The 69,520-nt window shown below is 41.9% G+C and overlaps 1 long non-coding RNA gene across 3 annotated transcripts; it reads left to right on the plus strand.

Annotated features, from left to right (window-relative positions):
• The first annotated feature begins 1,331 nt into the window (after positions 1 to 1,331).
• LOC119817755 lies at positions 1,332 to 14,939 on the plus strand. Of its 3 annotated transcripts, none has more exons than XR_005285937.1 (4): positions 1,332 to 1,516; positions 1,733 to 1,916; positions 10,748 to 10,966; positions 13,689 to 14,939. It is a non-coding gene; the product is annotated as an uncharacterized LOC119817755 (long non-coding RNA). The 3 variants fall into 3 exon arrangements; XR_005285936.1 differs by having other exon boundaries at positions 10,826 to 10,966; XR_005285938.1 differs by having other exon boundaries at positions 10,826 to 10,957.
• Positions 14,940 to 69,520: the final 54,581 nt, after the last annotated feature.

The raw sequence follows: 69,520 nt of genomic DNA on the forward strand, positions 1-69,520 counted from the left end.
TAAAAGTGGCTCCGCGAAGTCAGAGAACTGGGTGTTCTGTCTGGGAAAAGTTCATGAACGTAATTGTACGCTCTTGTTTTCTTTCAGTTCCTTCCTTCAGGTTTATGTACTAAAAGACGACTCTCTGGGTTACACTTAGCCATTTTCCTACAAAAGCTCCCTAAAGTGACAAAGCTTTTTGAAAAAACAAAAGGGGGAGGGGTGGGGAGCCAATATGAAGTTCCTCTGAGTTCCTGCTCTCTGAGAGCACGGCTCCTATCACACAATAATGTGTTATTTTGTTGAATTTTGGCATCCATCTAGCTTGTTTGGTCAGAAGCCAAAAAATTAAGAGTGTGTCGGTCCACCAGTTTCTCAGCAGAGAAGCGCTCTTCTCACCCAGCCAGTGTGCAGTGCCCTTGGCCTCTGGCCAAGAAGGGAAATCCATTTTACATAAAGAATGCACCAAGCTCAAGTGCGCAAAGACTTTTTACCTACTGAAATAACTTTGTGGACAAATGCCAGTCTGCTAGACACATTCTGCAGGAACATTTGGCATGCATCGCAAGGCAAAGTACTCTGTGGAGGTAGCAAGCTTTTTCTGAACAAGGAAATGGCTGTGCTGCCCTCGTGGCACATCACGTGCCTTGGCACGACCCGCTGATTGGCTGCGGCGGGTAAACACGGCGCCATGTACGGCAGCGTCGCCTCGCAGGTCGTGAAATGGCGCCGGGGCCCAGCCGGCCTCGGCCCCTCAAGTTCCTTGTTTTTGTTTTTGTTTTTCTGCTTTTGTTTTAATAAAGCTCACGGATTTGAGTAGAAACAGATTTCTCACAAACTTGCTTCTCCGGCTCGATTTCACAGCTCGGCGTACACTCGGGGCTGTCACAAGCTTGACAGCATTCCAGGGTAAATACTAACTGTAAACTTTGCAAGGAGAATTAAAGGAGCAGGCAGAAATGTCGGAAGGGTGTCCTCCCCTTGCAAAGCACGTGCGTCTTCACTGCTGCCGGCTTCATCCAGTATGTGCCCACCTCTGCATGCCACAGCGGGAAGGAAGGAAAAATAGATACATCCCCTCTGGCTGAAGGCACGAAGGAGCCCTCTTCCTCTCAGGCCTGACCAGTTGAACACTGCACACTCTGATGTATAAATATTTGCCTCTGGCTGAAGTTCAAGCCCTATGTGGCTGCCAGACACAACAGAAAACCAACGTCCAAGGGAAAGTGTTTACTGTGGTGGTGGCCAAAGGAACAACAGCCAGTAAATGATCGCATCTGATTGGCCAGGCCCACTTACGGCAATATCATAAAGCACCAGGCCACTAGCCACTGACCACTGGGGGTGTTCGCACCCTTTTAGTAATGGCTGTGTTCTTTAACAGGCAGCCTTGCTCGTTAACATGAGACCAGAGGACTTCCTGGTGGTTTCCCACGTGTTCCTCCAGAACAATCGGCCCAAATGATCCTTAGCCATGTACTTAACTCTTAACGCTCCAGAAAAACAAGTGGGTGCTCTTTCCAAGTACCCGAATAGGGTCTGTACCTTTTTGTACACTTTTACCTTTTCTGGTTGAGGGTAGGGCCATTAGCAGGTTTCCCAATTCCCATTACTAAGTGTTCTATAATAAAGCTTTTTAGTCAGCATTTGTTGAATTTAAACATTTTTCAAAATCACTCAAGAAAAAAAAAAAACAAAAAACAAAAAAAAAACCTCTAAGAGGTATCCAAAATGAATTTGTTTATTTTTAAAGCCGGATCTTGAAACAGATTAACCAGCTGGTCTACCACTGAACTACACACACCGGGCTGTGGGCTTGCTGAGAAGAGTATATAAATTGGCAGACTGCTCCACACTGGCTTTGAAATCACTATGGAATCAAGACTAGTTTCAAACTTAGGATTCTCCTGCCTCAGTTTTGCAGGTATGCATTTCAGGTAAGTGTTTCTACAACTGGCTAAAATATTTCAAGTTAAGTCATGCATCCTTCAAACTGCCCTGCTCCAAACCAGATTAGCTCTAAAACAGAAGGAAATAATAAAAGCTGGTCATCAAAAGATTAAGATCTGTAACTGGGATAAAGAAACTGAATGAAAAAAAAGGATGAACAAGAAAATCTTCAGGAAAGTAACGAATGCATGGTTAATATTAAGCATGTAGTTGACAGGGCTAAGCTTTCCATGAGTTTTCATATGGGGGCGCTCAATACAATTAAGGTACATCATGAACTTTTCATCAATATCTCAATATTTCCAGCTCGATTTCCAGTGATGTGGATGATACTTTTCCTTAGTATGACACAGGAAACACATTTAGCTAAACTGAAAAGTTATACAGAAAAGTGGGGCAGAAAAATTAAGCGAGATAAAGATATAAAGGGCTTTTGAGTCTTTATTTTGATGTCACAGAAATTTAGGTAAAGCAAGCTATTCTCTCTCTACCTCCTCCCCCTCCTCTTGTTGTTGTTTTTCAAGACAGGGTTTCCGTGTGTAACAGCCCTGACTTGTCCTGGAATTTGCTCCAGACTAGGCTGGCCTTGAACTCAAAGAGATCTGCCTGCCTCTAGAGGCGTGCACTATGCTGCTGAGCTTTGCTGTGAGGTTATCATCTGTTTCAAATAAAATATGCATTTGCTGAACTGAAACATTTGCTAGGTTTGTTGAAAATGAAGATTTTTTTTATATCCTATACAATTTAGAGCTTTAGCTTTGAAAATTCCCAAATCTTGATTAATCATCCTAGGCTTAAAGAAATTTCTAAATTTGATTTTATTGCAAAACTAAAATAATTTGTCAAGTATTTCCATTTTTAAATGCTTACGAAACTTTTAACAACTATATTACCTTCCTGTGATTCTTAACCAAATGTGCCATTTAAATCTGATCTGTACTGAACCTTAGAAGGCCAGGACTGAGTACTGAGCCCAGCTTTCAAGTGATCCCTGAGAATCATGTGCAAGGGGATCACAGAGGAATGTTCTGTTCCCAGCTGTGAACAAGACAGAATTAGCTCTGAGAGGTTTCCTCCCACTGCCCTACTGGACGGAAAGGTCGGGATGGTCAGCTCTTGTAGTCTCAGCATGAACCGTCAAAACAACATGCATGTTAAAAATAGATTGTCTGTAGCAACCAAAATACAAATGCAGAAAGGACTAAAAGTAAAATAGTTTTAATGTATTTAAATTTCAGATCAAACACTTTCAAAGAACGAACCCTAAAACCAAAGCGTGAAGGGGGAGAGTCATAAATAAATCCCCATTTTATAAACTCTCACATCTGAAAAATTTGAAAAACAATCATTCTGACCCGTGGCTGACACTTTTCTTAGGAAATTCCTTGGATTCACAAGTAATTCACTGGGAATTAAAACACTAGGGGCAAATTTACCACTCTTATTTGTTTGTATTTTGATAACTGAATTTTTCTCAGCCCTATTTCTATGGAAATAAAAATGCTGTTTACTACCAGGGGAACTTGTTTATCTATCAGTGGGGATTACAACTGACATATTCTGAGGTTCTTTTTAATTCAGTGTAATAACCAGGATGTTCGAAGGTGCTATGAAAGGATCCACTCGACCACAATGGTAAGGAGAAGCAGGGATGACTGCTGTCTCAGATGTAAGCAGATACTTAAGACTCATCACGGTGTGGCTAATAAAGTGGGTGGCATTTGTATGATAAAATGCTGAAACAATAAAAGTAAACTGGTGGTGGAAGCAATCCTATCTTAAGAGACGTTCACACCGAACAAAATGTATCTTCTAAATAAAAATTACGTTACAGATGTAAATATTCCTTTGAAAGCCTCTGAATGCATCCCTTTACTAGCAGAGGCTTAGCCATGTTATTCGCAATTCCCTCATTGTACCACAATGTACATTACTGTCTGTAAGCTCTAATTTGGCATGGCGCATCATTAATGACCTGAATGGTGGCTGTTTCACACATACATATTTAATTACAACAGCTGAACAAATTACATATTTATGCTTTATAAAGGGGATTGCCAGTCGGATTCATTTGCTATGCATGCAGGTACAGGACTCCATCTGCAACAGCATCTGCACAACAAGAGCTGACAATTATCCATTGTACAGCCAGTAAGCATATCTGGGGAAACCTGTAAGGGAGGCAGTAGCATTAACTATTTCACTGCCTCTACCAGCCCCATTTTAACCAGGGGTCAAATCTTTTGAGCATTTTGTTGTTGCTGTTGTTGTTACGTTGTTTTTGTTTTATTTTATTTTTTCACATGTTTGCAAGTACTTTACCACAGTCACGGGCCCATTTTCGGTGTTTTTTGAGACAATGTTTTGCTATGTGAACACATCAGCATCTTGTTTCTACCTCTGAGGGTATGCACCACCATACCCAGCTTCATCATCTTCCAAAACCTTGACTCAGTAACATCTAAAGTTGTTCATGACACTCTAGTCAATGCTCTTACCTTCTCGTATGTTTAAGAGAAATGAGAGAAATTAACCAAGATTATAAATCCTGTACTATTACAGTGAAGCTGTCTGTTCTGCTGCTGACTCAGCTTCTTACATGATCAGACATCCTCTTACACAAACAGCATGGGATTTACATTCCCAGAACTCAAGCCCTGGTCCTGACCACTCAGCAGCTGCTCCTACGAGACAACTACCCTGCCTTAGAGTCAGCCTCTAGAGAAGTTAACGGTTCTGTTACTAGGCTTCACCGCATCATACACCAGGATACTCAGAGGAAGTAGGCAAGGACTTTTAAAAAGAGAGCACACCAGGCCCCTTCTGAGAACCCTCAGACTCCTGCTGTGCCATTCTCATCATCAATTGCTTTCTCTAGGTAAGCCACAGCTAAGAGCTGGTCTTTTTGTGATAAACTCCCATTGCCCGGGGTACAAACTCATCTTAAATGGCCTTAGGACTTTACTATGTTTAATTTAATATGGCCAATGAGTAATATAAATACTCTGAACCATCATGTCCACTTCAAAACCCAAAGAGGAAGAATCAAGAATCAGCCAATCAATACCGAGGTTTCATATTATCATTTAAGGCTTTTGCTAGGCAATAAAGAGGCTCCGGCATGATGGTCCCTAAAAGCTCCTCATGGTGTCTTTACCTCCTTAGGCCACAAAATAAAGAGCATGAGTCAGAGGTGTGGGTTTTCTAATGCTCCCTCTTGAGGGATAGAGTTCAAGTCAGAGGCTAACTGTGTGGGGTGAAGGGACGGCAGCAGGCCTGGCTGGGGCCCTGGATAGAGGAGTGGAAGGTGGAGTTCAGTCCTGCCCACTGAAGCATAACTCTTGGGATACCCAAGTAAAAGAGTAGAACAGCAACAGGTCCTCCTGCTAGGGGGACCAAGTAAATGTCTCATGTAGAATCGAGATTCACTTGGTATCTGCAACCAGTGGCAGAGTTGGCCTTTGCATAGAAAATTAACTGGAAATGACAGAAATGGGGACAGTGATTGTTCTGTGGGCTATAAATCCAAAGCAATGTCCGGTAGGGAAAAAAAATCTTTTACGTACTTTTTGAGAACTATTGGAGAAACATTCCTTTCCTGGTGCTTGACAGAGGCACCAACTCCTACAGGCCAAAAGTCAAGTGAAGAGGATCCTTGACTAGATGTGTCCTCTCTTTCCCTTGACCCTTAAAGTATACAGGCATCCTCTGATATTAAGACAACACTCTTCCGGCACTTCTTTTAAGATGAAGATCTTCCCTTCTGTTTCCCAATAGTTCTCCATTCTACACATGTAGAAAGCATTGGCTGCAAGTAACATTAATATAGCTTCTCTGAAGGATGAAGCATTTGGATTTTATCAGGTTGCTATGCCCACTTTGTAGATAAGAAAACTGAGACTTGCAAAAGTTAAGTGCTTTACCCAACACAGATAAATGTGCACAAGTGGTAAGAAGGTCCATTTTGTGGATCTTAAACCCCATCTTTCCATCCCAGCTAACCTCACCTTCCATGTGTCCACTGGGCCTTACTAATTTAATATGGCTAATATGGCTAGCTGTCACTCTCAAGTTTGGGTCCCAATCAAAACGGGTACTGGCTTCAAAAGTAAACATGGTAGCAAGTGCTGGTGCCCTCTCTGCAGGCTCTGCTCCTGGTAATCGGGAGGTCGCTGCAGCTGAACCCACATGTGTTTCCATCTCAAGTGGAGCAAGCTTATTCTTTGGGCCACCAGCTCACAAAAAAATGACATGGAGACAAATTATTAATTATGAAAGCTCAGCCTATATCTTAGGCTTGTCCTACTAGCTCTTACAACTTAAATGAACCCATTTCTATTTATTATATGCTACCACATGGTTTGTGGCTTTTTACCTCTCCTCTTGCATGTCTGTGCCCTCTGAGTCCAGCTGTTGACTCTACCTTTCTTCTTCCCAGAGCTCTCTCTGTCCAGAAGTCCCTGCTGTACCTCCTGCCTAGCTATTGGCCGTTTAGCTCTTTATTAAACCAGTCACAGTGACCCACCTTCACACAGTGTAAAGGAATATTCCACAACACTCAAGCATAAATAACCAATTTTTACCCTTTGGGTCTTCCATATGGGAGAAGAGGGGTGACATGTTTAGGAGCAAAGGTCTACTCAGCTCAACAATCACTGGTATATTTAGAATTCATCAGCATTGAAAGGGAATAAACACAGTGGCTACCAGCAATTATCTGCTTATAAAGGCTTTCTGCCTCCCCCTCTCCCCCCGCCAATGTTGTACTTCCTGGGGTCATTTCCCAAATAAACCATGTGTGCCCAAGCCTTTGCCATGGAGTCTACTAGAGAAGAAATATAAATTATATAAACAAGGACTATTTCGATACACAGTGCACACCTAGTTTGGGGCCCGTTGCCAACTGTAACCTCTCACCAGTGCTCCATGTGCATGGCTCATACTCAACTTCCAAACAAGTGGACAATTCCAATAAAGCTTCAGCCTCTCCATGCTACCAAGGAAATTGCTGGAGACACCTGAACCTGTACCTTGAGTCCAGCCTGTGACAATTATCCTTCAGCAAGTTATTTAAACCTCAGTGATAGCCAGCCCATCCTGTGAATACAGGGAATGATGTCTCCTGTACTATGGTAGGCCCATGGAAAACAATAGGGCATTTGTAAAAGCACCTAGCATAGGACCCACATATTTAATAAAGGAACCAATACAGAATGTGGACTTAAATATGAAGCCAAAAGAAAGCTACTATGGTTTATGCAGATACTGATGAAAATATTTCTAACACTTCAAAATTCTCAGCATTCTTGTTTTTCATCATTCATTCTCTCTCAGCGTTTGGGTAACCAAGCCGAATTCAAATGCTTTAATGCATTCGCTCTCCCTGGCTGTGGAGAGCGTCACCTCTAAAGCTATGGGCAATACTCAGCATCTCAGCCGACCTTGGTAACCTTCAAAGCTAAAAGCCGTTCTCTACCACACCCCTGCCCGCTCTCTGATGATCTAGGAGAAGGGCAGAGGGAATAACCATAGACCCACAGAAGACAGATGAGCTTTGGTGAGGTACCATACACCAGTTCACACTGGAGGAAGAGATGAATGGTGCCTGGAAAGAGCTGATTTACTGTCTGAGGAGAAAGTCTCCTATAGATCTTCATTAAGAACGCTAACCTCCCAAGGTTGATTTGCAAAAGTGGCTGCTGCATGGGACAAAAGACAAAAAAAATTAAAGTTTGCAAATGTCAAGGCCGTACGGGGCCAGTGTAGGGGTGGTTTATCAAGGCCTCCTCATTCACAGTGGCCCAGGGGAGTCTGGACGGCTGGAAAGGAGAAGCTGCATGTAATACATGATACCCCAACACATTTCCTCTCTGTCTCTCTTTCTCCCCCTCATCATAAGCACTATGAAGCTACTGTGTGAGCATTTATGATAAAGAACACACTGGAATATCTGCCCACCATTTATAACTGTTTTGAGATCCCATCAGAACATCAGCAGGCACACAACCTTTATATTATGATGTTATCTGAGTTCGCAGAACTACTTAGTCTGGATAGTCCCAAGAATTGTTAGAGTTCTTTACAGAGGGTGGATAAAGTTTGTTTTTGATAAATAAAGAATGAGTATAAAACCAGAAACAATAAAACTGGCATCTCTGGGGTGTGTGCAGTATACTGAGGTAAAAGGAAGAGCCTGCTAGGACATGGACTTACAGTGTGCTTTAGAAAGCCCTTTTCCATTCACTAATTGATATTGCCTCCCCTCATCCTACGAAGTTCAATATTCACTTTAAAATAACATCTATAAAAAACAGAATGGCAAAATTTATAATGAAGAAAAAACACACATTTCAGCTGTGCTGACACAGCACTGGCTGAGGTTTTCCTGGTGAACTCTGCCCCCCACCCTAGCCCCAGCCCCTCGTTCAGCCTACCTGGCATGGGGTATGACTGCCTTTCTCTTTGCTACATAGGACAGTCCTCCCTATCCACCTCCTCCCAGCCAACCCTCTGCCACCAGATTCTCCCTTGTGTACTGAGAGCTAAGGCAAGTTCACCTTCGGAAGCTTGCTATAGGAGCTGGAGAGATGGCTCTCTCAGTAAGACACTGGCTGTGCGAGCATAGGGACCTGTTTCTGGGTGTCTAGAGCGTGGAATACTTCGGCAGGTCACGTCTGTAACCTCAGCACTGAGATCATGGAGACAGAAGGATTCCTGGAGCTCAATGGCCAGCCAGTCTAGATAACTAGGGAGTTCTGTGCTAAGTGAGAGACTCCTCAAAAATGAAGGGAGAAAACAACTAAGGCAAGCACCTGATGTTTAGCTATGCCTTACACACACACACACACACACACACACACACACATACACGGTGGGGGGCGCTATACACACAGAGTGAGGCATATCCATGTGTCTATGTGCACACACACAAACCACACCCACATATACCTCATACACACACACAAATAAATCAAAAGAAAAAAATTAAAAAGTTAGATCTAAACAATGTGCTTTTAATTCTGCCAGAAGCCAGCTGGCGACTGTCATTTCTCTGTCTTTCCACTGGGCTGTGAGATTCTCAATAGCAAAATTATGACTAATCCAAAGTGAAGCATAGCGTAGGTGTCCAAACGTGCCGGATGACTAAGTGAGAGAACGGCTGATGATGTCGCTCTCTTGGAGGAGGCAGCCGAAGCGAGTGCAGAATATGGTCAACAAAAATGTGATTATCTTCGACATACCTCAGTAGACTAGAATCTATGACAAGAAAATGCACAAACACCGGCTTACTACAGTACAACTTCCTATATTACAGGCTTAATGGTTTGGGTTTTTGTTTGTTTGGGGGGTTTTGTTGCTTTGCTTTGTTTGTTGTTCAGGAACAGAGGGAGAAATAAAATTTCCCAAAGGCTTAGAAAAGCCATGACCAAGTATTATCTGGTAATTATCCCATAAGAGTTGACATTAATGGTAGACACATCATCTAACAAGATTTTTTCCCATCTACACTAATTCGTTTCTCAAAATCTTGAAATCATAATAAACATCAGAACAAAGAAATCTTAGTTTAAAAGGCAGTTATGGATGTTTGGTGATTGGTCCTTTAATGTGATAAAATTTATAGTCTATCTTTTTGAAACTATTTAACTGAAGTTGGGAAGGAGCCACACACCACTAACCTCATGCAGTGCAGAAGGCCTTCCTCACTACATTTTGGGATCCTCTCAACGACCACATCATGTCTGACTGGTCCCACCAAAAGTTTGCCCATGAATCTCAGCTGTCACAACTTAAAACAGGACTTCAGTTTCAGGACATATAGCCCCCAAAAAGCCAAGATCTTTGCTCCCCATCCTACTTTAGAAACCAAATTCCCCTGCATATTTCTGGTCCCCTATTTAATCTGTTGATTGGCAGGTGGAATTCTGTTGTTGATGGGTTTTCTGACTTTTGTTTATTGTTTGTTTTGTTTTGTTTTCTGTTTGGTTTGGGCCTCTTCCTAATTTGGGACTTTATTGTTTTGTTTTCTCCAGTGTTGGAAAGCAAATTTGGTAGCACCTAGCAAGTATTCCACCACCAAGCCCCATCCTCAGCTAGTCCCTCTCTGTTCTTTGATATCACTGCACGGAATCTCGGGCAACAAGAAGGCTGCTTTCATTTTTCTCGGGTTTCCAAAATGAACATCAGATTCCTGGCTAGTCACTGGTTTGGGGGGTGGGGGCGGGCACTGAGGAACAGGTTCACTTATTCAGGTCTTCCTTTCTTGCCTCCTTACTCCAATACCAGATGAAAGAGGATATCAATTCTTCTAAAGGCTATGGATGGTACACCCTATCTCTGTCCCTCTCGCCAATTCCTAATTAAATGTGGAATTCCCCAACCTCTTTCATCAAAAGTCCATTTCATTTCCCAACCACGTGGAACGCAAAAGAAACCATCTGCTCTGTGAAGCATCAGCGTGAACACTGCTTTCAGGGCAGGTAGCACGGTGAAGCAAAGGCCTGGACAACAGCTTTGCAAACTACCCTGGCCTGCTGAGAGTGCATGTGTTTCCCAACCAAGGAAGGCATGGAACAGACCAGGCCAGGGCTTCTGTAACTACATTCAGTCATTACCTCTCCATCTGCAAAATGTCCTCACCTCCTAAGTCAACTCTTCCTTTCACTCTAGCATGTGAGGGTAGAAGAGAAAAGAGCGCATGGAAGCAGAACAATAATATAATAACAGTGTTTCTAGCAGAGACCAAATCCAAGAACTGTCCAACGCTCTCATCAGCTCTGGTCTGATTGATGTCTCTGTTTACTCTCCTCTAATACAGAATTCATTTCCTGAAAATGTCCTGAGTACTGGTTGCTATGCCATGGGCTTCCTATGCCTTCTTCACCAATTCCCTTAGGTACTACCAGCTCCAGAGGAACGAAATTGAGGCTGAAAAAAAAGTCACCTGCTCAAAACTGCAGAGTTAGAAAGTGACAAGGCTGGGTTACCTGGATGTGACTCTGATACCCTTTCTGGAAGATCTCTATAGGTAAGAGAGGTAAGAAGAAGGGAATGGAGGGAGTAAGGAAAAGTGTGGGGTGAGGGAGTGCCTGAAAATGAACAAAATTAATCCTTGTTCTTTTCTGGCGGGTAGATTTAAGGTATCTATGAAGGGAAGACGAAGGCCCCCTACTCCAGGGAGAATACATAGGCTCTGATTGCCTTTCCTTTGTGAACGTGCACTGTCCAAAGAATCCCACACAACTTGCTGATGTATAGTCTCTGTCACAAGACCTGAGAGACTGCTGCAATCAGAGAAAGAGAGAAATCTAGCACCTTGCTGCCCCCCCTCTCTTTCACACACACACACACACACACACACATCGTGGGTTACAGTACAGGAAGACAACACACCTCTCTAACAGCTGTCCCTCCCAGCTGACCTTCACATTCCTTCGCCAGAGCCAACAGTTCCTTTCCTAAATGAGCAACAAAAGCTCTGGGCAAGCGTCAAAACTCCAGGGCTCCAGCCTCAGTCATTTAGTAGTGGTGAAACCTTGAGCAGGATTTACAGGCACTTGGGCTACAGGTCCCTCATCTGTCATTTGGAGGTAACAATACCTACTCTCTCTACCACATGGAGATGTCAGAAAAAAATCAAATGAGAAAATGGATGTGAAGAGTCCCTTTGAAAACTGCAAATACTGTACAAATATAAAGGATTATTATTTTTTGGATTCAATAAAACTTTCTCAATTGAATGAACCCTGTGTAGATGGATAGTCAAGTTATAATAACCAAGAAAAATGCTCTGGCCCCTGAAACAATTCACTGAGCTGCTCTCTCGCAGGAATGGGCACTGGTTGTGAGACGACTTAAATCAGTGCTCTCTGCTATCTTCTGGACATGAATTGTTACTGGCTAAGGATAGGTAGGAAAATGGCTGATTTCAAAGGCACACAGCCTTTGACTATAAAAGGCTGGCCTTTCCTAGTCATGGAGTATGGCGTAAGGCAGAAAAACAAAGAGGCTACTGATATTACAGGAGTTACCCAGGACAGGTGCCCTTATCTCCAACAGTGCTCAGAAGACTGCACATGCTCAACCCAGCTTCTTGTTAAATATTTCAAGGATGTTACTGGCTTCATTCTGAAACCAATCATAAACAAACTTCTAAATACAGCATGCTCAAAATACGTATTTCAGAAACTATAACCAATCTTTTGGCCATCTGTTATCAATGTGTACCCAGCTCACTGAAAGCTACCTTTCCATGGGGAAGGGTCATACTCTCTCTCACAGCCACTTGCATTTAGAATTGAGGGCCATGCAGTGTTACTTCTCATCATGTCTAAAGGTTCCTTTCTCTTTAGGAAGCAGAAATCCACGGCCAAACACACTGCTTCCATTCACAAGATTATTTATGGCACAGATAATTGAATTCTGGTCACGTGACTAAGGAAGACTAGGTTGAGAGTGGAAAGAACCCAACCATAATTTCTAGAGAGACCCATAAATCATGGCTTTCTTCCCCTAGAGGTTGAAGTCCTCAGAGCTCTATGTATTCTTCCCTGGCATCTATACCAAGTTTGGAAACATCACAGAGATTCCTTTCTCTGCTCAGTTACAAAGCTTGTAAGGTAGACACCCTTAAATTATCCTCTGTATTGGCCCCCAAGAATGCCTATGGGGCTCAGAGGAATCTGCTGCCTTTCCATAGGCCAAATGTACCTCTGTCTTTCTTACAATCCACAGACCAGAATTAAGAATACTAGTCTATTCTGGTACTCCCTTCTAGTTCCCCCCAAGAAAATCATACACTTGCCAGATGCACACCACAAGTACAGCATCACAGGCAGGGCAGCCATAGGAGGCAAAGTCTGGTGATCCTTCTCAAATTGACCAGCCGAAGACAGACCACATGCCTGTCCTAAACAAGGAATTTCTCACCAGTCCTCCATCTAGTGTTCTAGCAGAGTTAGGACTTTAATGACACAATCAGCTTGTATTGCTAATAACATTTATATCTCTTTGTGCTTCTTGGTTAAGCCTGAGAAGTCACTAAGCGTCTTGGATACTTTAAAAATGTTTTCTGCTTATTCTTGAAATACAAATGGAAGGAATAATGTCCAACTAAAAGGTATAGGAAATGTGCTTTTTGCCTGAGGAATTGCTTTCTTAAATAGATCACATTTCCATTTGCTTGGCTTCTTAACTCAAGGAGATGGGTACACAACACCATCCTATCAGGATACTTTTTAGTCTGGAATAATTTTAGCATGTTAAATTTTCTGCACAGTTCCTTTTATTCAGTAGTTTCCAAGAACACAATAGATAGAATTTGATGAAAGACTGTGAATAAAAGAAGCTGAAAGAGTAAATAAATATTCCACAGTTATACCAACATGGTATAGAATCTAGGGTCTTCTATAAAATATGAGTACAAACTGCATGTGCATGCCCACATAAACAAGTGTGCCCATACCCTCTCTGAAGACCAAAGGCAAAGGTATAATAATAACATGGGCCTTGTATTCTAAAAGCTTTCTGGCCTTTTCTATTGAGGAAATGATCTCTCCCTCTCTCCCTCTGCCACCTCTCTCTTTTAAAACAAACTACGAGTCACATTACTGTCTAACTTTTTTAAAAAAAGTTTGTTTCTTTAAAAGCTTATCAAGGCCTAACACCTTTGCCAGTACTCCAACCATGATGCCACAACAGCCTTGTGATAAGTATCCACCGATTAAGGAGGCAATGACATTAATTTCTGTCCGTTTCAGACCATCTTCTGGTGTTCCTACTACAGCAACGAAGAGCAGTTCTGCTGGAAAGAAAAATGGTGCCCGTATCCTGTAGCTATCCGAGAGCTGAGCAGAGGAAAAAGTGTACCCCCAGGCGAAAGCACAGAAATCCTACGCATATAAAAGCCCCATGTTGTCTGGAATGCTGGGAAATGGCAAATCCTAAGGCTGCTAGGCGCCTGTGTAGTCTTCACTAGCAACGGACGTTTCTGGCCCAATCTAGCAATGTCAGCCTTGGCCATAACTTACCCAGGAGCACTACAGCTGTCGGAAGGATAACCTAGGCTTTGCTCTCCACTCATAGGTGTCTCCACCACATCCAACCAGGCACATAAGTAAATCATGAATCTGAAACACTATGAATCTATCAAACAATGTACCTATACTTACTCAGTCTGTCATGGAGATTTCTTTTTGGGTCAGGGGTGCCTTTGAAAACCCAATGAGAATGACTGTTGATAGTGCAAGACACTGCGTGCATGAGCATCTCCAAGGTAGCTCTATGGGGCCAGACAAGAAGGCCAGCACACTGTCTACAGGTTCTTGACACAGTTCAGATTGCTAATCTACGCTAACTGTTCTCATGCCTTCCAAGAGACAGTACAGACACCGAAAGACTAGACAGTGAGAAAGCCAGCCTTCACAGTGTCATAGCAAATGGAATGGAGCTGGGAGCCAAAATAAACCTTCTCCCTTATGTTGCTTTTGGGGAGCTGTTTTATCATAGCAACAGGAATGGAGCTAACCCGAAATACAAGGCAGAGGAATACAGAGCCCAACCAGATGGCATGGCAGTGGCTGCAGTGAAAATCGTGGAACCCCTGTCACATGCAGCTGGAGAGCCCACAGGAACGTCAGTAAGAGCCGGCTGCCGCAACACAGGCAGAAGGATAAATGGATTCTCCAGAGAGGAGGCTGGAGGAGGCTGTGGGAGCAGGGTCCCGGAAACAAGAGGCAAGTTGTCAAGTTTAACTAAAACGAAGATCACTGGGAGCTGACAGGACACTAAATATTTAGAACCCTCCAATTTGTGCTTATTGTACAACTAAAGAAATCAAGCTGCAGCTCTCCTATGTTGTTCTTTAAGTTTGCAGAAGCTGGGATGGGGATTAGGAGTGTTTTCTGAAAGCTTTTAAGACCCTCTGAAATTATTAATTTGGCTGTGGGGGGAGGGCTTTAGGGAGGAACCAACTAAGTTTTACAAATAAAGATCCCTTTAACCAGAGCCAGGATAAGTTTAACAAGTTATTTGTGCATTTAGGCTTCCCGCAAATAGAGGCCTGCTATTAGGAGTAAACCCTGCTCAGATTTCTCTGTTTTATGTAGCTGCATCTTCTCTCCAACAGAATTGCGATAAGACAGAGCCTGTGTTCTAAACAAGCTGGGGACTTTCCATGAACAAAGGAAGCCAGTTTTGTTGTGAAAAAGAAAATACTGATAAGTTGGTGAATGGAAAATATTCAACAGTGATTCATAATTAAGCTTCAAAAAAAACTATAATCAAAGCTGAAAGCACCAAGATGTTGTGGCTAGGTGTAAGTTTTCAAACCTTAAACCTTAGAAGATAGAGAACCTCTGTGTCCAGGAGTGATGCAGGGTGTCCCACACAACCTGACATTTGAGAGAAATGAGAGAGAGTTGTTCACTGAACATCTTCAAGAATCAAGGTCCCAAGAACACGTCTCTGCACATAATCTCTGTAAGTCTCTTGTTTGAGGAAATAAAGCCATTTTAAATAAAGGCTCACTCAGCTGTGTATTTAATAGGAGTTCATGTTTAAATAACACTCTTGCTTTATTTCTTCATCACAGAAATAAAAGGGCAACTTCGCTGCAAAATTTTCCATATCAGAACTATTACCTTCTCAGTTTTACTTCCTAATTCACACCTAGAGTACACATGCACACACAGTGGTGGTCCACTTCTTACTTCACACCTAGAGTACACATGCACACACAGAGATGGTCCACTTCTTACTTCACACCTAGAGTACACATTCACACACAGAGGTGGCCCACTTGGGCAGAAGGATAATAGAGCGCCCTGAAATCAGTTCCTGAGGAGAACATGTAAACATAAATCAGTCTCTGGCCTGCACAGACCAGTGGCAATCATACTGTTCACTAAATGCTCCTTTCCTTGGTCTGTGTGGATCAGTCCACAAGATGTGTGGCTGTTAATACCCCAATATTTACCATAAATATATTTGTCAAATCTTCTTTAAAATGGGCACATAACATAACAGAAATCTGTTATGAAGCTCTGACGGCATTCCTCAGTACTGTGCTCAGGGCCCAAGCCTCTCAGCCTTCAGTGATCCCCATCAATTCATCAAGAGAGTGTGAGGTGTCAAGAAGCACAGAGCTGCCGGGCGGCAGTGGCGCACGCCTTTAATCCCAGCACTCGGGAGGCAGAGGCAGGCGGATCTCTGTGAGTTCGAGACCAGCCTGGTCTACAAGAGCTAGCTCCAGGATAGGCTCCAAAGCTACAGAGAAACCCTGTCTAGAAAAACCAAAAAAAAAAAAAAAAAAAAAAAGAAGCACAGAGCCTCATGATCTTACGAAGTGTACAGGAAATGCACATGTGCAGGGAGAATCTGATATGGAGTTTAAATGGTCTTCAGGATTTGAATGAGGTTTACCTAAACATTGACTGTAACTTTTGTGCAAAAGTTTGGGAATAAAGGAAATGAAACTAAAAGAAAACCAAGCGGATCATAACATCGAAGCACTACAAATGAACAAGAAATCACAATATTTGGGACTCAAAATACAGCAGGATTAATGGTTGAAAAGTTGTTCATTATACTAAGATCCTTTTCAAACTATTTCAAATTAATATGTGAGGGACTGATTTTGAAACTCATGTAAATTCCTAGAGACAACACAGACTGATTTAATTAAAATCAATAGCATCTACAGACATAGATGCACCAGCAGAAACACGGCTGCCCAGAAGCAAGAGCATAAAAATCACTCCGTGCTCCCTGGTACATAACAGTGATATGACCTTAATAAATATTTCATCCCTTTCAGTGTACAGTCAATCATCAAGATAGCAAATTTTAATAGCTACAAAATATCATAATGACTACAAAGAAAGTGCCTCCTTTGGAGAAAAGTAAGCATATTCGAAAGCACGTCACCTAAGCTTTCTAAAGCACACTCTAGGTCAGTGCATGAGGAGAAGTGAGCACACTTACCTAGCCTTCCACCTACAGATTGATGGATTGCTGAAAGACATTCCATAGAGCACTTCAGTCACTACAGAACATTAGAAGAGTCATGTGGGAAAAGAAGTAAGTTCTCAAGTACATGAGCATTAGCTTTCTAGTGCCAGCAAAGGAAGAGCTCAATGAATACTCCTGGATCGACTGTCTTCAGGGACTAGCCAACATTCATGTGTCAGGACGGCCGACAGAGGGACGTTCAGGTTTCTCTCTTGAGGTCTAATGAACAGCCACGAGTCCATATCCTAAAACAGTGCATTGTTCCTTGCATAAGCACATTATAGTACATTCCCCATATTTGAGTCCATCTGTTAGTTTTCTCCTCAGTTGCCTAGTGCGGGTGGCTCTTCTGATGGAGCGGAAATGAGTATGGAACAGGGCTTCTGAGGCTCGACTCTGAAATGCACAACTACTAACTTTAGGCAAGGCACTTAGGGTAAGGACCCAAGAAATCAGGTATCAGGACCTGGTTTACATAACATTATGAAGGCTAAAGATAGTTTTGATGCGCCGAGCATAGTACTCACTGATCACTGTATACTAGATAAAAATACGAGTATTTCCCATGCAAATACATCCCTCTCCTTTTGCTCTTCCTTCACTGAACGCCAAATACGTGATTTCAATTCTCCCATAAGGTAGATCTCAAGACCGCTGCTATCCTAAGAAGATTGCTTGGCACAGTAGACTGACTTATACATGTTTACCATGTTGAAAAGCTCTAAAAGCATTGTCTAAGCTTGGACCTGATAAACATGCTTGCCTTTTCCTCTATATTTTGACTATCCACTCATCCTAGCATTAACAGAGACTTCATTAACTAGCTGAGCCTACTGTGTGATTATACACGGGCTCTAAACACTCACTAGGCAGCCAACTCACAGACCTGACAGTTGACGTCCTGATGTCTGGCGACCAGACTTTGGAGTTCGAGTTTTATTAACATTCAGGTCATGATAACCCAAGTTTATAGCTCCAAGAAGAATCGATCAAGATCAAATTTTCAGAATATATTGTCTCAGTTCAAGAATATTATGTACACTTGGTGACTTCCTGAATTTGCCGAGACCACTAGAAGCAGCTAACTCAGCAGTAAGTGCCAGAAAGGTGTAAACAGAAATACTACACACAAGTAGAAGTGCTCTAGTCAAACAGGTATGGTTTCCTCTTAGTGCAGTCCTGGCTGTGATGAAGAGTTCTTCAAATTCCGTAGCTGTCGAGTTTAATTAGCTAAGCACACACTTGTTGCGTGAGCATTCCAACTACATACATGCCTCTAAGCACAGCTCCAATCAGCTGAAAATGGCCCCTTTGGTAAAGCATCTTGGGAGATTTTCTCTGTTTGACTTAAATGTTCAGCTAAATCCAGAAGTGAAGCCCTCTCAACAGAGGCTATAAAATCAGATACATTATTAGTAACATTTATTTTAGGATGAAATGATGAAAGAAAATGTAGCTTATCCATGATCTAAAAAAATGTATGTATGTATAAGGAAACTCGGGTGTGACATAGCAAAATAGGAAACAGTAAATGCTTTTTCACCTGTAACTCCCCTACTAAAACTGAAAACAAAGGTTGCCCAGAAATACAGTTTCATAATACGCCCTCTAAATTTGTTCATTGGGGGCAGTAACCTATCCTATATAATGCAAAGTAATTTAGTTCAAAAAATAACACTCTGGCTGCTCATCTCCTTTCTTACCCCAATAATCCTTTTGATTTATAATGATGAGATCTGGAGGGCTTTGATATATCCTGGAGGCTGCAAGATCTTCAGGCCTGCAGCAGGCTTTCACGGTCACTGGGTTGCAGTGGCAGACACTGCCCGCCGGCACCGCAGTGGCCGTTAGCAGCATCTCGCCGCCTCCACCTGAGAGACTGGACAACTAGACGGTCACTGCCCTGTAAATGCCTCCCAGCCAGAAGGACCCAGGATAAAGGGGCATCTACTGCGTAGTGTCTGGAGAAGTTGTTACTTCATGACACACGGGGCAAATGAAATCCAGCCATCTCCCCGTCGCCCTGCTGTGGACACAGGATGGCGGCCACACAATGGCAGAAGTGTTTGGGTGTTTTTAATCAAGAAGAAAAGAATGTTAGGACATCAAAATTAGAAAAGTGTCTGGATTCCTGACAGAATTGAGCAAATAAAGCAACGACTAACCTTCAAATTCACTGTTATACAAGGAAAATAAATCATTGTTTAAACTACTGATAAACTAAGATAGTTCTGTTTCTTGTAGCCAGCAGTATTCTTAAGACACAGCTGCAATCACTTAAAACATTAAAACATTGTGTGAGTTTCACAAAATTCTTATTTCTAGATTCTTCGGGGCTGAGAAACTAGCACCACTGGGCCTAGATTGTTCATCCAGCACTAATGCAGACTATGAAGGGGACTGTGGTGGAGTCGGCACTGGGACAAGGGTCCCCATACCCATGTCCTCACACAAGACCAGCGTTCAGTCCCCAGCACTCACACAGAGGCTCACGACTGCCTGTAACTCCAGCTACAGGAGATCAGATGCTCTCCTTTGGTCTCCTAGGAACCAGACATGCATATGACATATATCCATAGATGCAGACACTCATATACCTAAAATAAAAATAAGTATTTAAAAATTATAAACTGGACGCTACAAAAAGCAAGGCATCACTGTATCCAACAAAATACTTTTGGTGTTGTTCAACAGAATCCGGATACCCAGCACAGACAGTCATATCTGCATGTACAGATGCATTTTCTTTCTCTGACTATTGGCTTTTCAACCAGCACACTGATTCTGGTTTTGCATCCACATCCTACCTACAAAGAGAAGGAAGACACTACACCATCAAAGAAAGATATAATCATAGTTGGGGCCAAGGATAATATCACAGTGATAATAATGATAGCAATCCCTATTCATTGTGACTGAATATAGGCAATGTGATAAATAAATGCCTTACAAATACTACGACACCAAATGTCCTCTTGAAAACCAACTGGTAGGTCTTGGTTTTAAAGATAAAAGAAGTCTCAGCTCACGGTGTAGCTCAGAGGGGAATGCTTATCTGGCATTTAAATGTCTCTGAGTTCCATCCCCCAACAATCAATCAATAATAAATAAATAAGGAGAGAGAGAGAGAGAGAGAGAGAGAGAGAGAGAGAGAGAGAGAGAGAGAGAGGAGGAGAGGAGAGGGAGTGGAGGGACGGGATGGGAGGGAGGAGGGAGGGAGGGAGGAGAGAGAGAGAGAGAGAGAGATGAGAGAGGAGAGGAGAGAGGGAGAGAGAGAGAGAGAGAGAGAGAGAGAGAGAGAGAGAGAGAGAGAGAAAGAGAGAGATAGATCTTGGAGAAAGGAAATGGAGCCAAAACTACAAAGCAATAGTTAGATAATTTTGACTCCATGACTACAAAACACATAAATCTTAATCACAAATATACTGCTTTATATGACCAAAACTATCCGATTTTTTAATAAACTTCTCATAAGATATCTCAGATTGTACATCTCATGCCTATGTAACTACATCCTAACATAAATATTAGGTCAAATATTTGATTTTTAATGCCTACTAATGTAAGTCTGGATTCCGGTATAGGATTTTCTTTTAAAGGCACTTCCTTCCTAAGTGTAACTGACCTGATACAGTAAATTCTTGAGATTCAAAAGTGACTCATTTCCAAAGCTCCACACATTAGCAGCTGGTATTATTCAATCTGAGATTTAAATTTATAATGTACTCTTGATAATGTACTTGCAATACATTTTTCACTTCTCTATCTCTTCAATGACACAAGATAAAAGATCTTTAGGGTATAAATATTTTATATAAACTTTCACTCTGTTTCTCTTCAGCCATTTGCCATTTGCAAACACTAGACATCATGCAAAAGATAATAAAGGTTGAGATATGGATTGTGTCTGGGGAGGGTGCAGCTAAGAACTGCTGCTCCACCATGGAGGCGGCAGGCCCTACAGCCACCTAATACAGCCTGGCTGACTCGCCAGATGCTTCACCCTAAGTACTGTAGACAGGAGGTGAATACGTTCCCCATCATCTTTCATGATACCCTAGGTTTGTACAGGACATTGTCAGTGGCATTGGGACCTGAGCTGTGTTACCTCCCAGAACTACAGGGTTGCGGTCATCCCACCCGGGGGGCAGTAGAAGATTTCTGAGGACCTGGACCAACTCTTCTCTTTGAAAACCATGAAGAGATGAACCTCTCAGCTTCCTCACAGATTTCCAAACTGCCCTTACAGATTCCTCCAGGTCTTGCTCCATGGATTATGGTCTGGGCACCCTGAGGACCCTAATTTACTTCAGAAGTGAGTCTCAGGCACCAGACATGACTGTATCAGAGGCAGCATAGAACAGGCTTCCAGAGATTTCCTTGCTCCAGTAACTTTCCTTCCAACTGAGCCTTCTCTGGGAGAAAGAACAGGAAGCTCAAAACTCACAGAGATTCAGGACCTCTACACCATAGTCACACACACAGCTTCTCCATGAATTTGGCTCTGAAGAAGACACTGTCTATGGATGATCTGAATCACTAGATAAAATTGCTTTTAAGGGCTTTTACAAATGCGGATCTCTAAGACTATAAATTTGCAAAGCTGCTTACATTTTCTACTTTAACAATGACTTGCTTTTTATATAAATTCATTCTGGAGAGAAACCTCCTGTAATTTGTTACTAATATTCTTGCATGAAGAAACGAAATTTAATCTTTTCCCTTCCATACCACTAAGAATGCGAAAATGCTATCAAGTGTCCCAGTGCAGTGAACATTCTAACTATTTGGGAATATAAATATATATATGATATGTGCACAAAAGTATACACAAATGTGTACACACACACACGTGGCGGGGGAGAGAAAGAGAGAGAGAGACTCGCAAGCTATGATCCCACTTCAGCTGCTCTGACGCTGTGTCCATGTGCCCCTGCCTTTGGCTAACACATCTCTTCTGTTTCTACTTTCCAGACTGAGGCAATTGTCCACTCTGACTTCATGTACTGCTCTGGAATGAAAATTCAGCGTTCCATCTAGAACAGGAGATATCCGAGACTTTAAGGGTCTCCTCTGTGCCTGTACTTGATCAAATTTAGTCAGACAAGAAGAGATTGGCTCCACTTGTTTAACACACACACACACACACACACACACACACACACACTAGTGTTTAGATTTATTTCTGAATGTAAAACCAAAGTTGTGATTCATGAAGTGTATTTGCAAAGGGCTATGGAGAAAATGTGCATTTCACTTTCTCGGCCCTCATCTCCACCGATGGAAACAGATTAAGATAGTCTGTGAAAGCATTTAAAAACTCTGAGGAATGTGAGCTGGTGCTGCAGCCGCCAGGAAACAGGGGGCTGATGAGGAAGATGGTGGAGAACCTCCTCCATCTGGACGGTCATACGCGTGGGCCCCTGAGACAGCTCCAACGCTGAAAAACACCAAGAATGTGCGCCAAGGAAAGTGTAGTCAGAGTTTCAGAGCCGTGAACCAGCAAGCCGAGTTCTTCCTAGCAAGCACTCAGGGCAAAGCACCTAGAGAGAGAGGGCTTGCCTCCTAGTACTGAGGTCTTGTCCACTGTGAGGCAGAAGAGCGTAATACGCACACCCTTGGAGAAGGATGAAGCTAAATCTCCTATGTCAAAGTTTCACGGCATTGCAGCCTGATCCTGAAAATGCAGCTCAGGTATCCCTGCAAATTCTGTTCACAAAGCAAAGTGCTGGGCCCCACCAACCTTCCAAGGCCTTTCCAGACCTGGGAAGGGACTGGGGACGTGCATCTCCAGAAAATTCCCCAATGCTAGAGCTGTTGCCCTTGTCATGACACTGTGAGAACTGCCACCTGAGGTCATGAACTCAGCTCGGCGAAGAGACCAGAGGGAACCGGGGATGTAATGAACTGGCCAAAAGCACAACTGCTGTGCGGGAAGAGGGATTCTAGACCCTTTCTGTTGCTCCAGCTTTGAGCATGCCTCATGACTGAACGGCTCAGGCTGACTTGATGGAGGTATCTGAGGAATGTCTCCAACGATCCTTGCTGCCACGTGTGTTCACAGCACTATAAGATTTCATCTACCTTGCCTGGTTTTATTCTCATAACAACCTGATGTGGGCAGAACAAAGAGACGTACAACACCTCCACACGATGAAATTAAAAAAAAAAAACTGACACAAAATGCACACACACACACACACACACACGAACGCACGCACAAATAAATAATAAAAACCAAACCAAGACAAAACAATAACAGTCACCCCACAGCCAAGGGACAAAATCAGTTAACGGGACAACACAGACTCTTAACAAACTGGGGAGAAATAGTGCACCTCAGTCCCCTCCTCTAGGCTGTGCAGTCAGCCTGTAGCTGGCAGGCCCCCTGATTCCATGACGAGTTCCGGTGCAGGCAGGCCTGGAACGCACGCCATTTCCCTCCGAGGCCAACCTTTGCTTGTCTCCCTTTTTCTCTCACTCTCAACCATACTTTGATTTGTCTTCCGCCAGGACCCAATAAAGAAGTTAACTCTCACAGATGAGAAGACTTACAGAGTTTATTCTGGGTGAGCTTACCTCTAGTGCTAGTCTTGGTTAATGCAATAATTAACTTGATTAATGCATAGAGGGCCCTATGGAATGATTCTTCTGAGGAAAAGATGGAAGAAAACAAGACAGTGATCAATGGATTCAGTTAGTTACAGTACAACTCCAGCAAGATGGGAAACATCAGACACAAGGCACAAGGCAGCTACTTCAGGTGGCTAGTAAGCTCAGGCAGGCGAGGAACAGAGGCTTAGAAGACACCTGGGCAAATACCCACAACAAACCGGCTGCTTACAACCAAAGTATTTAAACAGTGTTGCAATGTCCAAGCGGGAAAACAACTGCACTTCTTCACACACGGGAAGTCTTGTACAGACCAACTTCTCTAATGAGCCCCTCACTACATGTCAGCCAGCTATTAACTCCATGGCTATTGTAAGCTTTTGAAGCCTGGATACAGATTTCTTTTTCCCTACAACTTTTCAAATCAATTAGATTCTTTGTTAGACAGGAATCAGAATGCAGATATAGTGCACTTGGGAAAGCTGATTAATTCAGCAAGGTGAAATGTGAATTCAAAGTATTTCTTTTAAAATATATTATTCCAAGGCAGTTAAAATAGTAAATACAAAACAAATACATGGGGCTTTAGGTTGTTTGTTGTTTTGAGTAATTTCAGAACTGCTTTGCGCAAATAAATGATTAGCTAGCCAGGGTAAAACTCCAATCATTAAAATTAATGCTCAAAAAACGGAGGCAATGGTTTCTATCATCCAAGTAGATATCAAACAGAACCTCTGAGATGTAAACTATTTTGTTTTTTAAAAGAAAAGTGAATTTCTATTAAAAATAAAAGATTTTTTTTCTAGTTTAAAAATAATGTGGCAGAGCTTAAGGGTGTTGTTTGGGGGTAATATACTTGACCGGGATTTGGTGGTGGGCACCACCACTACAATAATAATATAATAATTATAATTATTATTATAGTAATAATGTGGTTAATTAGTAAAGCTTATAAGTGGTTAACAGAATACACACTCCTAATCTTCCTATTCTGAAAGATGAGACGGCTTTTCTGCCATGAGCCTGTAGTCTCATTGCTTACGAAGGACCAGCGCTGATGAATGGTGATCTCCCTGCCCCGGCTCAGCTAATCTGGCCCAGACACATCTTTAATTTTCCTTGTATTTCTTTGTAAGATACACAAAGTTGTTAGTGGTTTATCCCTCTGAAACCTGGGGATTCATGTAAATAACTTCTAAAATGGTATCTCAGAGAAGAATTTATAGAGCACTGTGGCATAGTGCAGTTCAGAGTTGTGCTTGATTTAAAATGTTTAAAGTCCAACCACAGTGTCAGTCTGCCCAGAGAAATCTCTTACAAAGTTTCACACTCGACTGGGTTAAGAGACAGTGGGTATTAATCCTATGGCTTCTACACCAAGCTTCCTTTTTGTGGTCAGCAGAGAAGCTATGTGGTTGGTCTGAAGGAGTCCAAAGTCTTTTTTCTGTGTTAAAACAAGGGAAAGTGGGCCGCTGAGAGAGTGAAAGAAAAACCACAGCCAGCTCACTCTGCTGTAGCTTTCCCCTTAAATGTGGCCTGGAGCTATTCTGCTTTCCAAAAAAAGGTTTAATTTAAACCATACACAGGGCTGCAGGCTGCCACGTTTCCAAACTCAACATTCCTCTCAAATCCGTGCTCTTCAGAAAAAGAGCACTCCTTCCAATGCCACTCAGACATGCTTTAATAAATAAAATATCACTGCCCATCCATTGCTTAATTTGATAATAATATGCCCTTTCCCCTTCCTCTATTGACATTATTCTAAGTGCTTATTCAAGTGTGCTGAACTGCTGTAAACATCACCTGTACAATCCAGTGGTGCTCTCTTTGGGGAAGCAGAAGAAAGGCAAAAAGAAGCCAGAAAGTGGCCCAGCGCCCAAGAAAACCAGCATGATGGGAAGCAACTACATGGGTCCCAAACAGCTTATTGTATTTATGTTTAAAAAAGAAACAAAAATCCTGTTTGCTTATTCCTTTGACATCAGAATCTATGCTGTCATTCTGAACACCACCAGGATGGATAACAGTCACCAGCACTGAACAGTCGCCACAACCACACACCCACAAGTCACGGCGGGATCAGTGTGGCTGATCACCACGCTGACCAGAGTGAACGGAATGAATACTCCACAGCTGGGGAGCTTTAATTTTCTGCCTCAGTGTATTTACTTGTATGTTCATTAAGAACTCCAGCCCCAGCAGGCAGCCCAGCACAAGTTTTTCTATGTGAGCTACCATGCTCTATTATACATGACACTTGTCAATTAAAGAGGAAACCCTTTTAAAGCAAACTGAAGTTAAGCTGGTACTTTCTTCAACATCTGATTTACCGCTGCTGTTATCGTCCAAAGGGAAGTTTGTTTTAGAACAATGATAGCAGCAGTAATCCTCCCATTTTAGTAGTGAGGGATTTAAACACATTCAGGGCACTGGGGACCATTCAAAAGGCTCCTTTCAGCAGAACTATGTATTTTCCGTGGCCAAAGGAAGGTCTCACTGATGGGATAACTGCCAAGAGTGGACAATGTTTTAGCCTAACAGCTAAGAGAATATCATTTTAAACTACCTGGAATAATACAAACATGACACAATAGATCAACGCAAGGCATCCTCTGTAGTCCGTAAAACGCTCTCCCAAATAATGGAATCCATTAATAATGATTACAGCCCCAGTGCTTTTGCTACAGAAGTAATGCCCAGTGCTACATCTCAACAGTCTCTAATAAATACATACAAGTCCCGTAAAAGGAACAAAATCATAACATAGCAACTGACTACAGATTCCAGTGAGAACACAAATTAAAAAGCCATTATGTGGGTTATTCTCTACTCAAACCTGATATTCTTTCTTTTGGCTAAATCCATTTTTCTTATCTATAAAATGGAGCTTACATCAGGTGATCTCCCAGAATCTTTCCAGTCCTGGTTCCTCCAGGGGTTTATAATTATTGTTGTAATTCTTAATGAAGTCACTTTCATGTTAATCTACTTATTTATTGTTTACTTACTGTGCATGTGTTGTGTGTGTGTCTCCACGTGCACACAGGCAGGCCACAGAATGTGTGGCAGCCAGAGAACAAATTTTAAGAACCCTATTTTTGCCTTCCACCATATAGACCTGGGATTGAACCGGGGTCATTAGGCTTAACAGCAAACCCTTATCTGCTGAGCCATCTTGCCAGCCCGACAGGCACATCGATAGTCTTCACCATCATGCAGTAATGATGGGTGTCAGCATGGTCCCTGCCATTTCTGCTGTGAGACCTGAAACGAGGCTGATCTGGGGGAAGAAAACTCAAGAGAAATGGTTTCGTCTTTATATTAGATTTAGGTTTTAGACAGTCTCTGGAACAAGCACGGACAGCAATACATTTGGGATGTTCTATGGTAAGTAAGTCATCCTAAGAACACAACCAAGAAAAATGTTCTCAGAGACATGGACGAGTGACTCAGCAAGTATGAGAAGTCTTCAGGAGACACGTGGTTACGCTCCCTGAAAGAAAAGTCTCACTGGTTGTGGTGATACATACCCACAAGTCCTGGCTACTGGGAAGCTGAGGCAGGAGGACTGCTTGAGTTCCGGGATTCTGGGCTGTACGATGCTATGTGGATCTAGCATCAATACGCTAACATCCCAGGAGAGGTGAACTACCTGTTTGCCTGATGTTTGATGAGGTGGGCTGACCAAGATCAGAAAAGAAAAGCCTCGAAGCTAGGAAATATAATTTAATTGTATTCTAGCTAAATAATGATGAATATTCATTGTTTATTTTGTGGCCAACATGTTGAGAAGTCCTTTGTGTGAATCATTCTCCTTTATGCTGCATGACAAATTATTATCCCCATTTTGCAGGCAAAGAAATAATGGCTTCTGTCAAGTCTCTTCCCAACACTGTCAGAAATGACCAATAGGGAAACCACAAAGGAAATTGAAGCCCATCTAATCCCAGAGCCCAAACTATGCACACAACCATGGGGACCAACTGGCCTGCTGTCTTCAAAAGTCCTTACTTTCATGTGATTTGAGCATGATAGATCAAGTCTCAAGTTAAAGGTAGTTTATAGACAGATTCCTTCTACGATACAGATCTTTAACGTGCTCTGTTTAAATATATGCGTCTCAATGCTCAAGTTAAAAATTTCACGGGCAACCTAAGTTCAAGAATGAGTTGAACTGAGAGAAAGGACCAAGTGTCAAATTGACTCCCAATCCTGTAGAGCAGTGGTTCTCAACCTTCCTGAGCTGCGACCCTTTCATACAGTTCCCCATGTTGTGGTGAACCCCCAAACGTAAAACTATTTTCATTGCTACTTCATGATCATAATTTTGCTACTGTTATGAATCATAATGCTAATGTCTGTGTTTTCTGATGGTCTTAGGGGACCGACCCCTGGGAAATGGCTGCTCTACCCCTCGAAGGGGTCGCGACCTACAGGTTGAGAACTGCAGCTTTAGCACAAATCTTCCAAAATGCTCTTGACTATAGAAAGAAACAACAACAGGCTTCTGGGTAACCTCACAGCAGGGCTCCTTTCATCTCATTGCAGGAAGAGCCATCAGCGGCTCACCAGACTGTCTGGTGAGCAGAGGAGGCTGCAAAGTTAGAAAGGGTGTGTGTAGACACACAATGGCCCGGAGAGCTACTGAAAGCATAAACAAAACACTCACCTAGAGGGCTCTAACCACCACAGGCCTAAAAAGTCAGAAAGATAAGGGCTCTATTTCTACCATATCCAAAACTCATATAGGACCTCCACACTGACCCATCAAACAACCACGCAAGCTAAGCCGCCAACCAACCAATCACACGAAACCATGTCATACTCTCCACAGTGGCTCAGTATAGTCAGCTATACACACTTACATCCTTTAAAGTAGAGAAAACAAAATAATTATCCATCGCTGTTTATTTAGGCTATAAAATATAGACCAAAACAAAAAACAGCTGTGGTTCTTGAGGTTGACAGGATTGGAAAGAGGAAATTAAGGTGACAGTCAGAGACATCATTAGCTAACCCGCATGTCAGACTTTGAGCCCTAGTAACAAAAGACCATGTTAGAAGGAAGCACCACAGCAAATCCTATGTGCTTGGAGACAGTGCAGGTGGATGCACTGTAGTTAACAGGGCTAGGCAAGACACAGCAGGCACCCTGCAGAGTTCAATGAGGGTCAGCAGTCAGTGGAAGCCACTCTAGTGCCCATGTAGACACTTCTAGGATGGCACTTCTAGACTTGACTCTTCTGTCTTCAAAGAAGCACATTCCCCCAAAAGGAAAGGGGCCTCTGATCATGACACTCTTAGAAAGTCTTAGCTTGAGAAAAAATTTTAAAGCCCAGCTATAAATCTTCCAAAATGAGAATTTGTTCTAGAAACACATAGAGATCTTTAATTATGCAGCACTGTGGGCTTTGTCTCCTAAAGCCCTCATATTTGCAGCTTATGTCATTATGTACAGGATGCCGCAGAAAGGCTCTGATTTGCCTGTGTGTGTCTGAATCAATGAGCTGAAGTTTTCCACAAGGGAAGGAAGTAGAGAGAACACTGCTTGCAGAAGCAGGGATTTACCTCCTGGGGCTCTAGGCAGTGAGTGATGTTTCTGACTCCTCCAGTTTGTATAAAAGGTTGAAGTTCAGTCTGGCGCAGGGCAGCATTCCACAAGACCCGCTGCCTCTATGGGCAGGCGATTAATCTCATGATCGATAGACCATATGATTAGGCACTAATAGCTGATAGGAGGAGAGAATAAACAACCATAAATTTGCTTTGTACCCAGCAATCCAACTGTAAGCAGGGCCATTTAATGGCCACACTGGGTCATGTTTCCTAAGGGCCAATATGGAATAAAAGAAATGGAAGACAAAAACGTTTTAAAAGATCTTCAATTATCATAGGTGTGTGAGTGGGAGGGTGTCTGGGCAGGCTCTAATAGTGCAGTATTCTTTGGTATGAGATGCCCAGAGCTTCCACATTTGGAGTGAAGAGGGCAGATGCAGGAGTAAAAGTCTGTGTGCTGAAACAACACCTTTGAAAACAGCATCCTCAGCTGCCCTCAGCATAGTCTAAGTGGTGCTGGGTGGTCCGGCTCATCCCTGGCAGGCACTGGAACCTGGGACCATCATAGACTGATTGTGTACTCTGCCGCAGAGCAGTGGCTGGACTCTCTAATTTCCCCTTTGCATGCAGGTCACTGCTCTGCACTCCAGAGCCGTTTCTCAGCATGTCATGAACTTCCAGTGTTGGGAGTAGTTATGCGACATAAAAACCGTGATCCAGGAGGTCATAAATCTCACTCTTTCTTCTCTCCTTTTCCCTGACTTCTTCCCTTTCTAAGACACTGACCTCCTCCATCAGGCCTTTGAAAGAAAGGCAATCAATCACCCCTAGACTAAGATGAAAACCTGAGCCCTCTCTGCACACTGGATGGTTTTCCCTGAGTGTGATAAAAATCGGAAAAATCTCTAAGACGACAAGTCCCCTTTCTAAGTGTCCCTCTTTCGGCCAATCCAGAGCCTCAAAGCAAAAAGCCCTCAAGCTCGTTATCAATGACCATGAAACAGGAAAGGAAGACACTTTGTTAAGCCAAAAGGAATGTGCTAGAGAAAGTACCAGATAAAGAAGAATTTGAAGCAGTCTTGCACTGTTCTCAGCCCTACAGCAGAGCTCACTAACCTCAGTCCTTTGAAAACTATCTGGGAAACAACCCACCCCCACACCACTCTCCCCTCTGAGCATCTCCCAGCCCCCACTTCATCCCTCCCTCCTCAGGCTTGCCAGCCTGGCCTTTGTGACTTCCCAAGCCTTGAGGGAACAACTGTTTCCAGGGTTTCCCTTTAGGCTAATTGTTCAACACTGCCCAGGACTCTGGAGCCCACAGGAGAAAGCAGGCCCTTCAGATGCCCTAGGGGAGACTGGGGGGTGGATAGGAGGGGAAGACTTTCTGTTGGAAATTCATTCCTTGTTCATTAACAACCTCAAAGAAGCCTAGTGTAATAAGCAGTTACTACAGTCAAGTGAGGGGAGAATTCTAAAATTTGCAGGCAAAATTCCTTCCAAACAGTTCCACTTAACAGAAGGTCCAAGTTGAAAGGCAGTGAGGCAGGTGTGTTGCATCACAAAGGGATGCCACCCAAGGTCAAGCATGAGGCATATTCCAAGGTCCAGGCGCTGCATGCTAACATTTCTTAGTACAAGGCCACTGCACTGGCTGAACGCAAATGAGGCCACTGCACTAATTCGCAGTGAGGAGGAAGGGTTCAGCCAAACTCAAAGCATTTGGATGGCCAAAGAAGCCCTTCGGTCTGCTATGCTAGGCCCAAGGGGACAGGGGCAGAACTCAGGACACAAAGGTACTTGATGTGGAACATAGGGCCCAGAGAGCAAAGGCTGAGCCCTGGGAGCAGGACGTCCTGGTCAAGGCTCTCTGGCCTATCACCCCAACCTGAGCATTCATATGGCTCAAGGGCTTTCCAATGACTAGTATCAATTTCTGGCTATCTCTGAAACACTCAGAACACAGGGAGCAGACTCTCTATTCCCTTTGTACCCTGGGCTAATTTCTCCCCAGGGGAAAAAAAGAACATCTCCTTTGAAGGTGTATAGAGGAGTGGAGATCTAACTAGATATGCTGCCTGACGTTGGGTGGTTATCTGGAAGCTGCCTGCCCCTCTATCAACATTGCAACAATCTGTACACTCTACTGCAGGTAGAGACTGGGAACATGTAAAATCATTTCTAATTCTCAAACTACCCTACACATTAGTATTATATTCCCAATCCCACACTTCCCATATGGGAAAACGGAACCTGGTGAAGCTAAGTTACCAATCCAGAGCCACACTGCCATCCCCAGCAGAATGCAAAACCGATTCAATCTATTTGAAGAAAGGGAAGGTGGTGTTCAGTTAGCTTTTGGTGTCGTCCACGCTACCTTGTTGGCTTCAGGGTGAAACTGTTTACTACCCTCAGGAGTTAGCTGGCACCACTAATGGAGGCTAGCCCTCTGCCTTACATCCCTCACAGCATTTCCCAGAGATAACAGAGCTTACCATTAAGCAGTCGGAAACAAGACAAGTCTAGTTTTACCAAGTGCCGAATATAGACCAAGGTCAAGAACATGCAGTCAAAAAAGAAAGTGGTCCTGAGACACTAGAAATTGTTTTATGACTGTTATAAAAGAAAGGGGGAGGGGAGGGAGTAACTGATTTTATTTTTTTCATCCACAGAAAATATTACCTGAGACCTAAGACCCTACCACATCTTCCTTCTATATCCCACCACCTACTCATACCTTCCTAAACTGAATTAGAAAGGCAACGGTTGGGCCTTGCCCATTACTTTTTTTGTGTAGTTAGGAACTGTGTAGGATAATCTACTTGGAAGGTAATTTGCCCACCTGAGATTCAGCTTAGCATGATCTTCTAGACATAGGGGGAACCTATAACCGATTTTTTCCCAAGTTACTGTAAAACTATGTATTTTCCATTTCAAAATAATGAGTACAATACAATTTATGAGATACACATATAAATAACGAAGACCTCTGAGATAACCTGCATCCTCTTAAGATCTAGAAATGTAGATTTAGCATAACTATTAGTACCGAGGATGAACTTCCCAACGTTTACACAGCAGGGCCTTCAAGGAGACGCCCCCCCCCATGACACCTCCTGAACATTCTTCTAATAGGCGCTAATAAAGAACCAATAGGAATCAGCTACTACTACACCCACTAGATTAGACACATGCTACTAGAAGCAGAGAGAACAAAAATACATAGATCTTGATGGGGAGACAAAAGATTTTTTAAAAAATGGTTTCTTATGGTTAGATAGTAAAGGGTGGTGGTGTTTATCAAGTTTCTGGGGAAGCAGGACTGGACTTTTTATGAACTTTGAAACAGTGACCATTCATTCATTTCATAAACATCAACAAGCACGTACTGCACACAAAGGTCCCTCTTGCCTCAGGACACCTGGTACCGTCACTCCTCGACCCTGAGCTGCAGCTGGTGAGCATCACCACGCAGTGAGAGCTAAACTCTGTGTTGCTCTTGTTAGTCAACCGCCTCCTACTACTCACACCTGGAGAGGACAAACTCACTGGCACTGGCGCTAAATGAACATTAGTCAGCTCCCTGGGATAACGCTGGACTCTGCCTGCTTACCAATATTACCTGCAACACACACAGACACAAGCCTGAGCTCTTGCGGTTCACAGACTTCAACCCTCGAACCAAGGCAGTTTCTTAGGGACACAAACTTGAGTGTGGGTAGGACTGTGAAAACTCTCATGGGATCAGTCAGTGCCACTAGTTTAAAACCGATGAAAATCCCCTGTGCTCCAACAACAACAGCGAAAGCTCAAAGTCCCGTTCCACAAGAGACAGGGAATGAGCCCGAGGGCATAAAAGAAGCCTATATCAACTGTTTCCCACTAACAACCAAGAAGGATTCTGAGTGTGTCTGTACACACACACACACACACACACACTACACAGAACCTTCTCCATCACAACATCCCTAAATGTTTTCAGACCACAGATTACCTATCATCTTTGATAACTGAAATGAATTTTGAGACTGTACGGATTCATGGAGGCATTCACTTTGACTCCCATCAGGTTCAACTATTGCTATCTATCTGTTTGATGGTGAAATTATGATACTTCTCAGGCAAGACTGCTGCACATCTTCAGAACCAGACTCCCTTGAAAAGAACCTTCCTGATATGTAATGACTCACAGCTCTGTATGTACAAGGTGAAATTCAACTTGGGCAAGCCACAGGGTGTCGGTCCATCTGGACCCCAGCAGACAGAGCATGCTCCAGTTTCACGTTCCAGGAAATATGTTTTGGGGGAAATCAAGTAAAACACATACTACTATCCATGAAAAAAAACTTTAGAGAACACGGGGTCCACTTGCCAGCATGAAATCTTTACCCAAGCATTCTCCTTGTACCCACAGAAGCAGCCTCTACCAGTAAAGCGTTTATCACTCAAAGAGAGGTATTGGGAACACTTACAACAGAAAATACAGACTCAAAAATTGAGTCCATCAAATAAGCCCGGGAGACTCAGGAGGACATCTGGGAAAGAAGGGCTTCTAGCTGAGTCTGAAGAAACAAATCAGAATCATTAAGGATGCTGTCAGGTAGTGATGCTACCTGAGTAGTCTCAACCAAAACTACAAAGTTGGATCTCAGAGTGTCTCTGCTGGGATGGGGTCTGTGGGATGGGAGAATCTCAGCAACAAACACGGATCCTTGGTGGCTGAGTCCAAAGTCACTAGAACGGCTAACAAGGCATGGTTGGCTAAATAATGAACCTCACGATGTCCATGTGCTAATAACCAGAGCCTGTGAATACTACAGAAGGAACTCTGCAGAAGTGGTTGGGTGAATCTGGAGGCAATAAGGGCCCCACATCATTTTGTTCTCAACCCAGTGAGATGGCTTTGAAGTTTCCTACCTCTGAAAGTATCAGAGAATACATTTCATTGCTTTAAATCACCAAATGTGTGGTAATTTCTTAAAACAGGAAACTAAAATCCAGGGCTTACAGTGGCACAGGAAAAAAAGCTGAGTTAAATCAGCAGTGGCCGGACAACCTCCCCAACACAGTCTAGGAACCACGGTATGACAGGGAAGAAAAGCAAGGTGGTAGCTCTCATTAATTCAGAGCTCAATTTCACACACAACATTTAAAAACAACAAGCCACAAGTGACCCAGATGGATTATATAATCAAGACTGAGCAATCTCCTTTAGTGCAAGGAATTTATCCTAGAGGCTGATATTCAAAACTACTCCAGGCTCTGCTTCCTGGTGCCTATGCCAGGAAGGCAGGGATGTGTGTCTTCTTTTTTCATCTTGTATCTGCAGGACCTAGAGCAAGGCCCGGCACGTAGTAAGGGCTCAGTGCAGTATTCTTAGTGAATAAATGAATGTCTGAAGGTTAAACTTACATAATCTATTCCTGAATGATCCTTTAGTCACCCAATGGGTAACGTATCTTCTTTGGAAGACTGGCTGACTGGCAAGACTCCACAGAAACTTCCAGCTCATGTGTGCACTGGTGATTCGAGTCACTCAGGGAAACGTAATAAAAATGGCAGAACAAATATTCAGAGAGGGAAAGTGAGGTTGTGTTATAGGGCAGAGTGTTAGCTTATACAGTGCTTGAGGGAAGCATTAATTTCCTTGAGAATCTTTCTCCCCGACTTGGTGCTGAAGCGGCACAAACCAGAGATCTGCCCGTCTCAGATTTACTACTAATGCCACAAGCATTCCAAGAATAAAATAACTGCAGGCAGATCTTGGTTGAATGAAACTTCCTGGGAATTTCAAAGAATCCAAAAACAAAGGCTACTTAGACAGGAAATGAAGAAGTAAAAGTAGTATCGAAAATGAGGCTGGAGTAGTAACAATAGTATCTAAACCGAGGTGGGTCAATACACTTTCACGAGGACCCTGACACTGAGCCCTATCATTCTGGCTTCTTCTGAAGATGAACCTAGGTGTGAATTAAACACTATCTAGTATCTCAAAGAAGACTCCCCGTCCCACCCCTGCTTCCTAGGCTAACTGCTAGAGCCTACAGAGCGGAACACAATATGTCAGTATTTACAATGAAGAAACTAAGACCTGGGCTAAGGTTTGGCAGCTTCACAAGTTCAGGTGGATAGAGCCAGGCAAGGTTCGTGTGACTGCAAGACCCATCTCCTATACACAAATGCAGACATCTGAGCTCTGCCCATCACTAAATACTATACACAGGAAGAACTTAACATAGGTATGCCCACGAGCACGCGCGCGCGCGCACACACACACACACACACACACACACACCTGGGAATAAAACTAAGGTCTAAGCTTTCCAGAATTACATGTCACAAAAACACAAAGACTTCTAAGCTTTTCTTTTAACACACAGTTAAATCACTCAGGCCTTCCCAAGTCCATCACTTGTCAAGTCTCGGCTTGGGACAAGGGATTTGCATTTCCTAAACTGTGCATGAGAGGCTGTTGTGCAGTAAGACTGGCCACACACTGTGATAACCACTGACCTACAAATCTGATGTAGTTTCCAAATCTAGAAGAATCTGTTTGGCAAATAACAGGTCTTCAGACAATATTTAATGAGTGACTTAGCCTACTTTATATTAGAAAAATAACCAATATACTTGACTCGTGTATAAACTAAGTATAATAGGGTTCTTTTATATATCTTAGTATGGTAACATATCCCCTGAAATAAGGGGTTGAGCATCTTAATGAGCAAGGTAGCATTCCTTTGGTTGATTGGTGGCATGCCAGTATGGACGCTGTAATCACAACTTCTCCAGCCACGTTGACGGGGAAGAATACCGTCAGTGCTAACTTTCTGCCCACTGTCTCCAGACTGTACACAGCTTCTCTAAGCTAGTTATCCTGTACAAGTTCCTAGCCTCACAAGGCTTAGCTTTCTCACTTGTACAATGGGTTCTTGAGACTATCAGAAATAATATACAAGGAGGAGTCAGCTGCATGTGAAACACCAATAAAAATTATTAACTATTATTAACTTAATCACAAATATCTGTTTGTCAAAGTGATCACAGAAGTCCTAATCTTAGGTAGTCAGTCGTCACTTAAGAATACTTAGTCAATGTTGACCAAGATTGCTGTTGGTTCTCGGGGCATGCTTGCTTCTGAGTTACTATCATTTTGGAATATGTTTCTTAAAATCTCCTTCCTAGGTTTCTTGTCACCACAAAGGTCTTTTTCTAAAAATATTACTGACAAATGGTCCCCAAAAGCATTCTCGAAGAACGCAAGGGCAAGAAGCAACAAGAGTCACCCAAAGAGGAGAAGCCAGGTGCTCTTCCTGGCTGAAGAGGAATGAAGAGGGCTGAGTCAACAATTCCACTCGCTCTTGAGCCAGTCACCCACACGTGGATCTGCAGCCCTGTATCAGTGCATCAGGTGAGAAACTGCACTGTCCGCAAGCTGTGGCAAGGAGCCTCCCATCCAGCACCTCTCTCTGAGTCTTAGTTCAGGCGCAGACATGTCTATGAGCCACACACCTGTTGCTCTTGTGTCTTCCTACCTCGTTACCTGGAAACCGTGGGCAGAATGCCCTTCTCCCAAAGCAATTTAGTGCAAGCACCATGTGCATTGTTATAGTGTTGAGAAAACTCACACTTGGAAAGGAACTCGAAAGCAGAAAGTAACCTTTATAATTCATATGCCTATGTTCATTCATAATGCACAAGACTTAGAAAGGTACCCATGTGGACTCTTGGGAACAGGAAAATCCTAAAACCATAGTTTACTATTTTCACAGGAGGTTCAATATGGGCAGAAATCAAGAATACTGTTCTTCAGTCTAAGTTTATATCCTGAAATATGCTTCTTGTAAGAAATAATTTTAAAATGTGGAATCTAAAATTAAGCAAAAATAACATACAGTATGTTCAGCTTTGAAATTTGCCGGGACTCAGCCAAGTTTACCATAAACAGAAGGCAGAATTGTCTATTTTTAACTTTTCAGCCCTTGGGTGATTAAAATTTTGAGCCATAATAAACAACATTTTTCTTCTTTGCAGCATAATTTCTCATTTGAAATTGCAGTCGCTTTAGTTGTTCAGGAGATGTGGATTGAGCACTTCATGTTTTTAAATCCTTTCTCAAAAGGAACTTTCTTGCAAAGATTAAACCCATGCATTCACATGCCAAAAACACAAACAAGAATGAAAAGAACAGAACAAACCTTCTGAAGGTTCCAAACTGAACCGCCTTCCTTTTTGGTTTTAACTGCTTAGCAGTTAGACCTTCGGTCAGTTGCCAGTTAGGAGAAGAACCCAGGAACCTGGTCCCGCCTTCTATTAGTGAATTTGTCACAAAGACCTTAGCATCACCCAGCAGATTATTTGGCATGTTTGCACACCTATTATGTCAGCAGAAAGTGTATCATCCCACCAGGAAAGACAGTTACATCTGCAATAAACCCATAGCCTTTTGACAGGCCAGATAATTACACGAGTGCTCTACCACCTCCTGTGCATGATCACTGTGCTAATGAAACTATTTTGGTGTGAAAATCAAACAGGTCAAGACAAGCAGATCAGGAAACAGAAGAGACTCAGGTCGTTGAGAATGTCAATGTACTGAGTCACACAGAAATTAACTTCAGCCTGAAGAAAGGATGTAAACTCCTTCCCTCTCCTGGAAGAGTAGTGTTCTTTGCCTTTGGCATTTCTTAGTGCTAAATACTCAAGACTCCTCAGAAGTGATCAAGTTCAACAGTGTCCTGTCCTCTTGAGTGTTACTTGCAAAGGAGCTGCTGGAAATAAACCAAAGACAAGGTGTAGGTGATAACTTCAAATGCATTTTCTTTTTCTTATGGAAAATGGACCAGAGACAATCTCCATTTCTCATTTGGAGGACAGGGTGAAGAATAAGAGAAGCCTCTTGTTTTCAAATACAGGCTGGTGAACAGATGTGCTGGGAAAATCAGAGATGTGTCAGAAACAGAGTGTAAGTTGTCAGCCCTGGAGCTCGGGGTGTACTCAGCTTCCTGTGTTTTCTTTCCTCTTGGTAAGTGGGCGTTTAAGGCTCCAGAGATGAGTAGCAGAGACTGGGCATCTCCTCTTCTCTCCTGAAGTCATTCTAAGGAACCTGCCTACCTGGACTTTACAGCTGGCTCTTCATTCTTCAGCGGGCTCTCATATAATATGGTTTTCTTCCCAAAGCATCTGGGTTTTCATTCTTTTGGCATTCTTCTTAGCATTTATACCCAAAACTGGGGGGGGGGGGGGGAGGGAATTCCAGCTGTGGTCAGACCACAGCCCAACACAGCAATAGCTTTTGACATGGCAATGTCAGACTACTGGCCCCTATTAATCTTGTGGGCAACGTACAAGGGTTATTTTCACAAGAACTGCTGTTGAATCAGAGTTCCACTCTGCTTTTGTGTGATGAAGCTTCTAATCCTAAACAAACCTTGCCTGTCCATGTTAAACAGAAAATGGGGGGAGGGTCCCTTCCACTTTTCACCTTTCCAGTTTTGTCCCCAGCTGTGCCAGAATGCCCAGTGGTAAGGGCCTTAAGATTTCCCCAGGCTGCATCCAGAAAAGTGTAACAATCTGAATGTGCTCATTCTCGCTCCAGCACTGAGGTCCTCTATCCCAAGCTACTGTAAATACACTTTCCCCTACCGAAAGTATGGAAAGCAGAACTCTACATGTAAAAAACAAAACAAAAAAAAAAAAAACCAACATAATTTCACTTCAGTCTTAGAACAATTCAGGTCCACTGTGAATTGTTTTTCCTACTTATTCTAGAATATTAAATTATCTCAAACCCCTCACCCCCAAATAAAACCCAGCAAGGTATTTACCTATATTCTGGAGGCCAGTTAACAGTTTAGCTTTTTTTTCCTCTCTTTTCTGTAGGCATTAGGAAAGAATGTTGATTGCATTTCCTTAGCTATCAGTATGTAACAAGCTGTATAGCCTTCAGGGCAGGGCTACAGAGAAGTCTAAAGAAGGAATTATTTTTCTTTCTTTTTTTTTAATGTACAATGGCCAATTTTCAGTACTTATCTCGGTCTTGCAGTCCCACTGCTGGGCTGTCTTGGGTCATATAAGGATTTCTGGAGTTTGGATAGTGAATGGTCTCGAGGCATTTACCTCCTCAGCTATTCCTGTCACCACTGAGTGGGCATCATTTGAGCTAACCTAATGTCTGGGCTTCTACAGGTCATGGATCTGTAGAAACAGCTCTTCTCCCGAGTTTCCAAACAACATCCTGCTAGTTCCACCCCTTAGCAGGTATTTTTTTTTTTTCTGTAAAATTTCCTAGCTACAGAAAGCAATTTCCTACCTCCACGGAAGATGGCAGAAGTTAGAAATATGCTCATCAACACTGGAAATGGGAATGAACTTCTTAATAGTCAGGCATAGACAAGAAAAATGGGAATACATCTGTTCAGGGGAATTTAGATGCAGCTGTGCCTGAAGGCAAGAGGGAAGACACGCTCACTTCCTGATGAGGGTACACCTTCATTAGCAGGCATCATCCACTCAGAGACAGGAGAGGATACCGTGAAATCCCACAGGAAGGAAAGGGTGATGTCACCACAGACCAGCTTTCAGTTCAGTCCCCCAACTTCTCCCCTTCTCACAGCCAGAAAGAGCCCAGTAAGCTTGTAGGAGGCAGAGCCCTGCGCAGCTCCGCTCTATGACACCAGGAGAGTCACTGCAGGGCCACCTTCGGTGCAGTTGCTTCCCTGAGCACTTTCGGGGCTCCAACCGCAGGAGCTACATGGGAGACTTCTGAGCTAAGCTTTGAACATTCTCCTCCTTCCGATTCATCATCTGAGCAACCTAATCCCCGAGAAACTGCTTCGGCTTTGCAGATGGGCAACCGAGGCTGGAGAGAGTTCAAAATGACCAACTGATGGTTAAGGAGGGAGACAGGCACGACTCAGTCACTAACCCGTCAGTTTGTGACAGACTCATCCTGCCGCTGAGAGCAAGGCCCAGGACATGGTATTTTGAAAATAATTTTTAATAACAAAAAAAATGAGGAAAAGGGCGCTGTCTGTGGAGGGAAGTTGTTGTAATCTCTTTCTGTTTCACATAATTTAGTCTCCTTCCACAGGGATTTTAAAAAGCTAAGAACAGAGAGAAGTAACACTAAAGCTAGCAGTAAGATCAGGGCATTTAGCTGCTATAGCTAATTAAAGAATGGGGGAAATCTACCTCAACTGAAAAAGAGTAAAAATGTCCCAGCTTCCACTTTTCTTCCTCCAAACAAGCAAATGGTCCAGAATCAACTCTGAAAAGTCACACACAGGACTCAGGCGGGTTACTGCCCAGAACAGCCACCTCTTAATGTAGAAGATCTCCACCCCAATGCTGCAATTGTGGTGGTGGTGGAGGGGGCACTTTTACAGCTAGCCACTAATGTTCTCATGTACCCTGATTCTCAATGGGCAACTGAGGCTCAGAGCTGGGATCAGGCCAGGGGGATAAGGATTTAAAGTGATATAAGAGAAGGTTTAGTATTCAATCAGGGATGAAAAGACCCAAGAGGGAAGGTTGCAGAGTATCCCAGGAACTTAAAAGACATGTGGAAATTTCAACAAGTTATAAGCGTATCGCCACGAGTTTTCACACTGCCTGCCCCAAACCTGGCAGACCCTGGATTTCAAGACTGATTTCTTGATATTGAAGTACCATGCACTTAATTGTCCTAAAGAATGTTCTTGACCTTTAAAATCAGCCCAGCGGTCCCTCCCTGCAGCACTGCTGTCGATATCAAATGACACAATGAGGTACACAAGGTGCTTAACTCACGGCACAATAAAGGCTTCAGCATTTGCCACCCTGAAACTCCCAACAACTTAGTATATGGTCGAGCCACCATCTTTCTCAAATGCTATACAATTCAACCCTTTATCTTTCTCCTTTAAAGTTAGCTTCACCTATAAGACATAATGTTTACACGTATAATCAGCTCTCACATAGTTGAAAGCCAGCTTGCTTAAAACCGTGTTTAGGCAGGGACGTGTAGTTCAGTGATGGAGTACTCAGAGTAGTGTGTTCAAGGCCCTCAGCCCAATCCCAGCCCCCCAACAAAACACGTCTGCACAACTGAAAAAAAGAAAGAAAATAAAACTTTCTAGTTAGATGGAGTTCCTTTACTGGCCCTCCCTCTGATGCTCAGGTACAACCTTGACAGGCACCGCAAACTGAGACGAGCACCCTCCCTTTATAATTCTACTTCATTCCCATAAGGACACTTTAAGAAGAGAATTTTCACTGGACAGGGAAGGAACCAGCATAGGATCAAACTAGACCCTATGAATGTGGGTGACAGTTGTATGGGTGGGGCGGACTGCGGGACCACTGGTGGGGACACCAGGTTTTATCCCTACTTCTTGTACTAGCTTTTTTGGAACCTATTCTCTTTGGATGGATACCTTGCTCATCCTAGATATAGTAGGGAGGGCCTTGGACCTTCCCCAAAACAATGTGCCTCAACCTCTCTGAGGGATGGATACAGAGTCGGGGTGGGGTAGGGATTGGGAGGAGGGGAGGGAGTGGGAACTGGGATTGGTATGTAAAATGAAAAGATAGCTTGTTTTCTTTTAAAAAAAAAATTAAAAGCCGGGCGGTGGTGGCGCACGCCTTTAATCCCAGCACTCGGGAGGCAGAGGCAGGCGGATCCCTGTGAGTTCGAGACCAGCCTGGTCTACAAGAGCTAGTTCCAGGACAGGCTCCAAAGCTACAGAGAAACCCTGTCTCGAAAAACCAAAAAAAAAAAAAAAAAAAAAAAAAAAAAAAAAAATTAAATTAAAAAAAAAAAAAAATTTTCTCTGTGTGTATAAATGATGAAATTGTCCTTCACAGGGGTCAAACAAATGCTAAAAAGAACTCTGAGACGAAAGCTTGCTAGAATTTGGACCCGGGTCTCTCAAGACTCCAATGTAAAACCACAGCTAGCTCTGGGAACACAAAGATCCATGAGATGTTTCAGATGCACGCTAATGTGCCAAAGTCGGAGAGACTTAAGTATAACCTATATTCCTGGATTCAGAAGGGCATCACCATATCGAAACTGACATCCATCCGGTCCTCAGGGCATAGTGGCTGGTATTGTCGCTGCTCCTGTCAGAAGATCCCACAACACCTCCCGTCTCCCAGTCTTCATAGCTTGTTCAAGCGTTTTATTAGCCCTAGTGCCGATTGCCTTCCCAGGGCATCTACTAGTTTGCATATAATTTGTCTAATTAAATCTATAGAAGAGATGTCTCTGGAACTGTGCTCCACCGTCCCTACACCGCATGCTGTGGGCGCTAATGAGGACCTGAGCCCCACCTTAACTCCGCCTGAGTTTCAGCACAGACGAACTGTGCTGGTTAAGACTGTCTTCAATTGTCAGGGAAAACAACTTTATTAAGGTCATGGAATGTGGAGAGTTTGATTAAAGCTAATCAAGAGAGAGAGAGAGAGAGAGAGAGAGAGAGAGAGAGAGAGAGAGAGAGAGAGAGAGAGAGAGAGAGAGAGAGAGAGAGAGAGAGCGCCAGGCTGCAGAGCAGCCAATCAAGGCTCAGGACATGTTTAACATAACTTCGCCCAGCCTATCTGTTAAAAGCAGACCTAAGTTAGGTCAGGTTCCCAGAAAGAATGCAGAGACAGACGCAGGCGTATTGTAGGCTGTGTTCTCTCCTAAGCCTAAGATGAACTCTCTCAACAAGTGGCTTGCACTCTAAGCCACCTGGGCACAAGTGAGGGTGGGGGAGGTGATTTTTACTTCAGATTTTAGGTCGGGGAAATATAATTACATTTTAATAAGCAGATTAGAAATATAAGTGCATGGACACAGCCAGCTAAAAACAGCATTCGGATAGTTCTCGGCGCTAACGTGAACCCCGGAGCTGCTGTCAGTCAGCAAGCATAAAGCCAAGTCAGTCAACACAAACGGAGTCTTATTAAGCTCCCTGAAGCAGATTCATAATACTGCTTTTCTTTTAGTAAAACTGGCCCTCGAGGTGTCACAGTCCTGACTCCAACGAGACATGGGGCCTGACCTTTCACAGGGTCCCTGGTCCTGGATACTTAGGTCTCCGTTCTCTCAAGAACTAAATGAAAGTAATGTGCCTGACTCACAATGTATTCACGGAGAATATATGGACATAAAACCTCAAGGAGCTTTGGAAACGAAAAACTGTCTGGATTCTTTTTTTCCTCTTGTCAACATCATACTATATGTCTTTCTTTACTGCCTGATCCCTTCCAGGTGAGCTTTGGAATACAATATTGAACATACACCAAATTATTCTCTCCCTCTCTGTCTTTCTGTCTCTCTCTCTCTCTCACACACACACACACACACATTCACAAACACTCATACACTGACACACACACTGACACACACACACACACTCAACACATACACATTCATACTCACGAAAATTCACATTTACACACACATTCTCTCTCTCTATCTCTCTTTCTCTCAAGCACACACACACACACACACACACACACACACACACACATCCTTTCAAAAAAAATCCTCATACCCAATTGTATGACACTGATTTTAGCTACTTTTTATACCAGTACATAAGTATCAATTTACTATATTAACAACTAACACTTGAGTTATCAAAGAACCTTGAAATGGTTATAATTAAGACACTGGGAGTTCTGTTTATATCTTCCATTGTTCTACCAGACAAACAACTGCCAGGGCTACACACTCGTGGTTTCACAGGCCCCTGAAGTAGCAGGGACATGAGAAAACAGCAGGCCCAGGCTTTCTCCCAGGCCTGGCTCACTACTTTTCCCTGATTTACTGGAGGTAATGGAATACAGAGGCTTAGTAGGAACAGAGGAGCGCTGTACATAATGGGATTTAAATAATCTGATTTTCCTAAGAAAAGAAATTGAGAAGCAAAGAGATAAAGGATTTTCTACACACACACACACACACACACACACACACACACACACACACACACAGCGCCCTGCAGTTTCCAAAGTACTTCTGCATCACTTAGATATTATATAGTCACCACAAAAATCCACTATGGCAGAAGGAAGTTTCCTCTATTTAGTTCAAATAGAGAAGCAACGAAGCTAAATAAGAGTGAGCAGGATGGGTCAGAAGGTAAAGGAGGCACCAAGCACCAGGCCAGAAGACCTGAGCTGGATGGCCAATGGCCATGACTGACAGGGTAGAAGGTGAAAAGCAGCTCCTGCAGGTTGTCCTCTGACCTCAACATGCAGGACCAGCATGCTGCAGGATATGGTAACATACACACGAGAGAGAGAATAAACAAATACTTGTGTGAGAAACAAAACGCCTCTGGAAACTTCAAATACTTGTAGCCGTGCTCGATGGAAGCCGGCTCAAACCTTCTGAATACCAGCTTGATACTCTTGCCATTATATGATGCTGTCTGTTTACAATCATGGCTTCCAAGGAGCAAATATTTATTGAGTAGCTGTGATATGCCAGGCACTGTTCTTGACACGAGAAAAACAACAGCCAACAAGACCAGTGAAGTCCTTTCCGCATAAAACGCGCTGCTGTGCACACACATGTACTTAGTAGTGGGTACCTACAGTTTCACATAGACGGCTTTCCATACACTTTTCTACAGAAGCCAGTCTGAGATGCATTAAAAATTAAGATCACATATACATATCTATTAAGTTCTAAGAACTGCACTTACTAGGCCAACACAAAACAAATAAATCCCAGCGACTCTCACATCACTTCCTTTCTCATCCCTCCAAACACTAGCCTTTGAGAATAATCTAGTCAAACAACTGAGACACGTCTACTCAAGTGTACATGTCTGCCGAGAAGGTAGAGATGGCTGCAAACATCTCCGAGGACAAATTAAAGTCCTCGGAAGAGTTAAGGGCCACATCAACACACACAGGGTGCTAAAGTGTGTACATGAGCATCTTGCTTGGAAAAAGCTGCTGCTGCTGCTGCTGCTCCTCCTCCTCCTCCTCCTCCTCCTCCTCCTCCTCCTCCTCCTCCTCCTCTTCTCTTCCTTCTTAATCTACACAAAGCTCTGTCCTAAAAGCCTGAGAGTGGGGTAAAGTCTGCCCCCACCTCTAGTTCTGTTGCTGGATGAAAGATCCTCAGGAAATCAAGGCAGTGGTAAGGAGTTGCTTGCCAAGAGAATAAACTCTCAAACAAAAGACCCACTATGAAGTAGGAAAACCAGACATCTAACCAACCCAACCCACCCCAAACCCACCATGCTCTGAACTTCTGTAATCCTTTACTAGTGTCTACGATTTGTTCAAAGTTTTTCATACCTGTATCTAAACTGTTACTTTCTGTCTTCCAACTGCTCCTAAGAACAGGGCTATTCTAGTGTCTGTCTTTTCAGGCAGCCACGTAAGCAATGAAACCACTAGTCCTCCACAGGCCCACTGATCTCACTAGGACAGGACCTCAGCAGCTACCCAAGTCTCTGAGCTTTGGCATATGCCCACCCTCCCTTTGAGTGAGATCCAGAAAATACTCTCTTGCTGATGAATTAATGTGATTGACACAATTGCTATTTCCCCATTTCCAATCTTACCATTATGGAGAGGACAGTAAACATGATGTTGGAAGCCACTGATCTGAAAGTGTAAAATTCAGCCAATTGCTCAGGTGAATCCCTGCAACATGGTCCACTTAAGGGATGAACAAAGGAGTGAGTTGTTAGAAATGGCAGCATGGACCCTATTTGGCATCTAGTATTGAAACTCTCAGAGGACTTCTCAAGGATTTTCCTGATTTGGGGGTGGGTTTTTTTTTTTTTTTTTGCCTAAAATCACATAGCCAACACTGGACATGTCTTCATTACTATTCTGAAAAGGCAAATTATATTTACTTCACATCTACCAATAGGCTAACCTAAATTTAGTTGATTTTTTTAAGTGTAAAAAATGGTGGTCTGCCAACACAAAGCTATGCTCTCCTGCTTCTTAAACGGGTGCTGGTAAAGCCAAAAGTAGGAAAAGAGTCACCCAAATATGGGCTATAGAAGTTAGTTTCTGGGCACACTCTACAAATCTATATCTGCTTGGCAACAACTCAGGAAAGAGATTCGGTTACTCCTTTCACAGTTGCAGAGTGTTCCCAAGATCTAAAGGATGAAAACCCGGTATCAGAAGAGAGCCCAACCCAATCTGAAAAGACAAAGCAAAACAAAACAAAAAACACATGCTATGTGCAGTCAGTTTAAAAATTATCATCATCAATGGAACCAAAATTATCAATGGCACGGTTATCACACAGTCCTAGTCATGTGATGTGAGAGTCTAAGTGGGAATATTTTTTCTTTTCTTTTTGCAGCATAAACACTTAAGCATTTAGTGATAAAATATTAAAAGCCTGAGGCTCCAGACCCACTGAGTCCAAGTTGCTGATATAGCATCATAGACCAAGGAAAGGTGTCAAGTATGGTAAAATATGGCTTCAGCTTAGACATTAGGGGCCCGATTCCTTTCCTAATATGCTTGCTTGCCTTGCTCCCACTGCCCACAGTTAAATGTGCACAACGAGAAAATGCATCAGCGTGAAGCCTACAGAGGAAGTTCAGCACATCCTTGTCAATGAACAAAGTAATTGTCGCATTTGTTCATCACAAACAACTTATCTAGACACTGTTTTTAATTATAACATTAATTGATCTTTTGTCACTACTAATTAGAGCAGTAGCATCACACTTAGTTACTCTACTAGCAGGGTTAACATCTAGTTGCTCGAAGATTCCTGAATGAGGAAGAGGGATGTGAGCAAAAAGAAAAGGTCATGGTTTGGGTTTTCATTTTTCCTTCACTCTTTTTTTTTAATGAAATGCTTTGTGATAGTATGGCACTCATTGTAATTCTATTTTATTACTGTTACTACGTGTGGGGGTACCCATTGAAGTCAGAAGAGGGTGTTGGGTTCCCTAGAGCTAGAGTTACAGGTGGCTTTGGCCCACCTAACCCAGGTAATGAGAACTGAACTTGGGTCTTCTGGAAGAGCAGGCAGCATTCGTAACCACTGAGTCATCTCTCTAGCTCCGATTTTTATATTTTAATTAATATGCCTTGTAAAAGTCTTCATTTGACCTCACTGCAATTAAAATTCAAAATGGTAACCTAAAAAAAAATGTTTCCCTACTGTGGAGAAATGATGGATATGAAAGAATAGTTTGATGACCGGAAAAAGTACCTACGAAGGCATGAGATTTAGGGGGGTAAAAGTCTCATGAACCTGTCACAGTCCCAGTCTATGAGAAATGTAAGGGACTTTAATGGGTATTTTAGTAGAGCCACTTAAAATTAAGTGATGAATTGGAATGAGAAAAGTTATTCCAATAAAAGCAAACAAATTAACTAACCTGACCTTAGTCCACATAAAAGATTCATTTTCTTAATGGAAACAAACTCTCCGAGTCTAGCTTGAGCTTAACCACTGAAGTGTATGTGGAACTAAAATGAAGCTACAAAGGCTGCCCCCAGAAATTCAGGTGCGCAGGCACAAGTGGGTAAGAATAGTTCTTGCAGTTGCAGGATATGCCATGGGCATGGTCTAGTATGACCCACTTCTACACTGATTGCCACATGAGTCAGAAACCTGTTAAGACCCAATTAACAAAAATGCTACGCATCACTGATGCATGCTTTGTCCAGAGCTTAATTCCACTGTTTCCCTAAGTAAATTCTGTCTTCCTATTCATTAACTTTCTCATCCCTTGGGTACAAGTAGCAACTTCTGCTATTTTCTTTTAAAGGGTTACAGAAGATCTGAAAGTTGCAGCAAAATGGCTATGTCATTCCGTCCATCACTCAAAGAGAGCAAGGTAACATCTGTCTTCACTGTGCATTTGCTACTTCTGACAGTGTCAAAACATGAGTCTTCCTGATTTCATCAACCAACTGAAATTAAACATCGGCATAAACCAAACGGGAAAGGAGGTGGTCGCTTCTTTTCTTCCGGCCTCCACAACTCAAGCTATGTTATGCAAAGTAGAAGGATTTCTAAATTAGTCATTCTGGGGGCAAAGGAAGGGTCTGGGAAGTCTAGACTAGTGAGACAGGACTGTCACATTTGAAGTAAAAATACTGACTTTGTCTATTTTGAGAAAAAAAAAAGTATTTTTTAAGGTCAAGGAAGTATCTCCATGTCAATACAAGAATCACCACATTGGGTTAATACCCTTATTAAGTGAGGATTCTAACTCAGAGAGAGCTCACAAGGGGCGGTGTGTGAAGGTATGACTGGTTCTAAGATACTAAAGGCTTCCGAAGTCCTCGGTTTTACCACAACTTTTTAGCATATCCCTAATGAGACACATAACAAAGAATTGACAACTTCCATTTTGAAACTACGACTGCTGTGTGTATGTACTTCATGTCTCTGGACCCTGTCCTATAAAGTCGAGTGTTACAATTTATGTTCAGTTATTTTGTAAAATGATGGCTGTTGCACATATAATAAAACAATCCCAGGACAACTGGGTACTTTATGTGGTTTAGCAGTTAAATTAAAAAAAAAAAATAAAAGGTAACCTCCACCAGTTGTTAGAAAGGGCAAGAGCGCAGTGCACATACTGTTCCAGGTGTGTGACCTTAAGAAAGTCATGTCAACATAAGCACCTGAGTATTTTCATCCTAGGAGAATAGAAGACTGCACAAACTAACCTCTACAGCATCAAGTTCAAATATTCTCTTTGTATGTTTTTTTAAAGAGTAACTTCCATCTTGTGAAGCCCGGCGCCCATCCGTCACAACATGGGAGAGGATGTATCTATGAACACTCTGGCTTGGTTCACACATCAAAGCTCGTCCTTTTTGACTAGGCACGTCACATCTCACACTGGACCATTGGTCCTCTTTACCAGAACCTACTACGTTTATTAATTGCTTGATATGACATATTTTTAGACCCTTCACCCCAAATGGAATGAAAGTAAAGGCTAAAATACTAAACAACATGCAGTTTCCTGTAAATCATTCCATTCCACTGAAGTCAACAGACCTTCAAAGTGTCCGACTTGGCAGGCACTGGGCTCCGTGTAAGGGAGTCAGGCCTTGTCAGGGCTACTGCCCTTGAAGAGTGGCCATGCCCAAGGAAATGAGGGCCTATATCAGGCAAATGCTGGGTATACACAGGGTAGTTCTCAATAGCCTCATTTTGTAAAAAGTCCCTACAGACTAAAGGGTGAGATTTTGTGAACAAAACTTGAACTTATCATTTAATGCCCCTTTAAAAAAGTAAAAGAAAATGGTTTCTTCAACATCTATAATTTTAGCTCTTTTTTAAAAAATTGTATATGCTTTAAAAGGCTTACTTCCTTCTTGAGAATACTGAATCTCTTTCCATTTTGATGGTATAAATATTCTTCCTTAGGGTCCAAGGTTATCAAAAGAATACCGAAAACATTTTAAACTTTAATTTCAGTCAGGCATCTTACAAGGGCATTCACCATGTCTTATGGATAAAATAACAGGGTCTAGAGAAAGACAAGTCACATGAATTAATGGCTGTTTGGAAGACTTCCCCAGAGAGGTTAATTAATTGAATCTGGAGGGTACACTTAGTGCTTCTTATATGTTTAGGAAAGAACTTGACAAAAGTTAACTGAAACCCCTTTTACTAAAACTGCACAGATCGGCTAAACACCATGAGCAAAACCAGTACCTGGCTCACAAACCAATCTACTGTTCACCCTATTCCCTGTTTGTACGGTGGCCTCCATGAAGGAGAGCAGATAATTGGCTGCTGGGCTATATGGATGGGATGGGGGTGGGAGGAGACACTGAACTGTAGTGTAACACTGTGTTTTCTGAGTCCAGTCATCTAGGGTTCAAAAAGAATCCGATATAATAAAGGTGAAATATAGTCAAGAAGGTATGTTTGAGCGTATGTATGTTGTTGACATGTTTTTCATCTTTTTTTAAAAAAAACAAAAACCAACTACATAAAAGGTAGAAACAACCCTCATGGGGAAAGAGAAATATGTTTAATTCCTGGTCCTCCTGAGGCCGAATTTGGAGCAAGAGAGACAATAATGGAGGCAAAGTTCAGCTCAATAATAGGCAACATTTCAGAACAATCAAGACAAAGGAAGCCGCTCTGTTAGGGAGAGAGTCCCCCTCCAACCTGGGATGTGGCACAGTGTACCAAGAAGCTGATACAGATTTCAATTTCTGTTTTGCCTGGGGTGAGAAACACTACTCAAGGCACGTCTGTTGTGCTCTCAGAACTCAGTTTCCTCGTCTGTGAACTGGAGGTTGAGAAATACACGAGTCAACCGAGATAGCGATGAAGTACCTGGCAGACATTAGGCACTCAACATGATACCACCTTCACCCCTGCTCCTTACCCCGTCATATTCCTCCAGGCCAGGAAGGTATTACAGAAGAGGATCTCGCAGAGGAAGGAGGTGGTTACGTCAGGGTTTGGGTCAGCAAGACAGTGAACGAGTGGTACCTCCTCTGTGTGTGTATGGAGCAGAACATGATTTATTTTCACTCATCTCCCGTCCTGGTCAACAACTTGAAAGTCAGAACGAATGCTTATGTTTTTCTTCTTGGGTATAATATGATGCTAGCTCATTTCACTGTATTTCAGAGAATTTTCCATAAGCACTTAAATGCTTCCATATGATACCATATTCTTCAGGTAACCCGAGTTCATACCATTCCCTAAACATGAGTCCCTATAAAATGTTCCAGGATCTCTTTGTGTGCTCTGAATAGAATTTGTTAGGCTGCCAAACCATTCAGTCTTCTGCAGATAGCTTTGTTGTTCCAAACTTGGTTATCAAATTCTTTTATCAGCATATTCTAATCAAAGCCTTTCAAAACAGTCTAAGGGTTAGGAAATACCATAAGGTCTAAATGAGAAGGGAAGAGGGCAAAATATAACTACCAACTAGGACAAAAGCAAAGGGCTGCTGTGACTTTCCTTCAGAAAGGAACACAGCGGCAGCTACTGTCATCTTGGGCTGCAAAGAATGCCAGCTCAAATGTCACATTCGAATAAATTATTGGCCATTCATAAACAACAAAAATGGCGATATCCTAGCCTCACTTATAACTCACGTATTTATGCAGATTCTTTATTTGGAATTATTTAGGAGAGAAACTCTCTTCTGTAGAGCGATCATCACCTCTCAACTACAAATATCAAAGCATTAAGTGAGCAGTGTGGAAACAAGGAGGAGCCATGGGCCCCAAGCCTCCAGCCACAGCTCATTCCGGCCAGCGGTGGGTGTGCCCCACTGTCCCAGCTTCTGGAAGTTGCTGCTGGTCCCTCCTCTCAGTCCAGAAGCCCTGCTGCACACAACCTCCTTCAAGAGCCCCCACCTCATCTTTACAATGGGAAAAGACCAGGAAGCAGTGGACTCTGCAGCTAATAGGGAAGGGGGCCCCTCAACATGTTTGGCACCTGAGAAGCAAGCTGAGGGCTTAAACGGAGCAACAATTGCTAAGAAGAAAATTCCCATTCGGTCCCAATTTTATCACTAGATATAATCACTGTTTCTTTCATTATTATTTTCTTTCAACCATGACAATAAACATGTTTCAGAAAATAAGTTATCGGTGGAAAGCTAGTCAAAGAATTCTGCTCTGATGGTGGCACAATTGTGGAACTGGGAAGGCCTTTGTTGCGACTTTGTTCTGACTCTCTTAACATTCAAATACTTGGGATGCCTGTTCCTCTGCCTGTCAGAATAGAAATCCTTATGAATGCCAATATGAATAAAATCCTTATGAATGTCAACATGAATCCTTCCTAAGGATTCATACCACAAACCTTCCAGTCTACTCACAAGTAAGGTGTCCTTTCTCTGGGAGGCCAGAGCTCAAACACAACACTCCAGTGTCCACCAATCACGCGTCAGCACAGCAGGGCATGAAGAGGTCATGAACACTGGGCCCAGCCTCCTCATCTGACAGTCTACAAGGGCTAGCTAAATGCTTGACCTACAAAAAAATTCTCACATTTGCCCCAGAAATGGTAACCAAAGGGTAATGACAGCCAAGGATCTAAACGACTCGGCACAGAATAAGAAGTAAATCCGTCACCTATGCTGTCTCTGTTCTGCCACACTGACTACCCCAGCAAAATTAATATCAACAATACTAACAAAAACCTTAATGGCCCATTCTTTGTTTTTTTTCCTCCTGCCACACTGTAAAACTCTCCCTCCAAGAGAACACTTAGGTTAGCATCAAGGAAAGGGGAGCTGTTTTGTATAGTATTAAATAATCTGATAAAAAAGATGGTAAAACAGCAAGGTTTTACACATGCAAATTCACCCTTGTACCCAGTTTCAATTCTCTTATGCTCACGATCTATATTCCTGCTCTCCAGATGGACCATCAGCTTAACACCAATGCCAGTAACAGCTTGTGTATTGTTTGTTTAAAACAAAGATGATGGATTAAATATCATATGCAATGTGAGTAAAGAGGTTAAGGGTAATACCACTGGTTCTGAAATACATGATAGATGAAGCCCATATAGTGTCACTCAAGTAGACTCACATAAATAAAGATTTAATTTCATTTTTCATAGTCACAAGAGGAAGCATGCCTTCATCTAGAATATGGAGCTTTTCCATGGCTCCAGATTTATTCTTGTTCTAAGGCATCATTACCCTCCAAATTACACAGACTTATGTCATTTCACTGAAACACTCACTCACCCATCGCATGCCCAGATCCAACGCTAACACTTTTGTTTTAAAATTATGCCAAAATGAGCAAACTTGAGATTCTTTCACCTATATTTGAGTACTCTGCAAAATGCCTTTAATCTTCTCAAATAAACTCCCCTAAGCCCTACTATTTCAATGTGTACTATAGAAACCAAAGAAACCATAGTGCAAGTGTCTTCCTACCCTCTGCCTTAGTCCATAAAGCTGCCCGCGTAGCAGCTGTCAGAACCAGCCCCACAGTGCTGGTTTCTTGCCCTGACTACTGGCTCTGACCTCATAACTATGTGTGGTCTCCATTAGGAAAATGAGTTAAGAAAAAAAGAAAATGTTTAAAAGCCAGAATGGAAGGACTGAACAAAACACAAAGATAATTCCATAAAGGGATTGTGCTGATAGGCTATCGTATAAGAAGATTATCATCCGCAGAAAAATTCGGAGCATGAGAGAGCCTCACAGAGAGGCTCGGGAAAGAGAAGGCAGAGTTAGAAGGCTCCATGTCTCATTCACACATCTATATGCAAACTGAAATGGATCAGAGAGAAGAGAAGGGCTCATCTGGAGAAGTGAAAAGACAGCCCCAACCTCGGAAGAGTTCTATTAGGGCCACCATTCCTACCAACTTGTTGGGTTGAAACTTTATTGAAGATGGAATTTGTCCCTCCACAGTTGCACCACAATGAGAAAATATTTAAAGAAAGGTGTTTTGCAATTCCTATGTTTGGAATGAGTAATGAAGTCCATAGAGCTACCGATGTTGTCTTGATGCCAGTTTGTTGACACCCATTTAAAATGTCGGAACAAAAAGGCCGATAGACTGTCTCCAGTAAGACCATCAACAACCCTGGGCAAACTCTGGGAGATATGCAAGTTGGCTAAAAACTTCAAACTATAACAATTTCATTGCCAAAATCATAATCAATGCAATAACAGTATATTACTTTATTTCAGTTTATCATACTGGACTGGCATTTTCTCTTATATGTTTTTACCTATAGTAGATTAACAAACATCCAAAGAAAGGGAGACAATAATATAGGTCACTTGCATTGGTAACATAAGCAGGCAGATGTACATCATGAGTAAAATCCATTCACAATTACAAAGCACACATTTACCTAGGACTTGGAGCTAGAATTTGGGTTATATGAAATTTTAGTTCCCTCATCACATTCTAAGACTATAACATATAACATTCTCTGATGCTAAGCCTATGCATACTTATTTGTTCCCTTGGGTTTCTTTCTTGTGATGGGAGGTGGTTCCAGTCTATTTTTAAGGCTATCTTTCCACCTTATTATCCGATTGCAATGACGCACACTCAGGAAGATGCCGTTCTATAAGGTTAAGACTGAAAGACAACAGGAATGAAGCCATAATCCAAACTCATGCCCTGTCACCTCTGAAGCCCAGACATATCCTTTCCTTTCTCACTTTCAAGATCTAGCTGGTAAAGATTTCATTTCACGAAAATGCTACCTATTTTATTCATGCTTCCCAAAAGGTTAGATCAAGAATTCCTTCTTTATATTTATGGGACAATGGTGGCATAATCACACGAATGAATGTAACTTGAAATGATGGTACCTACTGTGTAAGCTTCCTTTACACAGCTATTTAAGAAGAAGAAAGACTCTTTTCTTAAAATCTGCTTACAGAGTGAAAAGTCTTCATTCCATAGAGTGAACTCTGTTTGTGTTGAGTATATAGTCATTACTTTCTGAGAAAAAAAAAGTAAAAATAGAACCCAGATGGGTAGAAAAGAGTCTTCATTTTCAGTGAAAATTAACTCCAGGGGAAAAGCGCAAGTGTGTGTATGTGTGTGTGCGTGTGTGTGTGTGTGTGTGTGAGAGAGAGAGAGAGAGAGAAAGAGAGAGAGAGAGAGAGAGAGAGAGAGAGAGAGAGAGAGAATGTACACACATGCACACACACGTGTGTGGAACGCTTTTGGTTTCTTGCTTATATATTTTACTTTGTATAATTTTATTGTTTTGGTGGAGAGTTTGGGTAACTTGGTACACTTTTTTACAATCTGAGCATGGTTCATAACTTCTAAACCAGAATCCAAAGAAGATAGTGTATGTTGTCTGAACTCAAAGGGGTCTTTCTAAAGGGCAATAAAGTGACTAACAGACAATTACTTGAAAATCGCCATTTAAAGGCCCTGGGAAGGGCAGAGTTAAAAGCAATCATCTGATCAACCTTAACTCATATTGGAATACTAAGCTATTGCATCATTGGCTGATCACAAGTCACACGTTGTCCTTAGTCCACTCCATTGAGTAACAGGCAATGCAATGCTTTAAATTTGATTTCCCAATGTCCTAGAGGTCAATTTCAGACCTGACAATTTGCTAATACAGTTATCATAAATTTGAGATTTTTAAAGCTGTCCCTGGTACTGTGTCTAGCAGAAATCACTAACAAAATATAGTATCAGTCCTTAATTAGATATTGTAGAACGTGCAGCATGACTATGCTCTCTTGCTTTAAATTTAATATGGGAAGTTGCAAATGTCAAAGCCTCTGCCCTAAACTTTCTTCAACTACGACTTTGGGCGTTTTCATTCTTCTCAAGCAGAGGTGTTTGAAGAGCGGGTGCCGAGCAGCCACTTGCAGTTGAAAATGGCCCAGGCTGCAAGCTGTTAATAACTTCTGAGAGCCAAACTACAGAGGCCTCGTGTGTTCCCATACAGTCTTTCAAAGCGTTTTCAGGCACAGCTTTGAGATGGGTCGGAAAACGAGTGTCCTGCTTCCCCAGAGGCTCCACCACAAATGTGTGGCTGTCTGTCACTGGTAACTGTCACTGTCATGGCAGACATGAAATCAGTGGACATAAGAACAGCCAACCGGCCAGGCAGGGTTTGCCTGGAATGCTCAGCCCTGTGTAGCAACAGACATGATTTTGATTCTAACAATATTTCCAAACAATTCTTAAATCTGGCAGACAGAAAGAATACTAATCACCTAGATAAATGTGTTTCTTCTACATTCTGGAGGGGTGCCATAAGAATATATCCAGTTTAGTGAGCTCACAGGAGTGGAGTGCTGTCCCACTTGGCATTACTTATTGAATTTCATATTATTTTATTAGGATGTTGGTACAGATACTATGCAAAACTCCACAATTAAGTTAATTCCATCTTGTCAGCTCATACGATTATAAATGTTACAGAGCCTAACTGAAACCACCAGGAACACACCACAAAACTTCAGCTAACGAAATGTGCTTTGACCCACAGGGACAGTAAGACAAAGGCCGAAGATCCCTTCTTTTCCTTGAGGACTCAAACATGCTGTTTCTAGGGTCAGGCTTCCATCTGAGAAGTAGGTACTCCCAAAACAGGAATTCAGCGGCAAACCTTCTCTATGTGCAAAGCTTCTCTCTCCAATTTTTATTTTTAAGCCAATATCCAAGTTAATGTGGCACAGATGGCATGGATAACTGGATAGCTGCTCCATCCAAAGGTATTAGCAACGAGTGTCTATTTACCAAGTGTAACTGCAACACATGATTCCTAAGTTTTTCCTAAAAATTTACATACTCTATATTTATATACATTTCTTCCTCAACAATAGAGCAAATATTATCATGAATCCATTTCTTGACCATAACATAAAGAATTTTTTGGTCAAAACACGATATTTTCAGTTTCTTGAGTATGTGCACATGAAAAGATTCAGTAAGAAACACTGTAAATTATTTCCGCCCTACAGATTCTTTCACACTAAATGAAAATGAAGTTCCGAGTCAATGCCAGCTCCTCTGATTATTGCGGCCTAAGCTTACATCTCTAGAAGGTCTCTCTGCATAGAAGACAAACAGAAATTTCCTCCCACTGAACACTTGCAGCTTCAAGTTTACATCTCAGGACTTTCTGAAAGTGTGGGTCACGTGTGCTGAGTAACTGAATTAATGTGGGAAAGCCCCTCATGATGTGGACCTGGTAACTAGGGAAGAACAGTGTGGCCCAGGCATAGACATCCAAGTTCACGGTACCGTGGGATTTGGGACACGGGAAGGCAAGAGTGCCACCAGGACAGAGAATACCCACATAAAGGCTAACATCACCAGGCACGCACACAGATATTTAAGAGAAAAAGTGCAACGCATGTTTTTTGTTTCAACTGGAAGTCACAACAATCAATCTGAAAATTTCCCTGCTTGCACCAAAGAAGGGAAGGCTGGTGATGCCTTCGTTGTCCGTTATACTGAATCAAACCATCTTGAGATGGGCTTCTTTTCTTTCTAGAGTGACTGGTCCCTTGTCTGGACGTTCCCTTGAGATGCAACAATGAAACAACAGCAAACAGGCCCGTCAGAGGGACCTGGGTCAAATGCAGGGCCATTTCCCCCACAGACCAATCACTGCTGTGATCCCTTCTGCTCTGCCATAATGTTCTTTCCTGTGAGATGTGTCCAGATATGCACATACACTTGAGTCCCGAGTATTTTGTCTTCTCTCCGTATAGAAGGTGAGTATGGTCTTAGCCTCCCATGAAAAGCAGGCTCCTGGAGCTAGATTGTTGTTTGCTTCCTTTACGCACAGTGATAGAGTACTTGCCTACCACATATAAGGGCCTAGCTTCTATCCTTAACATTTCAAAAAAGTAAAAATGAAAATTATAAGGACAATAAGAGGGTTTGAAAGATGGCTCATTGGTTAAGAGCACTTGTTCTTGCAGAGGAACCAGATTCAGTTTCAAGCATTCATGTGGTGGATCACAACCATCCATAATTCCAGTTCCAGGAGAACCAACCCTCTCTTCTGACATCTGCATCAGACATGCATGTGAGACACAGACTTGCATGAGGCAAAACACTGCTGTTATCTCATGTTTATGTATGTATGTATGTGTGTATATGTTAGTATATATATATATATATATATATACATAAACACACACATGTGTGTGTATGAGAGAGAGAAAGCTAACAGGAGCATTGAGAGTAGGGACCAGAGATTCATACCTAGCAGGCCCTCGATACATGTATTTTGCAGTTTTAATAACAAAACAATAAACTAAAGCTTATCAAAAAAACAAATTTAGGCCGGGCGGTGGTGGCGCACGCCTTTAATCCCAGCACTCGGGAGGCAGAGGCAGGCGGATCTCTGTGAGTTCGAGACCAGCCTGGTCTACAAGAGCTAGTTCCAGGACAGGCTCCAAAGCCACAGAGAAACCCTGTCTTGAAAAACCAAAAAAAAAAAAAAAAATTTATCACTAATAAGAAGCCATTATTAGTGAAATATAAAACAAGCTCTTAAAGCATTCATTATGTTCACAAAAAATTAAGATAAAACACAAATTATGTGGAAAACACAAAATCTATTGATCCATTAATATGGTACCCATGAATATATGTTTTTCTCTTCTCGATCTCTTAATAGACTTGCCTTCAGAGCATCAGGGTAGGGAAAAGTTAGTTCCTAGAAATCTTAAACTTCCAGAAGGAAAAATGGCAACGTAGGACCAAGCAAACCCATATCATAAAGCAATGATTCATTACAAATATTCCTCTCTCCTGGGTTCACTCTTCCCTCTCTATGGAGGGATTTATACCCACAGCTTCTTCCATTACCATTAATGGAACGGGTCCACAGAGTTTCACTAGAGGTCCACTAGAGAATAAGGCCTATATGAAACAGAGAATTCATTTATTAAGTTTATAAAGAATTTCTAGTATAAGACAAAGCTCAATGTCTCTGTTAACTGCCCTAATGGGTATAGTTGAGCTGGAGAGGGTGAAGAAGAAAGATTATGCTAATTCTACTACAGAAAATATCACAGCAAATATTGATCATGAGGCTACATGAGTCTAAGATCATTCTCAACAACAGACTGGCTTTGGCACCCTATTGTTCTCTCAAAACCAAGTAGTACTTTGAAGAATTTCTTGCCACACGCGAAAAAGCATGCTTTTTAAAATGGAATGTTCTAACACATGCAGGGAATAAGGAATTTACAAGCCAACACAAGGTCATTATTTAATTTTTAATTAGGTTTCACCTACCAAGGAAAACTAAGTCTTCCTTCATCCATTTAACAAAATGCTCATTTAGAATAAATACTCCATGGCTTAGAAAGCTTCAGAACAGATGTCGAAAATGAGAATTCAAGACCCAAAAATATATGAAACTCACTTGCCTCTGCTCTCAAGTGATCTGATAAACAAACAACCTAACTGGCTGCCGTCGTCACTGATAATTTATTTCCAGCGTCTGACAACGACATGCCAATTCACTTTGCTGATGAAACATTCTTCTATTTGGGTGGGATGCACACAGATACCAACTTAACGAATGCCATTCTCACAAGATAATAGACCATAGAGAAGATGTGTGCCATCAAAAACCACTTTCTACCTATCAGAAAATGCCTTAACAACTGACAGTGTTTATCACGTTCATGAATCCTCCTTCCCTCCAGGCAAGGTTCCAGAGCCAACCCCTTCTTCATTAGGTCATCTCTAAACTGTTTAGTATCCATGCTGCCTGCATATCTGCGGTTACAAAAAGTCCTTACCTTTGCAATAGCCGATAACAGCTTGACAGAGGCAGAGGGGAACCACGAAGCTGTTTGTATTCTGTTAATTAACTAAGGGTCTCACTTTCACTGTCTGCGGGGGTTTTCTCTAATCCATATAATAATTCTTCTGATAATGAAGAATTCCCCTACTCCAGGACTATTTTGGAATCTCTAACTTAGGCTTTTGTTCTCATTTCATTAAACTTTATTAATAGCTGAAGAGGCCCTAGAATGAGAAGAAATTAACCTCTGACTTAAACTCCTAAGAGAGTAAAGGGGAAGTCCTGAATGGGAACAAGACAAGAAGGCAGGCCTTCATCTCTTAGGCCACGGCTGCCGAGAAGGCAGGATATGGCTGCATGTGAGGAAGGGGTCCACAAGACAACCTACTCTACATTCAGAGTGAATCAAGAGGATATAACACTAAAATGTACACTTGCATCAAACTCTGTGGCTGCCAAAGACTAATATGTCAAAGGCATCATATGTGGGCCTTCTACTTTTTTGGGAAGGCTCAACTAGATAAATCCTTTCAACTTTGCCCTTGAAGTTGGTCAGCTATTTACAGGAAGCCTCATTCAGTGGTTGGTACTGGGTCAACGATAGGTGCTTGCTGAATGAATGAGGACAGAAACCAAACATTCCATACGCTTCACACTGTGTGCTGTACACAGACCACCTTTCTACTGCTTCCATATCATACTCTGGCCTTTGCTCTGCTCATCAGCCCTAATCACTGCTAGGCCCCACGGCTGCCCCTCCTGGCCATCGACTTTCCAACAGGCCTTCAATTCACAACTGCACTTCAGTTTAGTCAACAAGCCTCAACCACTCCCAGCTCACTGCTCCATCCTTGTGTGGCCCGGCCAGCCCTCAAGGCTCTGCTTCACTCCCGTCCTCTTCCTAGAGTCCTCAGCTTGAATCAATACTCTTCACTCCTCCTGGGCCTCACGGGTCCTTCACAGCCTACATGGAACAGAGCGCTTAACTGTTTGTCCTGTGCCCTGCAGAGCTACGAGCATCTGGAGGAGGAGAATAGCCTCTTGTCTTTCTCCTCTTCTCTCCCATCAGTGTGTAACGTGGCCCCTTACTTCTGCTGAGTGATTGTGATATATCTGTTGATGGTTTGGAGTGAGTAGCATGAGCTTGTACTGAGCTTTGTCTCTGGATGTGATGACCAATTTTAACCCATATTGCTCTCTGAAATCCAGTCTTTCTAGCCTCTTGGAGGCATTGTCAGAACAGTGACAAGAGGACTGGCAAAAGACACTGTGCACACCGTGCCCAGCCTTAGCAATGATAAGCCATTAAAGAAGCCCAGGACTTCGTTGAGTAACTGATATGAAGTCAGGTTCCAATAAAGAGCAAGTATTGGCAACATAACAGTTTAGCCTCCCTCAAAAGGGACAAGAATGCGTTGTATCTTTTTGTGGGGGCTTGTGTTTTTGTTTTGTTTTGCTGTCTGGGGCCTGGCACATATTACGCAACATTGAGCTACTGCCTCAGCCTAGAAACCAAACTCAACTTCAGCTTTAGCCACCAAACCTTTAGACAGTCCCAATTTATCACGAATCCTCCTAATTTCTATAAAATCTGTCATTATTTGGTACCTACACACTCACATGAAGAATGCACACATCATGAAATCAGGACTACAGTGCCTATCTAAGATGATGCCCATAACCAAACCTAGAGCAATGGCTCAATATGAGCTTGCAAATCAACTGAATTATTTAAAAGGCAACAGTTGATCATAAATCAAACAAGGATGACACCAAGAGACATGCCACAGAGGACAGAGGAAAGCCCATGATGCCTCAACCCTACAGGCAACAAAGGAATGTTGAAGAGAGGGAGACATAATCTTCCCCAGGGACGAGAACATCAATTGCTTATCCAACACCAAATGGTCAGCCCTGAAAACATACATAGGAGTAACATTATACAGAATGAGCAGGTTGTATTTATATATACAGGAATATACATTACACATGTAATGGCGATTAATGAATAGGGGGCCATAAATTTGAAAAGAAGCAAGGAGAGAGAATTTGAAAGAAGAAAAGGAAAGATATGATGTAACTATATGACAACCTCAAAAATAAAACAGTTTATTTTCCATGTGAAACTACAAAAATATTTAAATCAAGATTCTAACAAATTATTATAAAGTTATATGTTCTACATATTATAAACAAACCATATACTCTAAAATAATAAAAAGCCTCCAAAATAAATGCAAATTTAAAGGGAAGATCTTATTCCCAATCTTGTCACAGTTTAGGGCCAATAAACCATTGGGAATGCTGCAACTTCAATGTCAGTGCACTGTAGTTTCCTGTCTGAATATGGAATCCAATTTTAAGTTGATTATATCAAATGCCCAAAATGTGGTATCCAAGAACAAGTCTTTTCTTGTCTCTTGAAGGCACTATCAGATCACATGCATGAACAAGGCATGTTCATCCTTCTATGCACAATCACTGTACAGGTTCACAGTAAGAGCCACTACATCCCCCAGGTAGTCTTTATTCCCACACGCCTATCACACTATTGCAAGCCCAGTAACTCTGGATATTTAAGTTAGAGAGCGAGTATAGAAGTAAAACTTAGCCCATTGCATGAAAATGTCTCTAATTTTAAATGAGTCTCTTCCCCTTTGTCTTTGAGACCATGATGGTCTCAAACTTGCTATGTATCCAAGAATAACCTTATGTTTCTTATTCTCCTGCCTCCACCTTCTGACTGCTGCGAATGCATGTGTACAACACAATTCTTGGTTTTAAATGAATCTTAAAGGATATTTTACTTTACTAAACCCCTGTCTTAGAAACTACTTAAAGTGAGTAGGCATTGAAGGGAAAATTTTCAGTCCTCAGGATATAGCTCAGTTGTAGAGCTCAGTGATCTTGGAATATATAAGGCCCTGGATTTGACTCCTAAAGCAAGCCCCTAAAATGAAATTTTCTGACTTTATCCTCTGGTAAAGACATTAAGCTGTCACACACATGTGTAAGCTGAGTAACAGCTACCTTCAGCATATCCTTAATCTTCAACAAGAGCAAACAGACAAGTGCAAGACACCTCAATAAGCTAAAAGAGGCAGAAAATTTTAAAAAGCTAATTGACTATTGATAATTATAGATGAACTTTACAAAGTCCCACATCTTCACATACATACTTTGTGTGCACGCGTGCTCATGCACAAGCGCATGCACGCATGTGCGCTCACACACATACACACACACACACACACACACACACACACACACAAACACAAACACACAGTTCTTCACCTGCCTGTGGATACAGTTTCATACACGCAGCCCTTCAACTACTCAAGAACAGTCTGACACGCATAGTCCTCGCCTACTCAAGCACATAGTCACACATACAGCCCTTCACCTACTGATGGGCAGTCTCATAAACACGGCCCTTCACCTGCCCATGCATACAGTCACTGCCCAGGTACACAGTCAAGCACACACACCCTTCATCCTGAGATTCAGCATCACTACTCCATATAAATGACAATGAGCCTTGATCTGAAACCTTGTCAGCACTGATTTAGGAACCAATCTGTGGTTTTCATTTTACAAAGAGTGGAGTAGAAAAAAAGAGAAAAATACATTCGCAAATAAATTGAAGGACATTTATTAAACGACAATGCTCAAAACACTAAAAACATACCCAAGCTGCCAATTTTTTAGAGCATGGTTTTAAAAAAAAAATCTTTCTATTTTGGACAAATAGGATTAAACTTCTTAGACAATTCCTTGTTGTTTTGACTTCAACAATTTATGCAAATGAGATGTTAATTAGTGTAATTGTAACTTAAATTATGCTTGTGTAAACCTCTCCATTGGAAGGAAAGTGTGGGAATCTACACAACTGGTATTTAAAGTAGCTGCACTAACTCACTTCTGAAAGCCCAGCATCGCAAGATCACTTTCATGTCTTTACAATTTGTTTTTATGAGGTGATAACATTTTTACAAATACCATCATTTTTGGTTTTTTATATTGTAAGTGACAGTCTGACATTTTACAACTGGCTTATTGAAAACAAGAATTGAGCACTCTAGCAGTAACGGACATTAACTGCTGAATAGAGATTCAGATGCTAATGAGGTGAGAGGGGCTCCAGAAAGTTTTGATAAATGCTACACACACTCTAACTAGCTGTGAATGTGGGTTGACAAAGAGCATCTACACCAGGGTTCAATAAAATGTAACCCTTTAAATTAATCATACTGGCAGTATTTAATAGAATGCACAACAATCTCCTTTTCTGCCGGCTATAAAGCTGGAGAATGCAAGGTCTTCACAAGTGAATGTTCCCACATTCCCACTCCACATGGCGACTTTCATTGGAGCGTCTACAGCTGTTTCAAAAGTACTTACTGTAAATAGCAAAGGGTAAGCAGGTTTCGGGGCTGACTCTTTCACAACATGGAATGTAATCTTTCTCTTCTTTTTTATGTCTAAATTCAAATAAAAACTCCTGAGTCAGAAGAAACATCAACATCTGAATGCTAGACACAGACCTGGTGCACAGTGGGTTCTCAATAACGAGCAATTGTCATAGGAAAGCCTGGCCAACTTACAAAAAGGAAAAAGCATCTGCTTGCATGAGATAACAAAAAATTAAGATCAGGAAGTAAGACAAGTGTTACTCTTCAAATCTGCAAAGTTAAAGTAGCTCTCTGCTCTTTGGGGGCTGGGAAACCACCTGAAAGCTTACGTGAAAACTCCTTCTTGTGTCAAAGGAAAACAGTCAATAGTTGTTATGTCCTAATAAGTGAAACTACTCTGAGGATTCTCACAGATGTCAGAGGAATCCTGCTTAGCTCATTTGTCAGGTTCGCACCAGTCAAACTCTACTGAGAATCAAAAACCTACTGATTTCGGCCGACTATAGGACCAGGAATCTCCTTTGTATTTCGTAGCAAGGACAGAACACTAACGTGTTATTTCTTCTTAAAGTGACAATCCCTAATATCCTTTGTGGGTTTTGCCAATTTTAATCTTGGCAGAAAGTGGGAATCTGTGCACTCAGCAACACCGCAAGCTTGCTGGCTGTCAAAACCACGCCTCAGCCAATGCCTGAGTGGTGTTCTTGCCATTTCACCATGGTAAGAAACTTACCCGTCTGACATATGAGCCTCCAAAAGTAGTGATTTATGCCAAAATTCAGACTCACTTACCCACCACCTAGATTTCATTTTTATAAGTCCCATAATTATTATAAATTCCCTAATTATATATAAAGATTATAGTTATAGCTTCTACTATACCTTAAAAGGGGGGTAATTATGACTCAACTTTAGATTAAATGACAAGTGAACTTTTAAAAGCATAAAGTGATCTACTGATACATATTACATACATTTTGTTAGTATATTTGCCTGCAGATACGGCATATTTTTTAGAAATCATTTAATGCCCATGAGAATTATATACATTTCTAAGTTGACAAACTAATCAGTTAACATACTGCCTAAAAACGTTATCTTTACCTTGACTTTTTAAGGTTAAAAATTCCCACTTTTAAAAAAGTGAACTAGCAGAGAAATGTATGCTATGGTTTAGAAGTGGCCATTTAGCCAAATTGCATACCTGTGCTGTGTCAGCGCAGGCAGAAGCATCTCGCTGCACTGGTCTAATGGACGGCAATTGAATTTAATTAACAAAACTCCTTTGACTTAGCTCATACTGTGCTGAATGTAATGGAATCCTCTCCACTAGTTGGTCTTTTTCCTTTCCTTTCTTCCTCTTTCAACTAAAGAATGCCCTTAACTGCCATTCGCCTTGAGAATATTAAAGGCTATGTACTATCCCTAAAGGATATAACACAGCCATCTTCTTACCCATGACTTAAATTTAGTTACTAAATCATATAACATAAAATAATCTAAAAGATACTTTGATAGTGATACACAGTACAGATTCAATTACCACAATGTCTCCATTAAAGGCCCTTTTATAGCATGAATAAAATGCAACCCCCCCCTTTGTGGATCAATACCAGAATATAATTCTATTCTGCCTCCTAGAAAAGGAAGTTACCCAGCGTAAATCATCTTCATGTGAAAATGGTAAAAAGGTATTCCTTTTAATACCAATATATTAGCGTGGCACTTTCTGTAGTACGCCACTTTAAAAGTAAATCCCAGCAACACTGGATGTACCTAGGCGCAGAAAACCCATTGGGTATTGTTTTCATACTTATTTAAATGTCTGACACTAAATTCAGAGAGACATTTCAATTAAGCAAATCATCTCTTCTAAATAAAATCAAGAGCAAACATTTAAAAAATGCTCCTGAGGGATTCTGTGTCAATATTAGCACCCTTCCTGCCTCTGGCTGGCTGGGCACAATGCACAGGTTACTATGATGGATTAGCATGCTATCTCTGAATCTTTGACTTTGAACCATAACCTTTTTTGTGAACAATGACAGTTAGAACCTACCATTTGCCATCTGCAGAGATGGAGGGGTAAGGAACTTCTTGTGCATTAATCACCCAATTGAGAAGAGACTTAAACGAAACAGTAAAGCATAATAAACCCCTGGCTGCTTAATCGCTTTCTACCTAAAGCAGTCCTTCCCAAGCGATCAGTTCACAAGACAGGGAGGATCTATTTAAGACTTAACAAACATTCCATGACAGAGGGGAGAAAGAAGGTCCATCCAAACCAGACATTTGAAGTTGTGAAAAATGATACTGTACTTCAAAGCAAAGTGTGAGAGCCTGGGGTCTACAAGATGGCTCCGTGGGTAAAGGCACTTGCCTCCAAGCCCGATGACATGAATTGATTCCCACAATCCACAGGGTCAGAGAAGTAAACTGACTCCCTCACATTGTCCTGACTTCCACGTGTGTGCCCAAAAGCATGCACATACGATGACTAAATAAATTTAAAATTATAAAACACCTTTTCAAAGGCTTGAGAGACTGGCGTACAACAGGGCATCAGAGCATCTCAAAGAGACAGATGCACAGCATGACTCTCTTTGCTGACTATGAGGAATGAACCTTACCGGGAAATGTTAGGGCACCATTCTCTTAAAAACACCACTCTCCACTAGTAAGTTCAAACAAGAACCATTCAGCATAACAGATCTTAGTAGAAAACTCAGTTTCACTATTGTTTATACAGACTACACATTTCCAGCCTCAGAAATAGGGGGAGGGTCAATAAAGCAGGCAAGGTGGTACCCTTTTCCTACTTAAAATATTATCAGAAAAAGTGGTATTTAATTGGTAAAGCATTAACTTGTCTTTTTAATGACTAAAAATAAATAAATAGTTGTCAAAGGCACTCACCCTCTGAGGCAGGCACCCCAGCACCACACTGGGAGGGCTGAAAGGATGCGTGCATGAGAGAGGAGTCCACATAAACAGACACTGGCTACGACATAGAAAACATGAACGAGCATATGAGGTACTCCAGCTAAAATGTGTAACTGGAGCTAGACCACTACACAGATTTTAACTGCCATTCTACCCCGGAAACCAAGTTCAAATATAGTCTGAACACACAAGCGATAGAAGCAGTGCTCTTAGAAGTTTAGGTTAAAAATTAATTCAATGTAATCAATTATACAAGACCAAAATAAAAGGCATACCATATTCATAAATAAGATCTGATTTTTTTTTAATGTCAGTTTCCCTCACCTGTAGAGTTAATATACATCTAAGCCAAGTCCCAATAAGCTCTTTCGTGAAACTTGACCAAGACGGTCCTATAATAGAGCCATTAAGGGTTGAGGACAGGGGGCTGGAGAGGTGGCTCAGAGGTTAAGAGCACTAGCTGCTCTTCTAGAGGTCCTGAGTTCAATTCCCAGCAACCACATGGTGGCTCACAACCATCTATAATGAGATCTGGTGCCTCTACTGGTGTATATATGTTAACAGAACATTGTATGCATAATAAATAAATAAATCTTTAAAAAAATTACTCCTTTAAAAAAAAAAGGGTTGAGGACAGTGAGAGGCTTGTGAAAAGCAGAAATATAGATTTGCTTTACTAAAGCATTGTGGTAGGAACACAATAGATTAATTGGTCACAATAGATCATTTGGGAACATACCACATGCAGAAGAAAGCTGCATAAATGGCAATAGGGGCATTGTGCTTAATAACTGGTGCATTATAAACTACTTTTTCATATAAAAAAATGAGAGTGGACTCTACCTCACATCATTCATAAATTAAACTCTAATGCAATAAAACTTGAATTTGATGAACACAAAAATATATTAAAATGTCATATATTTCTGAACTTGAAGTAAAAAAATCATATTAAACAACACACAGAGAATCAAAAGCTTTGCTATATTAAAATTATGGTATCTTACTCAATAAAAGTAATCAGAAGATAATAAAACGTAAGGCACACACTGGGAAGAGATCCATGCAAGTGCAGCGCTGCCACAGATTAGAACTCAGGGCTGCTGGACCTCTGCATACCAGAGAGACAGGCAGCAAAGCGAAAAAACATTACCGAAAGGTAAGAACACTTCTCATAGACAAGGAAGGGAACAAGCTCCAACAAAAAACCAATCTCATCATTAATTAAATTAGAAATGAGGCTAAGACAGAGAGAGAGAGATGTGGCATAGCCTCTAGTCAGACAAAAATAAAGTCTAATGATGTTGAATACAAGAGATAATGCAGACATCAGCACAAACTTTGATAACCTGCTACTGTTAGTGAGTACAGATGTGTACAATTATTAGCATGATAAAATAGTACTCTGTTTTTACAAACCTTAACATTGACACGCCTTAAGACTGAACAGTTCTACTCCTAGGCACACTAGGTATGGACCCTAAGGAACTGAAAACTATCTGTAGTTCTACTATACAATGAAACATCATACAACAAGAAACAACAATGTGCTACAACATATGCAGTAACACTGGAAACACAACATTGACGGAAGGAAAGGCAACTTGTTATCTATGCTGTATATATCACCCAACTGTCTGTCTACCTAATTTATAAAACTTAAAAACAGGTAAAACCAAACAATATATTTAACACATAAATATGTGACAAGACATCTATTTTCAGAGGACAACAACTGCAAATACAAAACTCAGAATAATGGGTGGGCTTTTCCGAGTGATGAGTCAAGTGTGTGGAAGGCAATGGTTCTGACTCCCATCTCAGGATGAGACAGGTCCATAGGTCTTCAGTCTGTGTGTGTGTGTGTGTGTGTGTGTGTGTGTGTGTGTGTGTATGCTATAATTTACATGCCTCAAAATAAATAAGAACTGAAATTAGTAATGCTTATTAAAATGAAAATATTTTTCAGGATGTCCTACAAAGAACTTCTTATAAGTGTTTTTAAAAGAAATATGTTAGCCGGGCAGTGGTGGCGCACGCCATTAATCCCAGCACTCGGGAGGCAGAGGCAGGCGGATCTCTGTGAGTTCGAGACCAGCCTGGTCTACAAGAGCTAGATCCAGGACAGGCTCCAAAGCCGCAGAGAAACCCTGTCTCAAAAAACCAAAAAAAAAAAAAGAAAAGAAAAAGAAATATGTTGAGATTCAAACTTCTATTTTGAATATATTTAAGTAATCCTATCCTTTTTTCCTCAAAGGAATCTATTAAGTGTCAAGTTGAAAAAAAAAAATAAAAACCCTTCACATTCTTTTTTACTTGACTGACCTGAAGCAATTATATGTCAAATCCAATCAAAGCTTCTCCTTGCCAACAAGGGCACAGTGATAGAAGGGGTCAGGTCAGATGCAAACATGATAATCCACCCCACCTCACATACTCATGCTTAGTTCAAAATAAACCTGTATACTTGGGAAGGGGCTAAGAAAGGATGAGCACAAGGCTTGTTGAAAAAGTTGGGCACCCTGTATATATTTGTTAAATGTGTGTTTATATTTTTGTATATACACACACATAAAACACATTATACGTGTTGTATCTTCTTATATGTGTATGGGAGCAGCATGTGAAAAAATAACAATGTTTTGTCATCTGGCAGAAGAGAGATGAAATAAGAGTTCAAAACATCCTCCCTGTGACAGTACCCAGTGTCTAGTAATAAGCAGTGTGTTGCCCTGTATCCACACTCCCCGCTATCCTAGACGCTATGATATTAAGATCCCTTGAGGCCATAATTATCAGGCCAGCCTGGGAAGCACAGAGATCTAATCCCAAAGAAAAAGAAAATCTAGTTATAGAA

Source organism: Arvicola amphibius, chromosome 6 (genome assembly GCF_903992535.2).
Source record: "Arvicola amphibius chromosome 6, mArvAmp1.2, whole genome shotgun sequence".
NCBI classification, from domain to species: Eukaryota; Metazoa; Chordata; class Mammalia; order Rodentia; family Cricetidae; genus Arvicola; species Arvicola amphibius.